Source organism: Fundulus heteroclitus, chromosome 16 (assembly GCF_011125445.2).
Source record: "Fundulus heteroclitus isolate FHET01 chromosome 16, MU-UCD_Fhet_4.1, whole genome shotgun sequence".
NCBI lineage: Eukaryota > Metazoa > Chordata > Actinopteri > Cyprinodontiformes > Fundulidae > Fundulus > Fundulus heteroclitus.
This window is the reverse complement of record NC_046376.1, coordinates 12,006,026-12,078,114: the sequence shown is the minus strand read 5'-3', so window position 1 is coordinate 12,078,114 and position 72,089 is coordinate 12,006,026. Positions and strand designations below refer to the sequence as shown.

The 72,089-nt window shown below is 41.5% G+C and overlaps 2 protein-coding genes across 3 annotated transcripts; one reads left to right on the top strand and one right to left on the bottom strand.

The window, feature by feature from the left end:
- Positions 1-21,039: 21,039 nt before the first annotated feature.
- Positions 21,040-24,944, bottom strand: LOC105932715 (neurogenic differentiation factor 2). The gene is made up of 2 exons (XM_036148109.1): positions 24,468-24,944; positions 21,040-22,641 (listed from the first exon to the last, which is right to left on the bottom strand). The coding sequence occupies exon 2, from the start codon at positions 22,635-22,637 to the stop codon at positions 21,561-21,563; it is 1,077 nt and encodes a 358-aa protein (XP_036004002.1). The 5' UTR covers positions 22,638-22,641; positions 24,468-24,944; the 3' UTR covers positions 21,040-21,560.
- Positions 24,945-36,815: 11,871 nt separating this feature from the next.
- On the top strand, positions 36,816-71,199 carry ppp1r1b (protein phosphatase 1, regulatory (inhibitor) subunit 1B). 2 transcript variants are annotated; one of them, XM_012872016.3, is made up of 5 exons: positions 36,816-37,261; positions 58,314-58,394; positions 60,511-60,586; positions 61,697-61,822; positions 69,255-71,199. In XM_012872016.3, exons 1-5 carry the CDS (start codon positions 37,148-37,150, stop codon positions 69,398-69,400), a joined length of 543 nt encoding a protein of 180 aa, XP_012727470.2. In that variant the 5' UTR covers positions 36,816-37,147; the 3' UTR covers positions 69,401-71,199. The 2 variants fall into 2 exon arrangements, with proteins under 2 accessions (XP_012727470.2, XP_012727468.2); XM_012872014.3 differs by having other exon boundaries at positions 58,314-58,400.
- The last annotated feature ends 890 nt before the right edge of the window (positions 71,200-72,089 follow it).

The window sequence follows — 72,089 nt, the reverse complement described above, 5'->3', positions numbered from 1 at the left end:
TTCGATTGAAAACGGTCCAACGGGGGGGGGTGCTGTTGTTCGATTCAAGACGGTCACTATTTTACACTTTACACGGACTTTAATAACACATGCCGACTTACCATTTTATTCGCACACAACACGGACCGTAGAAGTGTTTCTCTTTGGATGAGGGAACCTTGTTTGCGCGGCGCCGGTCCTTGCAGCTGTGTTACCGCTACTACTGGACGTGCGGAAACCATTGTACCGCAAATTGGTTCCGCCATGACGTGAAGCGTCCGTACGCGTGCGTTTCAAGAGTGAGATTTTCATTGTAAGATTGAGATTTTCAAAGTAATGCGTGTGAGCGTGTGCAATTGATGAAATGCGTGTGTCACACGGTCAATGCGTGAGAGTTGAGAGCTATGTGTATCCAGTTAGCTTAGCGGCTAGGTTAGCGGTTAGCTGGTCGTTGTAGCTCAGCTGCTCTCGCCGTAGACTGTGAACATGGCCGAGAGTAGCAAGAGCAAACAGCGTTCATGTTTATGAGAAGAAGAGGAAGGCCTCAGTAGAAAGTAATAGGACCAGAGTGGATTTCGGGGGATTTTTAAGACGACCTGAAAAGCGAAAGAGCGAGATAAACCAGTCTGGCGCATGCGCAGTTATTCAAAAAGGGAAAGTAAAGGTTTAAAAATATAAGGCATACAGGGGGCATTAATCTTAAACTCATGTTAATGTAATAAATAAATGCAACTCCGTGAAATACAAATCAATTATTACATTTATTAAAAAAGAAAAAGTCCACAAACAACCTTAACAGAGTAAATTAGTCGAATCAGTCCCATCCAATGCTAAGTTGTCCTGTAATAGAGCATCCATCCCTTTTTGACACCTGTTCATGCTGCGCAGGGTTTCTTGGGGACTGGTGTTTCTCTCTGGGATAGAAAACACAATAGATGAAACTGACTAAAGCCGTTATAAAACTCTTTTTTTAGTTGTGTTCTCTTTGTAATTCAAAAGTCCTTCTTGTTGCGTTCAACAATGTCTGTACACGGAATAATCTAGATCTTTTATAGGCTTGCCGCCATATGCTTTCCACTTGCAGACAATGAACTGAACAGTGCTCCACAAGATATTGTCTTATTGTTTTGATGCTGTTTGTTCAATAATGTTCTCTAGCAAACCTCTGAAAACTTCATGGAAGAGTATTTTAGTGTATAAAGGAATATTGTGACTTTTTTTTATTAATAATGTGACTTCTGAAGGTAAATGAGTGCAGCGATCTATTTAGAGGCGATAGAGAAAAGAGGGCTAAATATTAATTTATGCCACACTTTTCAGATTTTTACTATAAAAAAATCAAAGGCCTGATATCTTTTTTATTTCAGTTCATATTAACACTCTAAATTGTGTTGCACTACTACATAACCCACGCCCCCCACCCCAAAAAAATTTAGAAGTCTGTGACTGTAATGTGACAAAATGTGAAAAAGTATATACTTTTACAAGACACTGCATAAAATCTGTTTCATCTTACACAAAATCAGAGAGTCAGGAATCATCAAATATAAATGCTAAAGTGGGATTCTGTTCACAGATGTTGAGAAAATGTACTTTCCACCCCTGTTTACTGACCTCAAAGCTGTTGACGCTTTGAAAAACTCACTCAGGAGATGGCACACAGGACGTAAATATTTCATCCCAAAATTCTTCTGTCATTTCGTACTCATACGTGCACATTGCATGGTAATTTTAACCCAAATCCTTTGCAGACTTCATTTAAAATTTGTGCTTAAGAAATGCTAAGTTCAGGCTTGGAGTCTCGTAATTTCGGCCGGTTAGGAGTTTGTCTTCCGCTTGGTTTTGGGAACACTTTATTGTAGTTGTAGGCCAAACTGGGTGATGTGCATTGTAATTTTTTTGAATTGGGTTGTAATTTAGGTCACAATCCAGTGCACCAAGGGGAAGTCGAAGCCTTTGGAGGTGAACGGGTCTCCCTTTTGTATTCGCTGTGAGAATACCTCACAATACCTGCAAGTACTGTTGGAAAAAAAAAAAAAAAGAGTCTCCCTCTCCTTTCCCTAATTAAGGTGCGGGTAACAACCAGCACCTTCAGCAGAGCATGCACATATGCACACAGACACAAACACAGCAACAGACATACTCAGAGGCATCTGCATATGCAAACATGCACAAACACGTACACATCGAAATCACAACCCACTGCTGCTAGCACAGAGAAGGGTTGAACAGATGTTGAGGAATTTAAGATGCAAAGGGGAACTGGGACTCCCCCCCCCCACCTCTGCTCACACACACACACACACACACACACACACACACACACCCTTTGCTCCACCTTGGCATGCCCCCACCCCTCACATACGCACACGCACCCACAAAACCAGTTTTACACTCCGACACACACAAATCTACATTTACTACCCGAGAAAGTGTTCGATAGAGCCGCCTTGTTTCTTTCGATGCAGTATATACGGATGGCCACGGTTAGCGTACACGTTTACGCACAAGTGCATGCACAAAAGGAGACACAAACACACATGTGCGCATGCATTGTGGCCCACATCCCCCTCCGGGCTGGCCCCACTCAAAAGGGGCACCATGTGGCACTCTATTCCCTCTGGCACGAGACTCCGGCTCTGCCAGCGTCGCATTGTCCTCCGCCCCGCTGGAGAGCACGTGCCCAAACCACAGACCCTCTCGCCGCCTTTCCTCTTGTTTACCGTGCGCGAACTGAGATGGATGTCGTTTGCTTGCTTTAGGTCTCCAAAGTGCACCGAAACTCAAGATGAATGAGGGTGTGTTTTTGTGTGATGAAACGCTTTGGGGGAAATCTTGTTCCCGCGCCTCGTTGTCTGTTTTTTTTTTTTTTTTGTGTGTCCCGCCAACTTTCTGACCTTCGTGCCGCCGAAGTAGTAAATATTGTTGTTAGGTGCCGGCATTGACGGTTGAGAGTTTGAATCTGAGCCTGATGAAAGCCAACATTTACACCCAAACCTCGCTCTTTGCCAGCAGCAGCCTTTCTCATAATGATGCGCCCCGACAGCTGAGCAGCTTTGCGTTTTTTTTGTTTACCTCAGTGTTGGTTTATTCAGTGAGGAGTGTTACTTCCCTCTGACAGCAGCAAGGCAACTGGTAAAACAAAAAGTTAAAGGGGTTTCAAGATAAAGCAGGGATACAAGTTGTTTTTACATATATCTGAAGTAATGTACTTACGCCATAACTCATTCACGATCAGAGAGAGGTTTTGGCTTTTATTGACTTTATAAAGGTGATATCCTGCTGTACTTTTGGTAATTCTGGGTTGTCATGTTGATCCATCCTAATGGAAGTACTCTGGATGCTCGTAGGCTTTATACATGCAGCTGTCCTGGAAGATTGTGATTTTAATTATTCCCTACCGGGGTAATCCTCAAAATCATGTGTCATTTTATTTCTAGTTAGCATAAATAAACATGGGAATCTGTCCGCTGCAGTCTGTCTAACGTTGGAGTTTGGGGTACAGGAATGTGGGCAAAGGTGTGTATCCATTTCTATAAAACATTGTTTTACGGTTACTGTTCAACACATCTTGATCACTTTTCTTGGAATAAAGCCTCTATTTTTTCCTGTTCTTTAACATTTTATTTAGTTTTTCCTTTATTTCTAACAGCTTTCCTCCACAAACATTACAGAAAGGTAGAAAGTAATCACCACAACAAATGAATTTAACTAAGAGCATTAGCTTCCCATTCAAGGATTTTATCAAACATCCATCACCAGCTGTACCTTGACCAAGTGCTTTTTGTGGCCATCAACAAGCTTCTGACTGGATATTTGACCAGTCCTTTTGGCAGAATTATCTGCCTTTTACAGTGGTCTATACATTTTCAACAGTTTTTAACTCAGGGCTTCGAGAAGGGCACTCCAGAAGCTTAATCTTAGTTTTATCCATTTCAAAACCAGTTTTGATGCTGTAACACTTAATTTTATCCAGGTTTCAATCATCTATTCTAGCGGATGAGGGAAAGTTCAAATATTTGCAAGCATCTCTCCCCTTTCATAATTCCACCAACAACAGTACCACCGGCAGCAGAATAGCCCCACAGCAACATACAGCCACTACCACGCTCAGCCGCTGGTTCAGTGTTCTCTGGTTTTTAAAGTCTCAGTTTGACTCATCCCACCATTCTTCTTCAGATTGTTTCCAAGTAGTCTAATCCCTGTTGTGTCTGATCTTAAAAACTTCTACATGGGCTAGTTTCTTGTTGAACGCCCTCTCAGGTTATTTTCATGTAAAATGGACTTCACTCTGAACAGCGTCCCTGAAGTCACAGCAGTTTCCAACGTTTCTGATTGGTAACATATTCCTGAACGTCCTGAGCTAATGTTCTTTCCTCTGATGGTGACCGTATGCCTCTTCATACAAACCTTGACAAAGTGGTGACATGTCCAAAAAGCAGAAGCGATGCCTGTGGCTTAGTGACCAAGACCAAGGGACTTGTTAAGCTTAATTTTAAACAAGTTAGGATAGATTTATTGGCTATACATAACATGCTCATTACATCTATTACACAAAATCATTCCCAGACAATGAAATTTCATCCCCTCACTTATTAATTTTGAGCCCCTTTCAAAATGAGCTGTTTTAGGGATCTTGTCACTTCATGCAAATAAGGTGTGGCTGGCCACGTCCCTAAACTTAATGTTTACACTCAAACTTTATACCTTTAAAAGTAGCTGCAAACAGATGAACAATGGTACAACTGTACAGCTTTCATCCTGAGTCTGACCCACAAGCAGAAGAAGTTGGAACTTCCTGCACAACCAGCAACGACGCAGCAAGAGCTTTCTGAATGGTAAGTTTCTAAATGGATAGAAGTGTATCAGTAGCTTATTGTTAGTATTAGCATGAGCTAAATGACAAATCATGTTGATGCCGAACAGCCATTGTACAGTGTATACAGCGGTAGAAGCAGCTGATGAAGACGGCAGTGCGGCGCTTGGGTTGTTAGGTGAGGGCCAGCGCCAGCCGATTGTGATGTAATAATCAGGAGGTTTTTGAAATGGCTTTTCAGACACCAACAAAATATTGATTTATTGCCCAAAAAGGGCTGGATGGTTGTTTTTTTAAGCACTTAGACTTTTTCTGGAAGCACCAGAGACCCAAATGAAAGTATAAAAACATGCAAAAGGTGAATTTATCATAATAAGTCTTTAAACAAACAGTCACCTTCAGGAAATTTTTATATTACCTAAAATAGGCACCAATAAGCAAACATAGTAAACCAACTTCCCAGACAGTGCACAAACACTTTGAAGAATGTTAAAACAGCTATTCTTTAAAATCCTAACCACAATTTGTTATGGAAACTAGTTTAGGACCAAATTTGAATCCAATACTTTGAAATCACAATAAATACTTTGTTAAAAGCCAACAAGTGTAAAATCAGAAAAATAGCATTTGAACCAAAATAGGGGTCCTTTTTGTTTGTTTTAAGGCATACCTTCAAGGTACCCGTTTGTTTGAGTGATCCATGCAACAATCGTCAAACGTCTACAAGGAAACTGGTGTGAGGCGGTGAGTTTAAGGGGTGCTTTACAGCCATAAAGTAGATCTAATGTTCTGTAAAACAAATACATGGCAATTTGCTAATTAGCTGATCCAATCTCTGGTTGGTGTTTTGAAGATAAATGTCTCCAAAAGACTTTCTCATCTGTAAATCTGGATTTCTTCTTCTGAGGTCTTTGAAAATCTTGGACTTCCAAGTGTTCTGATCGTTGGTCCATCCAATAAGAGATTTCAAACAAATCCTTCGATGCTACCAGATAAAGGCCTTGTCAGGGGTTGAGAGATGAAATAATCTGGAAAATGTAACACTGCTTACTAAAGCTTTTCTCTGAATCTATGTATGCAGTTGAGCTTGTATGTATAAATGTGACCCTGTATGGATGAGAGAACATAAACATTGAATCCCCAAGTCTCTCTTTTTTGAATTATTATTGCAGTTGTATGTTGTTGGTTAACTCCATCTATGATTGACCAAACAGAAATGTTGCATGGTTAAAAAAGGATATTATTAAAGTAAAATAAAAAAAAAATAAGTTTATAAATTAGTTTTTAAACTTAAAACACAGAAGTTGTGTTTTGTATGAACAATGGGCTACGGTATTCTAAAAGATCATTAGTGCCTGAGAAACCAAGACAATGAGTGACGCTGAGTTTTTTTCTCTTCCTCGTGGCTCCTTGGAGGGAAGAAACCGCGTTCCTCCTTCCACCACACAGCTGCTCTGAGCAGAGAGGGGCTCTGCGGGGCTCTGAGTAGCTTTAGCTCTATGTGCTTGGGTGAGAATTAGCCAGCTTTAGTGCTCGCCTTGCCTGCTAATCCATTAATCTGCCGATGCTGAGGAGGGAGGCTCTGGAGGAAGAGATGGTGTGTCAATCCATGTCTTCACGTCTCTCTTGGCACATGCAGGCAAACAGAAAACAGTACAAAAAAAATAAAAAAGTTGGCAGTCAAGAGTTTTAAAGCACCTTAACAAATTAGAGTCTAATATTCCACATTAGAGGATGGGTGTTTGCTCATGCTCTTCTAAAAATCAATGCAGAGACTCCCATGATTGGGAGCTTGTTGCAATCAAAATTTTGCTTCTTAAATGTAAAGTAATTTTCATCTCCAGATAACAAGTCGATCCTATTGTATTGAGATCTACAAACTTACAGTTAATCTTACAGATAAGGGAGCTGATTTGGCAATTTTGAATGCTGCTCCCACTTTGTTTTCCACAGTACATCCTCACTGATCTCAGTGGCCTGCTTCCCGCGCTCTTCACACCTGAGCAAGGAATCGGCTACTGTGTAAAAATGGACAAATAAACCCCTCCTTGGTTTAATTCTCTGAATATCCTTCAGAAATTTATCAAAACTGTTGTTTCTTAACTCCCGACTGCGTCCCCCTGCTGTGTCTGTCTGCAGTTCAGAGCCAGGCAAGTCAGTGAGTTTTCACAGAGAACAGCTGGCTGCTGTGGCAGCTAGGAGCTCAGACGGAACGACCCAAAAACATTAACACCACAGCCGGGTGACAAAGGAAAAGAAGCTCCCGGAGTCTGACTTCAGGAAGTTTTGCTTTCATGGTGGGATTCGCCTAACCTGACTCCCTCAGATGGATTTGCTCCTCATAACCATCTGGAAACCTTCCGTTGAAGTAATTTTGGAAAGGGGCGAAAATACTGGTTAGCTGATTGGCCTATGTTGGTGATAGACGGGCCAAATAAACCAATCAGATCAACGAAGTATATGATGTACTAACAGCGACGACGAAAACACAACCATAAGCTCTTGCCGAAACCAGTCGGGAGAAGAGCAAAAACATCTTTTCCTCTGGGAAAAGCCTCCAGAGCAGTGTTTTGCTCTTCTTTCAGCAAAGAAATACTCTGTAATTCCGATAAAACTTGCTCGATAGCCACGCTAGCGCTAGTTTCATCGGCTGAAGCCGCCATGTTCTTTAGACTGAACTGTCACGCTTCTGGTTGTGTCACACCTCAACCCGCCTCAAAGCCAACGCTGATTGGACATTTGTTTGGTGAACGGCTCCAAATTTACTTTAACGGAAAGTAGCCAGACTGATCTGCGAGTGAAACCTTGTAAGCTCGCGAGATCAGGATGGTCTCACGAGGCTAGGATTCGCCTAAACCAGGTTTCCATTCTGTGACAGGGTCAACAGAGAGACGCATAAAACATCCAGCCATACGAACACCCGGTTCCATCTAAGGCCCGTTTAGAGTAGCCGGGTAGCACAACATACTCGTCTTCACAGTGGAAGAAAAGCCCTCACATGTAAACGGAAAGCATAAACACTTCTTACAGGGCAAAATTATTATGATTTTATACGGTGTATGTCACTATTTCTCCAACTGTACCTGCAGAATGTTTATTTTGAAGAGAAAATAGTTAATTTTATCATCCATGTAAACCTTACTGATGGAAATATTAGAAATATTCTGAGTCAGTTCAATTTGTGCGCAACTTCTTGTCTTTCTGTCTCAAACGTGCACAACAGACTACAGATGAACGGACCACAGATGCCAAATTAGGCGTTGTGTAGCTCTGTCTTCACTTTGACATTTAGTCCAATGCTGACAAAATATTCATTGCAGAGCAGACAATGTTAACGACGTCAAATCAAAAGGGACTTCAGCTGTTATAGGATAATATAGCTGGCCAGGCAGAGAATTGTGTACTATAACCTGCCTTAATCCCTTAGTGCCACCTAATGTATGGGACATACAAGCTCTGCTCCAGATAAAGTTTCCAGTGACATTTTGATGTCGGCTGGCCCTGGAGCGTCCACCGTTATGGTTCTCCTGGATCTGGTTCTGGCAGAACATTCAGTGTTTTTGCCAACCAGATCACATCAGACTCTTAAGAGCCTGCCGAGTGGGGTTCCACAGAGCAGACATAGCCTCTTGTATAGCTCCCCCTTAGGCCAAATAATAAGACCGCTTTCGGATGTATCTTACCGTTTCTATGCTGTTGATAATCAGCTCTGCTGTTCTTTTTGAGCCAACCGAACATATAAAGTTGTCCTCCTTGTTTTAGTCATATAAAACAGTCTGTGTGACAAATACTTGCAGGGGATTTCTGGTAAGGCTGAAAACAGAATAACTGAAATAGAGCAAAAATCTTGGTGTGTCGGCCTTCTTGGCAAACTCTGGTCTCATTTTTTGATTCTGGCATGTTATTGGCGTGCCATTTTTGTGGATTAATCAGAAACTTTTTCAGCAAAAGAATGTTTTTGAGCGTCAAACTATAATGTCAAATGTAATTATAGATGATTAGAACTGCTTTTGCTTCATCTTGTCTGGATAATGTGTTGGACTAAGCAATATCTTGACCCGCTCCAGTCAGATGAAAATGCTGCTGCAAGTCTTTTGAGCAACACAAGAAAGAGAAGCCGTTTTCCTCCAGTTTTAAGCTCTTTACATAGGCTACCCGTACATTTTAGAATTAACTTTATAACTGTAGCGTTATATCTCTGACCTTGGACCCCTACAACTCTTCTCGCTGTCTGCGACCTTCTGGCCGAAGACTGTTTGTGGTTTTGAGATCTAATTTGTAGACAAAAAGGGAAAATTGTTGCCTCCATCAAGCAGTTGAAGACTCGTTTATTCCGACTGGTTTATGCTGTATGATGTTACATGTGTGCTGTTTTTATATTTTCTTTAATGTCTTTATCGTCTGTGTTTTTTTTATGCGTGTTTTTATTGTAAATCACTTTGTGGTATCTGACCTGTGAAAGGTGCTTTACCAATAAACTTTACTTTGGGAAATGATGGTCTCTTTTGCAGGAGGTGTTATATATTTTAGTTTTTTTAAATTAGGGGGGATATGTTGAAATAAAAACAAGTGGAGAAGTTTATTAAAACTACTTGGAGGTTTTGCAGTGTATGGGGTTTATTTCTGTTATTTCTGCATTAGTTTTCTATTTGGTGTTGAGTTCAGCTTTTAATTGAAGATCTAATGCTTAAGAGTAAAAACACATAGGTATTAATTTTTTTATTTGCTTAATACAGTAAAAAATTGGTATAATTATGAGGCAGCGCTGTAAAGCCAGCGCTGCTAAATAAATAAACACCTCCACTATATTTCATGCCTACTCTGTTTTTCTACTGCAGTCACAGGCTGTCTAACTGAGACAAAGCTTACACAAACTAGCATGAGCTGGAATACAAGGACACATGTATTGACAGCGCAGAGACATCTTGTGTTTTTTATGTGAATCCTCACATTTTAGTGCATTATCGATCAAGAAGCAATCAGAGCATAAGTTTTATTTTAAGATCAAAACATGCAAATACAGCAGAGGTAGGCTTGCCCGGCGATTAGCTTATAGTTTTGATAATGGCATGTGAATTACAAAGCTTCCAAACATGTCAACATTGCCATGAATGTGGGAATTGCCTGGCTGTGCTGATTGTGCAACCACATGGTAATGAAAGGCTAATGTGCCGGTGCAGAAGAGACGTTAATGCCATCCTAATTCCCCTGTAGCTCTGAGGGAGGCTCTCTGTCCTGAGCCTGTTAATCTGCACCTCTTAAACCTTCAATTTGGGGAATCTTTCACACACACACACACACACACACACACACACACACACACACACACACACACACACACACACACACACACACACACACACACGCAGGCACAGACCTAGTCAACCTGCTGCTGCCTTGTAATAAAAAAGCACATACCTGTCACACCTCTGTTTGCCTCCCTGTCTCTGAGACACATGTGACATATTGCCCGCCTGCGGCGAGATTCTTCCCCATGAGCGGCATTCCAGAGCAGGCCGTCCCCCGGGGAGCGCGACAGAGAGAGGGGCCCGGGCAGAGGTGGAAGCGGGGGGGTTAAAGGATAGCGGGAGGGTGGAAGCAGTGGAAAGGGCTTGTTGATGCAAGCGGCTTGATGGATGATTAGAAGGTGTTCTTCATGCTCTTCATGGAGCAGCATTCAGTTCCTATGCTCCACTTATCTGGGACAAACTTCCAGAAAATTGAAAAAGTGCCAAAAGCCTGAGTTCTTTTAAATCGAGATTAAAAATACATTTGTTATAGGATCGCCTTCGACTGTTCTACTTAAACTGTTTTATTGAAACATCATTGGTTCAACTTTGTAGTCCGGCTGTTTTTTAATATTTGCTTTTAGTTTCTATCTTCCCATGTTTTATTTTGTTTCTAAATTTTATTCCAACTTGCTTCTATTCTTGTTTTAATATCCTACGCTTTAATCATTTAAAGCACTTTGCATTGTCTTTGTACTGAAATGAGCTATACAAATAAATTTGCCTTGCCTTGCCTTGCCTTCATCGAGTGTTGCTGAGGCAGGACAAAGATGACAGTACAATACAGTACAAGGCAAAAGTATTCATACCTCTGTAATTTATTTATTTATTTCTATTTACATTTTAAAACATTGCAACTATTAAACCTCAATGTTTTGGTTATGGTTCAGTGTAATAGAATGGATGCATAGTTTTCACATTTTTCAAAGCCCCGTTGTGCCAATACTTTGCAGAAGAAGCCTTTTTTTTCACAGCAAATGTCTCCACCAGCTCTGTTCATCTGTGAAGCTGAAAATATGACCCATCCTTCTTTCCAAAATAACTCAAGCTCAGTCAAGACAGTGGATGGGGAACATGCTTTTTCAGAAACTTGCCACATATTCACGATTGGATTTGGGTCCAGACTTGCTTTGATGCTTTGATCTATCCACTAAAGCAATTAGTCCCCTATCACACATATTCTTCCAGTATTGCCAATTGTCTTCATGGCAGGCTGCTGGGTAAGAGTGTAAGTAGTGGTGGGCGATATGGAATTTAAATTCTATCACGATATACTGTAGTAATGTTGTGATAACGAGGAAAGTGATGATAAAAGATTATTACAGCTTCTTGCAGTCTTTTTTCAGGTAACTGTGCGGCTGTGACTGCATGTCAGTTATAGCCCAATATGCACAAATACTGTACTTAAAAAAAACATAAAAATATTCAACATATTAAAACAAAATTTGAAATGTGGACTTAACTTACATAAAGAAATGTGATTTTATTTACCAGACTGCGCACAGCACTTGTATTTAATTCTATTTTCGAATTTATTGATATTTATTCATGCTCTCAATAAAAAGCAACAGCGGAGGAAAAAGCAACAATAGCAATCCTGACAATATTGGCACTTTTGGGTGTTTCAGACACCACTAGTTGGAATGTAGCGTTGTCAGGATTAATCCAAATTCTTATCTTGATAAGTAATTTTTCACGATAACAACAAAACTGTACGAGCAGTGTCAGTTCTAGGCTGCACATTTTCTGAGTCACCAAGTTGAATCTTGGTCTCATCTGACCAGAGCACCATCTTCGACGTGTTTATTGTGTCCCTTACATGGCTTTTGGCTAAGCGTTTAGGTAAATTGGACTTTCTATGACTTTCTTTCATCAATGACTTTTTTCTTGACATTAATGGTTGTCCTTTAATAGGTTTTCACCACTGCCCCTCCAGTTTCCTCATCAGAATCAGAAATACTTTAATACTCCCAGAGGGGTGTTTGTTCATTGATGCCTTTGGAGAACAACTGGATTTATACTGAGATAAAAATACATACACAGGTAGACTATTCAGTTGTATTTTTTATAATTAGGTGATGTTTAAATGCAATTGGTTGCTCTCAGTTTTATTAAAGGGTGTCAGAGCAAAGGGGAATGTTACAGTTCCTGTTTTGCACAAACGTTGTGTCGTTCTATCAGAGAAAATCCCAATAAAATGTGCCGTAACTGCATTATGATTAATTCTTAATAAATTTAACAGATATTAATACTTTTGCTCAGTACTACATATTAATTCATTCCAATTATACTTCTCCAAGATTTCATGAGGTCTATTATTGCTTTTTGCTTGTATATTTTCTATTTCAGTGCTTGATCACTTATCAAAGGTTTTGTTTGTTAAGCTGTCAAACTCCGAGCTTTATCTAATTTTCTCACTTTTGTGTGTACATGTGATGGTCAGGTACAAAGACTGGATAAAAAAAGGTTGTCAAAAAAAACAATCATCCTGAAAAAAAAAACTGAAAGACCTTTAAACATTGTGAAAAGATTGCATACACAAAGTCGTGTGTACGAGTTAAACTCCCGCTTTTCATGTGTTCTCTGACATTAGTGACATCTATTCATGCTGTTTGAAAGACAGCATCTACCCATCACTACTGGTCTGAACCAATATATAATATATTCTGACTGCAGCATATTAGAAGAGCTGTTTCAAGCACTGACGTTTTTTTTTTTTTTTTTTTTTCCAGGCCTTTCCTCGGTGACGTGTTTGCGACGGAGCATATCTCCTTAATGAGACCGGAACGGGGACTTTTATGGAGACACTCGATTGTGTGGAAGTGCATTTTTGTCACATATTATCTTATCATTTCCTCTCTTTCTCCTCGTTTGTCCTCGCTCCTCTGCTCATCCTCTCTGTCTCCTCTGTTAATATTTCATTTGCCCCGCCGTATTAGCAGGCTGGTACATTAACCAGCGGTGCCAGTCGAGCTCCCTGCTTGTGGCTGGCTGTATAAAAATAAACACACTCTAGTTGTAATGAACAGATGTCACAGAATTTAAGCGTGCACCCCTCCTCCTCCTCCTCCTCCCCCTCCTCTCATTCTCCTCCTCCTCCTCACACACAAACACACTTCATCCTCCTCCTCTTCTATTTTTCTTACTGATGCATGCAGGCACACATGCATGTTGCACTCCTGCACGTAAGAGGGGAAAAAGCGGAGGAGCTGAAGATGTCCAGATGCAGGAGAGCCTTTAAACACGTACTCCCCTGACAGAAGCCCATGCATGGTAGACATCGTGCTGCTTTCCGTCTCTATTTTCCTCTTTGTTGCCACGTATATCTGTTAGTCTGACAACAGCCTGACGCTGTGGTCGTTTTACAGACTATTTTCATGGAGGCCCTCCCATCCACATCGCAGAACCAGCCTGTCATCCACAATCCCCGACGGCATCATCAGAACCCATTTTGCAAGCGAGAGATGGGCCTGAGTGTATTGATGTATGTGACTCTGTGTGTGTGTGTGTGTATGTGTGTGTGTGTCCATCCCTGTTGTCACTCCCGCTTCGTGTCCTTACTGAGCATGTGCCAGCTCTCTGTGTTTTCTGGCTGACAGCAGCGAAGGAGAGACGATTGTTCTCTACCTACCCAGAGACCCTCCCCTGCCAAGATTGGGGATGAAAATCCTTTCTTTAGCGCAAACTCCTCACAGCCGGGCGCCTCACAACAAATCACACAGACACGCCACCGTATCTCCGGCTGGGGAGCGTGAGACCAGGGTACAAAAAGTCACTCAGAGGTGCGGGGATCTGTTGCAAACAGAGCCAGCCAGAGATATAAGCAAACTGCACGACTGCATGCGGTATGCTGGTGTTGCACCGAGTTGAATTTTCCAAATAAACGACAAGAAAGTCTTGAGAAGTAACCGTTCCAACTCAGAGGTCAGGTGACATCCAGCAGGCGTTCCGTTTGATGGACAACATGGCTGCTGTGCGCGCAAAACATAGTTTAGGCTGCAATATTAAACTTTTTATCAACGCATCTGACAGTTTGGATCTCTCCAAACCAGTAATCATGTCCCTGTCGAGTTTGAATACAAAACATCCAGAGAAATATGTTATTGTCTTCAGTTTGACATTTTCATGTCTGTGATTTCTGAGACAAATCAAACTACTAATCTCCGAACCTGTGGTTGTTGTTCTTCTTCTTGTCAAATTTAGTCCTTTGTAAGATTAGCTCCGCTGTTTTTAAAGAAATCCGTTTAAAAGACTTTTCAATGAAACTTTTCTCTCATACAAGCAGCTGAACTTGGGATGACTTTTTCTGCTCTTTTGAGTCTGTTTGAAACACAAACAAGCAAGATAGAAAAAGTCTATTTGGTCATATAAGCAACTTTGCTTGAGGCTTGAGTCTTTTTAGGACCTCATCTCACCAGAGGCTTGCCCTTGTTACAAAAGACATATTTTAAACACTTCCCATATATAGATGCAAACAATTTGCACCAAATACTGCCAAGTGTTGAGAAATTCAAATAAAAATGTTTTCTAAAAATATCAAGTGCTCCCTTGTTTCTTACTGTTTGGCTAAATTAAACTATTTCTGTGCCAGTTTGTGATTTCAACACATTTCAGCTTGGCCTACTATTTTATATCTGATTCCAATTGTGTTTTTACAAGTGAAATCTTCACAACCTTTCATTTTAAATTTAGCTCTTAATTTTAGCAACCATACGAGAGAAGACTGCATGTTCTGCCTAACAGCAAGTTAGATAACAGGTTTGATCAATTCTTATTTGCAGGATTGTTAAGACATACTTTTGACATACAGAATTTATATCATTGGAATTAAAGGTTTTGTTTTTAGCTGAAAAAAAGCTAGTAGCTTTGGGACCAGAGTCCCTCCAGAATTTTTCTTTATATCTTTCTTTAAATTCTGAAGTTAACATGAATGAAGAACTAAGTACTCTGCCTTTAAACAATTAGGGAAATTGAGGTGATAATGCCATAAAGCTATTTAGGTTTCTGATCTTACAAGTTAAAAGAATGCACATATTTGCTTCCTTGTTTGACATTATGGGGAAATCTTAAGATATTAGCAAAAAGGTATCAGGAAGAAAATTAGGAAAATGACTTACATAAGACTGGTTCAGCGTAAAGGAGGCTGAGGTTTCTGTGTTCATCTGGATGAACACCATGGGGATGTCCAGCCATCATGCAGGAGACAGAAAAGCTCTGTGTGTCGCCCCTGTTACCCAAACTGAAGCACTGTAACTAATATAAACTGAAAGGGCCAATAGTCTAGAAAGAAGCCATGCCTCTAAACTAGGGATGCACCTATATGAACATTTTGGGCCGACTTCAATACCCAATAATAACACTGCTGTCATGGCTGATAACTGATATTAAACTATATATATAGTTATACAAAGCATACTGCCAATATTGCTGGGAAATGACCCCAGTTTAAAACAAACTAAGTTTTCTGGAGTGGCTGCAGTCACAAAAAAGCTACGTGCAAGCAGTGATTCCCCTGAAACCTGAATCAGTGACAGCAGCTCTGTGGGGAATAATGGTCCGATCTCCCTGTGAATTGATATGAGACTGTTGTGGCAGGAGAAATGTTTCATCTAAGCGATACAGAAGAAAAGTGCTACCAAATGCTTTGGACATCTGGAGATGAAAAAAAAAAAAGTTTCATTATGTATAGTCTATAATTAACTAAAAAATAATCTCTCTTTATTCTGGCACTAAGCAAACAGAAATAATTTTGGTAATCCAAAAGAAAATTACCTAAAACCGGACAAGTACAGCATGTGTGGGTCTAAATAAGTAGAAGATGTAATCAGTTATTAATTAATTAGAAATAAATAAATAAAGGACTGAATGGTCATGGTCTAATGTCTGGGATAGCCATGTCACTGCCCCCCCCCCCCCCCCCCCTCCGCCCTTATTAGCGCCTCTGCAGAGTTCTGATAAAAGTTTTGAAGGAGCTATGAAATGAAGATGCTTGTGATGACAGAGGAGGTGGGGACCGGGAGATTAAAGGTGGCGGAGGTGGAGGGATGAAGGAAAGGAGCAGAAAGATGAAAGGGGGGGTGGGGGGGGGGGGGGGGGGGGGTCCGGAGGTCGTCCGAGGAGGAGTGATCAGTGAGGTGGATGCGATGCCATCTGACAGGTCCAGCTGGGAGACTGCCCGCCCCCCAGCGCTGCAAACTGGTCAATATGGAGGCCAATTACTGCTGCCCATGTGACCAGGGCATCATCCAACCCTATCATAACACAAACGCGCGCGCGCGCCGCTGCACGCGCGTACACACGCCATCTGTGCCGACCAGCAGCGACCCCCAGCCCCTTCATCCTACATATCTGATCCAGTTGCGTACCTACTTAACCTCCTAAACAGCGGGCCAGCCACACCCCATCTCCGGGCCCTCCGGTGCACACCGCAGCTGGACTTCCGGAAGGATGACGAGGAGCCGTCGCGGAGGTTCTCCTCCTAAACATCTGGAGACACACAAACCTACCTGGCCACTCTCCAAAGGGCCTCAAACCTACCAGGGCGCCTGTAACTCCGTCTCTGCTCTCATTGCGCGCAACCTTCTGCGCCTCTTCCTCCCCCTCCTCACCAGGAGCCTACCCCCCCCCCCCCCCCCCCCCCCTGGCTTAACCTCCAGCAGTAGTTCAGCTGGCCTGCCTCTACCCTCCACCGTTTTTATTGTGCGACACCAAAACAGATGTTTCGGAATTTCCTGTGAACGGACCGCTCCCCCTTGTCTGGCACAGGTTGGCCAAAGTGCGCACGGCAAGTTTCCTCTTTTGCACACGTGGCGCATTTTGCTTTGTGTTTTGCACGGTGCCAAGCGAAATGAACAATTTACTCTTTGTTACATTCCTCTTTCGGGATATTGAATATTCAAATACACGTGTTATCTGTGTGAGAGCGGCATGTTTAAGCCGCGGTCATCTCGTTTTGCAGCAAGAAAACATTCCGTTATGACTTTAACTCGACGTTAATTGGAATTCACACCATAGTACTTGTGACATTTTGATAATCGCACTTTTGACTGTTATGTCGGACAAACACTCCTGATCCCCCCCCCCCCCCCCCCCTTCTTACCAAGTTGAGTGAGAAAATGAGTGGGCACGAACATGATAATTTAAACAGCGAGACTCATTCACTCACTTTTCATCCTGAGTGGAGCACGGAGTGCCGCTGGAAGTTTTTTAATCATTTCATTCCCCCCCCCCCCCCCCCCCCCCCCCCCTTCAGTCTATAATTCATGTAAAAGAGAAGGAGCGCATTTCGCTCACGATTGTCCAAATGTCTGGTCGAACTATCTCTCAGACCATTTCGTCTTTTTATGTAACCGCAATATGATTTTAAAAGGTCTTCCACTATTTATCTCCTATTTTTTTCTGTGACTTAATAAGGTCAAACTCTGTGCGGCTGTTTGCTTTATTGAAGTAAATCTCACCTTTCTTTTTTTTTTTTAGAACTTAAGTCATTTTTACAGGCGCCTGGAAAAAAAAAATCCAGTGATTTGTTTTGCTGCTCAGCTGTTCGTGTTGTTGCTTTTTTTTTTTGCGGCATGTGTGGCCTTCGCGTTTGTCGTTGCATGTGCGCGACCAGACTAATTTGTTGCAAGGTTAAAGCGCGTCGACGGTCAAATTCCAAGGAAGCAACACCCGCTTCTCTCAACGCACGAGCTCATGTACAACACAGCGTTAGAGCAAAATATGCATATTTATGGAGCAGCTATTCACCAAAAAAAAAAAAAAAAAAAAAAAAGTCTTATACTGCTGCATGTTTATGAGAGCGTGTGGCTACTCAGGATGAAACCCCTCTCAATCTCTCTCTCTCTCTCTCGTTTTTTTTTTTTTTTTTTAGCATTCTGGATAATGAACAGATGCTGCAAAAATTAGGAAAGAAACATCGACTCCTCCCAGCAGTGCCACTTTGGCCCGGTGAACCGCGGCGCACTGGCGCACGTCGGGCTGTCCTCCCCGGAGCTCCTGGTGCTTCTGCTGGGGAACATTAAGGGACTTGGCACGGCTCTCTTCCGCCAGCCTGCCAGCCTTCTCTCTCACCGGACTTCTGTGGAGGAAGAGGAGGTGGTGCTGGTAGAATGGTGGCGCATTCGGGAGGTATTTTTTGATGGATGCCATCTCCATCGCTGGCGCGTTTCACTTTTGGGCCAACTCCTACAGAAAGCCACACAGCATCCCTCTCCTCTCCCTTTTGCTGACGAGGCCAAATAAATAGGGGTCTAAAAGTTACATAAAAGTGGAAAAAAAAGATACAGAGAAGGAGAGAGAGAGAGAGACTGGGTGACAGCTTCTTCTTTTTAAGCAAACCCCTCGGGGTTAGTGGTTTGATTCCCTGCAGGGAGTCCCACAAGTGCAAATATCTGCCAAACAGAACAGGTTGTAAACTGTGTTACAAAACACACCGATTAACCTGCAGAATTTAATACAAGGAGTTAATATTGTTCTGTCAATCAGCCAGACGCCCAGGCTACAAAAATGCGCCGAAAGTCTTAATAAAAATGCGGTAGGGAAAATAAATACAGAGATGGATAATCAGCTAATTCTGCATTTCAATAATTCTAACAATTGATTCAAAATATCTATTTTATAGGAACATAAATGCATTGTTTAGAAGTTGACTGTATTTTCTGTACTCGTGTATTTTTTTTCTTTTGTTTTCGCAATTCACAGCTTCAAAACATTCACGTAGTTGTTCTTTCCTCTCATGTTCGCGTTTAACCTGCTTTGGATTAAAGCTCACTTTAAACGGGGGTTTGTTCTCCCCCAGAAGGGAACGGATTGGGTTGAGTTATGAAACTCCGTGGAAGTACAGAAATAAAAACAGACAACTGTGATCAATAGACAAGTTGTTTTTATTCCAGTTAATTATCGAAATGAGCTGCGATCCATTTCTCTTATTTATTTATTTATTTATTTATTATAGAAAGGAAATATTTAAGCACTCGTCGATATATTATTGATACTGACGACCAACACCATACGAACAAAGGTCTGTGCCCTGACTGCACACAGCAACCAGGACATTTTGGAGAACATATGGGCACCGAGGCAGCGCTCCAAACCCAGCCGGGGTGGCAACGGCTGCCCCCTGAACTCCTATGAGTGGGAACGTGTGTTAGAAAGAAAGAAAGAAAGAAAGAAAGAAAGAAAGAAAGAAAGAAAGAAAGAAAGAAAGAAAGAAAGAAAACATTCCCATTTATTCAAAACACACAAAACCTTTCGTCTTCTGCACGTGAATTTCAGACATTTTATATATATATATATATATATATATATATATATATATATATATATATATATATATATATAAATTCGAACTGTTGTTTGTCTGATAACGAATTATTGAAGAAAAACGTCAAATGTATATCTTTTATCTGATTAAGATACCACAGCGAAATTTACAAAATCTATTGAATATTTTACCAACTAAATGAAACCCACATCCAGCTAAATTAAAGATTTTCTGATTTTAATAAAATTAGTTTTTAGTCTCGCTAAATTCAAGTTCTTTGAAGACGATGCATTAAGATAATTGATTTCATTTCTGCTCCAAATACGTGTCTTCTTTCAAAAGGTAAACTTAGGAATTTTAAGAGTTAATTATCTTCTAAAAATATATTCCAGTTCATGGGCTAACTAACATGTTTAAAAAAAAAGCTCAATGGAGGAGGAAAACACGCTGTATATTTGTTGCTTGGAAGGTAAACCGGGATCAGCTTCAACATTCTGCTGAAGTTCTGAGATCAACTCAAATGAACATTCGTTTTTCAAGACTGCTGCAAGATTGTATTGAGTAATTTGTGCCAAAAAAGCACATAAAAACTAGGCATCATTTTACCTGATCGGGAAGGAATGAGATATGATCCCTCCTTTCTTATTTATTAACCTTAAAGGCCCCCAGGCTCCTGTAGGTCGTGGCCCACCGAGCTATGTCAGCTTCCCTCTACCAACATTCTTTGCATGCACACTTATTTAATAAAGAAGAATAAGTAATATTTGCTGCATGTTTAGCAGGTCTATATATATATATATATATATATATATATATATATATATATATATATATATATATATATATATATATATATATATATATATATATATATATGCATGTAAAATAATTCAGTAGCACGGTCTCGTTTATTGTTATTTTATTTTACCACACAGTTGGTTGAATACAAAGTTGAAACATTTTAATTTCAATCAAGAAAAAAAAAAAAAAGAAAAAAGAAAAAAAAGGGCCAGCAACACAGGGTTCCTTTAATTTCCAATAACTATTAACAGTAATTACAAAATAAATAATAAACATGTGCAATAATAATAATATTAATAATAATAATAATAATAATAATAATAATAATAATAATAATAATAATAATAATAATAATAATAATAATAATAATAGATATTAAAGGAGCATATGCAATAAATTAAAAATACAGTGTAACAGACCTGTTAGACTGAAAAAAAAAACCCCAACATAAATAAATACATAAATAAAGTTATAAATATCTTCACTGTTAGTTCCAGTGTATATCATAGTGTTGCTTGAATTAAGTCGCGAGTTTTCTCAGGTTTCTTAAGTGTGATTCAAGTTTGTGTATGTGTGTGTGTGTGTGTGTGTGTGCGTGCGTGCGTGCGTGTGTGCGCGCAGCAACCGTGCTGTCATTGGATCAGTGTCTTTCTGGGCCTTTTTACTGCCTCGCTTCGTGCTCTCGTAGCTTTTTTTTCCTTTTCTTTTTTTGCATAGATGCCAAACGACTGATTTCCTGGCGGAAAGAAATATACAAATAATTTTTAAAACAACCCAACTAACACATCTTCTATTTTTTTAACAACTCATGATTTGTTTTTGCACCCATGTTAAGATTTTTTATTTCATTTTTTAAAAGTGCTTAGCCCCTTGCAGGTGATGTTTATTGTTGCTTTTTTTTTTTTTTTTAAACATAACCACCATTGTTGGGGGGAGTGTTGCTATATAGCCAGCGATGTAGTGGTACATGAAAAAAAAAAAAAAAAAAAAAAATGTTTGGAGGTGAAATAGGACGCCCTTCCATCAAAATGCAAACAGTCACCAATACAAACACAAATCACACATGATAATTGTTTTTTCAAATATTTTTTTTCTCTTCTTGCGGTTTGTTCATTAAATCCCCTTGAGATACATGTCAGTTTCAAAGGATGGAAAAGCTTTTATTGCGCTAAAATCCGATTGTAGCAAAGGTCACCTTCCACTACATCCCTGGCCATAGCCAAAAAAAAAAAAAAAAAAAATGAATATTGACAAGGAAATGAAAGAAAAAAACAGCAATTTAAACGATGAGTGAGACGTTTTAATATTATTATTATTATTTCCAGGATGCTGCCTGTATCCTGGTGGGCTTGGTCCCGTGGAGTGTTGTGGGTGGCTTGTAGACAACGACAGGTCGCACGATGGGCTTCACTTTTTAATTGTGGAAAAACGCGTTCAGTTCATCATACACGGGGGCCCGCTCGTGGTGTAAGTGCATGTCATGGTAAGGCAGGACGTTTTCAGAGTGAATGCCGCTCCGGGCCCCCGAGGAGCCAAACACCAGGTTGTGGGCCCCCGCGGGTCTGGAGCCAGGCAGGCCAGAGTAATGCATAGAGTAGTGGTACCCCTTCTCGTTCTCCGGGGAACCAGAGCCTTGGTGCTTCAGGGAAAAGTTGCCGTTGATGCACAAGGGTGGGCTGAGAGGGCCCTCGTACTCGGGGCTGTTATACTCCGGCGATCCGCTCCCGCCGTACAGGGAGTCGTACGCCGAGCAATAACCGTGTGTCCTCAGCGGATGGGAGTTCGAGCCCGGCTGGCAGTGGGGGCTGGACAGACGCGCGCACTGGTACGGGTAGGAGTGCATGGAGAAGGAGCCGGAGCCATACCTGCCGCCGTCCTGACACTGCTGCTCAGTGAGGAAGTTGCGGGAGTTCAGCTGCAGGCATCCCGCCACCAGGTTGGTAGTGGGCTGGGAGAGCCCCTTGCACAGGGTCTGGACGTAGGAAACAAGGTCAGGCCTTTTGCCAGAGCGCAGTATCTCCGACAAGGCCCAGATGTAGTTCTTTGCCAAACGCAGCGTCTCGATTTTGGACAGTTTCTGTGTTTTGGAGTAGCAGGGCACAACTTTACGCAGATTGTCAAGGGCAGAATTCAGGTCATGCATCCGGGTCCGCTCTCTTGCGTTAGCCTTTATCCTCCGCAGCTTGGAGCGCTCGATCCGGGCCTGGGTCATTTTGCGCTTTTTGGGTCCCCTTTTTTTGGGCCTGTCCCCCTCCGTATCCTCACCGTCCTCGTCTTCTTCCATGTCGTCGTCGTCGTCGTCGTCGTCTCCGGCGTGCTCAGAGTGCGTCCGACTGCTTCCCCTCATGTCAGAGGACTCCATGTCGTCCTGCGCGTCCTGCTCCTCGTCTTTGATTTTTTGGTCCTCTCCATCACTGTCTTCCGCCCAGGCGGAGTACTTTTGCACGTCGGGAAGCAACGAAGGATCACTGAAAAGCCGCGTCAACATCATGAATCTGCAGGGAGATGTAAAAAAAAAATGCACTCAGAGGGACAGAACGGTGGGAGAAAATCAGCCATAATGGTTTCTTTTCAGAACAATTGTTGCGCTGCACCTCCTCCCTCCCTCCCCCCTAAAAAGCTTGCATTATCATAGCATTTTTTTTTTCAGTTTAAATCAAAAGTGTAAGATAAATGGTCATATTTGTCACAACAGACCGAAGGGAACATTTAAGAGGGAATCATTTTGAGAAATGGAGCACCGAAGCTCTCCACTGGGTTACAGCTGGACGGCTCCCCATTTAATTCCCTGCTGTCACTGGTTTGCCCTGCCGCGTCCTCTCGCAGCGGGTCCCAGCGGCAGGGGCCACATTACAGGTCCCACGGGGCCCCCCGCTTTCACTCCTCCTGACGTCCCTATATACTTCTGGCTGCATTCCAGCACTATTCATCCACACCGCGCACCTCTCTTCAGAGCGGGGGATATATATTGTTTGTTTATTTGCCTCAAGAAGGAGCTTACAGTTGCAATATTTGGCAATTATTTAATAAATTCATCTTTCAAATACATTCTCGATATATATATATATATATATATATATATATATATATATATATATATATATATATATATATATATATATATATATATATATATACGTACGTGTGTGTGTGTGTGTTGCATTTACGTTACATTTATATTGCAGCAGCAAGGTGGGCTAGGGCGCTTGCTTAATTATCTCGGAGGCTGTGCCAGGGGCAAAATCTAGTTTTTAAATCTCAGGCTCGGGAGGTTTCCACAATTAGAAGGGGAGAGGGGGGAAAAAAACGCAACAACATTTAATTAACAGAACATGCATCTTGCACGAAATGGATTTCACACCTAATTCAGTATGCACGAGTGCATGATTTCAGATTTTACAAATGGAAATCGCTTGTATCCTTTTACCTCTCGTTAAAAAATAAAAATGCACAGAACCTCTGGGTGTTTTTAAATAATGACTGGAGATAGAAGAAGAAGAAGAAAAAAAAAAGTGGAGAAACAGCCTGTGCGGTCAGTGTTGTTGTCCCACCCTTTCATTTGCTCCGACTCCGAACGTGTTAATCATAAAACAGGAGAACAAGAAGAAGAAAAAAAGAGATAAATCATCTGTACTTCTCCCAGTAAGCTTTCCTGGAGCGCCTTGTTTCAAACCATAGAGCTGATTAAAAAAAAAAAAAAAAAAAAAAAAAAAACTATCTCATTGTCTCTCTCGTAGTCTTTTGTTTATCACATCGATACCGTCCGAGCGCAGGCATCCTGGAGCGCAGGCATATCGACTGCAAATCCGTGTCCAGGATGATCTACGGCTATCAGGGGCTACTCCAATCCTCAGGACTTATTCCCAGAAAAAAACCCAAAAAAACAAAAACGATCCAAGAGGGGGGTGGGAGTGGAATTGGCACGGGTTGACCATCTAATAGCTTTTATCATCCAGGTAGCTTCTGGTGTCAGAAGTTGAAGGACAAACCAGACAGTGCCACACTATTGCCGAACTACGTGCCCGATCAGGCTTGTGCCGCCAGCGGGATATTTGTTCGTACGGGGCTCGCATTACTCTGGACGGATGCGAATCCACTAGAACAATTAGACGATTAGATCTCCGTGTGGATCAATGCCAAAAGAGCCTGCAAATTACAAGCGACATGCGTGCGTAAAACCACCACAGCCCGCTATTAGCGCCACATCCCCATTAAACACGTTTGCCTGGTAAATGCATCTCAACCCTTCTGGATTCGGCATTGTTTCCCCACCCCTTAATTTGATCTACTTCATTTCTTAACACTTGATGGTGTGACTCACCTCTGCTTTCGCTCTTCGCGGCGGATGGGAGGCAGAAAGGGAGAGGAGAGGAAAGGAAAGACAACGCGCTCTGGTTTCAAACCATCTTCGGGGACGCAGGAGCGGGCGAAGCGCCGCACTCCGTCGGCGTGCAGGTGCAGGAGGCGCGCGGCTGTCGTTCGCTGTCGCTGGCGGGTCGCTCGGTGCGTCCTCCTGTCCCGGCGTCCTGGCGTGTCTGCGTGTGCATGCGTGAGGGCATGTATGCATGGATGTATACGCGTGTGCGTGTGTGTGTGTGTATGTGTGTGAGAGAGAGAGGGAGAGAGGGAGGGAGAGAGATGGATAGTGTGTGTGTCGGTGCACGTATGGCAACCGTGAGCTACCGGGGATGGGGTTACATACCAGCTAAGGCTCTGATGCCAGCGCCCATATGGCTGGCACGTCACCGGCAAGAGCCATCACATGAGAGCCCGGTGATTGACATGCGCCCGCATTCGGAAAGATTTGCCCTCCCGGGGGAAGAGAGACACACAGAGAGAAAGAAGGAAAGGAGAGAGAGAGAGTGGAGGAGGAGGAGGAGATGTAGATGGAGGTGGTGGAGGAGGAGGAGGAGGAGGAGGGCTTCGCCATCTGTTACCGCGGCAGCGCTCACACAGCCAGGGAGGGAAAAAAAGAGAGGAGAAAACAGAAGAGAGAGGGAGAAAATAAAATGGAGGAACAACAAAACTCATCATTTCTGACCTGAGCTGCTGCCTCCAGACATGTAGGCCACTTTTTTTTTCTTCTTTTTAAATCCAAATTTCTTATCCACGGCGCCAAACTCACTGTCGATGGCCAATAAGTGAGTGGGACGCTGCAATCGCCGCAAGGAAGATGCTACTAAAAGCTATAAATACAGACACGCGAGTGAGGCGAGGTCAACGTATAATCTGGCGAGATCAGGCTCAGTTTCATGTTGGAAATATGCTTAAGTGACAGTACAGTAAATAAGCCACGGCCTCATCCTAATTAAAAACAAGTGCGGCAACGAAAAGCACCAAACAAGCAATTAATTATGCTCATGTGCAGGTTTTCAGTTTGGAAGGATGAAAACAATGCTGCGATAAGCCCATCGTCACCGAATGAACACCGAGTAAACTGGATTTAGTTGTGATTCACCCTCCAACGCAAATTGGGTTCCTTCATGCCTGAGTGGGAGCAGCGGTGGGGGGTGGGGGGGTTGGGGATGCATTAGAAGTGCATTAAGGCCGCGGAACAGAAGGCATATTGTTTATTTATTTACCTAATTGGATCAAATTATACCTTCATGAAATTCAGAGGAACGGCAACCAAAACCAATTGTGATTTGTTCTGACTCTTCCGGGCCCGGCTCCGTCTAAGGCCGACCCATTTGCCGGAGTCCCGGATGAAATCGCATCAAAACGTGTAACGGGAACGTCTGCGGGTAGCTGGCTGTCTGAGAGCGCGTGTCTCCTGCGGTGCCGACCGAGCGAGGGCGGCCTGCAGCGGAGAGCGCGGGACCCAGGTGTGCGCGTCCACTGGGGATGTATGAAAAAAAAAAAAAAAGAGGAGGAAGAGGGATTCAGTGGTGGATGACAGGGAATTGGTGCGGGCTGGAGCTGGCAGAGGTGTCTGGGAATAAGGAGGAGGCATGTTGGCACACGAACGGAAGAGATGCAATGATTCCTTGTTCCCTTCAGTGTGTCTGGTTCTTTTTTTTTTCATGCGTTGTGTCCTTCCCAGCTCAGAGATCTCTCTATTTAGGAGGCATTATCGAAGTTAATGCGGTAGAAATGAGCTTGATGACCACAAAGACCAAGTTGGCAGGAAGAGACCCACTGGGCTGGGGGGGAATGGGGACCTGGAGGATGAGAAATAGCTGATGGAAGCTCATCGTGTCCTTGGGCTTGAAGCCGCCGCGCGTCTCCTGTGCGGACACAACTCGGAGGCCGTTTCGGAGGTTGCATGGGTCACCCGCGGGGTCACTCGCTAATGTGTCTCCTCCCTGCTGGGATGAGAACCTGGCAGACCTCAGCCGCGTGTTTGTGTCAGCATGCAAGTGTGCGGAGGGGGCATCAGGCGTCACCAGCAGCCAAATTGATGCCCTATCCTTCCTGGGCTGCGTCGTGGTGGGAGATGGGGATGGGATTGCAGCGGTCAAGTGAGAAGAGTGGGGGGAGAGGGAGGGGGGGAGGGGGGAGGTTTATTCTCAACAAGTTCCGAACAACCTTCGGATCACCTTGCCAAAATAAACGCTAAATGTCAACAGCTCCAGTTTAGCCAGCGGTGGGCTCAAAGCAACGCCGATCAGGGAGACTTTGATCTGATATTAAAATGCCCGAGGAGAGCTTGTTTTGGGTTTGTGGCGTTTTAGAGTCACCCTGCATCTGGTTTAGAGACGGATTAGTCTAAGCGAGGACCACCTGCCGCGCTTTTCGGTGCGCGCAATCAAAGCGCAAGAGCCAACAAGGCTCTTTTTCTCTTTAAGATGTCATATTCTCGGTGGTCAAACGACATCCGTTCACATTCCAAAAGCCGTCAGCTCACACCTCCTGCACCTCCATCACTTCCTCCTCCCGTCTCCCTCATCTCTCACAGACGCGCGCCAGCCAGTGCGACGACGACCTGCTCCTCGCGGTCGTCTTTTCTCTCTGAGGAGCGCAAACTCCTACATGCGCGGAAAAACACGCTCCCACACGACACACACACACACACACACACACACAGACCGTCCTCCCCCCACCCACCAACCAGACTCCCGGACCCCAGCTGCACTCTCTTCTCTTCAGCCTCCTAATTGCATATGCACAAATGCAAATGCCTATTAATTAATTACTTGACTAATTAGTGCAGTGGTATTTTAGGGCGATAAATCAAGTGGAGATGGGGCCGGGGATCGGCGGGGCAGGAGGGAGACCGAAGGGAGCGCTCTTACAGCAGCGAGGTGCTGTGAGGAGGAGCTGCAAGCACCGGAGCTCCCGAAAGCCAGGCGTTGTGTTAGAAATGCTTGACAGGTGACTGAGTCAGGTGAGTGCTTTCTGTTGCGGCAGGATGAGGCGAGAGAGGCGGGGACTCGGGAGAAGACATTAAGGCTTAGAAACGACCTCTGCTCCTCCAACTGTGCCGTTTCCTGGCGTGCGGCCAGGCCTGTATAGCTCCCTGCACTCATTTTCACAAAAGGTGGAAGCATCAGCTGCGCAAAAAAGCTGCCTCCACCGACGCGAATCTATCCCCGTGGTGTAGATTTTGCACATTTGTTCGACGGAAGTGGTCATTGTGGCATCCCTTATTGGAATTTAAATGAATTATTCCAACAACCTGAATAGTGTTTTTTTTTTTATTATTATTATTCATTGGCGTGAGCAACGGGTGTCTGAATGTGTGCCTGTAGGTGTGCCAGGTCCCTGCCCCAGAGAGGTGCCCGTGGAGATCTCCGGACTAAAATCTGCATTTTAGCTCGCCTGCTCAGACAGTGTGGTCCTAATTGCAGCATCAGAAATCTCCACCCCTTCCTCTTGTCAGGACTTGGCTGCAGCAGAGGAGGATCCCATCTGGGAGCGGGACGCTTCTGTAAGTAAGATGTGTGTGCGCGCCTCGGCGTGGGTTTATCCTCCTGTGGATGCGTCGCTCACTCCCGAATCCAACGCGCAAGCTCAAGGAACAGTTTTCTCTCTCAAACGTCTTCTTTGTCCATTTTTTCCCTATGATTACCAGCTTCCCTGCACGCCCTCATCCTCCGTGTCAGTGGTAGGGTTTAGTTTGGACTGCTGATCAGTCTGTCAACTCATCCTATACCCTGTCAGCGCGTCTGTCCACAGGGTGAGCGTTTCATCAGTTCCTGTGCCAATCCTACCCCTTGCCTGGCCAAGCTGAACCATCTTGTGGGATTTTTGGCTTTTAATTATAGTAAAAGAGGATTAATTATGGCAGTAGAAACAAGGGGCCATGCATTATTGATGCTATGAGTGAAGGGCTGGAGGGGGTAGAGGGTGCTAATTAAATCACTGCCCTACTGCCATGTCCTCCTCTGTCTCTTCCTTCCTCCATGTCTTCCACCTGCTACATCCTTCACTTTATACGTCTCAATCCATCAGACAAGCACGTATCTTATCCTTTGTTTTTTTTTTTTTTGCTTTTCAAAATCTCAACGAGAAAAAAAACCCCTTTTTGATCATCCCCATAAAGCTTCATGTTGTCTTTACCCTTACGTTAAAAATGTATGAAAATGTTCAGTTTTATTTGAAGGCGAGATTGTTCCTGTTGTTTGATGTCTCTGAATGATGCCAACAGTAAAAACTGCTGTCATTCCAGAGGAGAACTCCACTTTTCCCACTTTAAGCCTCTGAGTTGAGCTTTTTAAGAGAAAAATGTAGGAACAGGCCGCCATCTAGTGGTGTCTGCGACAGCGGTTCTCAAACTTTTTAGAATAAGGAGCCTCTCAGTTTCCCAAGTAACTCCAAGCTCTGAAGGGATTCAAAAACAGTGGTATAACAGGAGTTTTTTTTTTATCCTATACCAATATATAAAGAGAAATAAAGATTTTGTTTTAATCTATTAGCACTTTAAGTTCAGCGGTGTAAAATAAAGCCGGAATTCAAAATAGAAACAGGCTTTTTTTTTTTTTTTTTTACTAACCTAATCCCAAAATCCAATACAGCTCCCACATGTTTAAAATATGGTAAATGCCATACTAAAAAATATGGTTTATTTGCAGTCTCTGTAGTTTCTATCTCATTAAATCTTGTCTATACACAAATACATGTCCCTTTTTAGATTTTCAACATATAGAGAAATGGATTGCCATTCATTTGTATTGCAGAACGGATGTGTCTGGTCATCAACATGAACAACAGGTAAGTTCTCCATAATTTTCGGCTTGCATCTAGAACATGGTTTGGTTGAATTTTACGTTATTCTCCAGATCCAAGCTCCAGCTTCAGAGGTAAATGCAAAGCATGTCTTGGGTGGTTCTTGAAGATTTCTCCACTGAGTATAATCCCTTTGAAGCAAAGATCAACGTGTTTAACCTTCTAAGACATGCAAAGTTGATGCTAAAATTGTTGCTAAAATACCGATGGTATTTATGCAACAATTTGACAACATCGGTGTTAGCAAGCGACACTTAAATCAATGTTTCCTCCACACTTTAGAAATGTCTTTTTATTTATTTTAATTAGACAACGTACTGTGAGAAAACTGGATAAGTACAGTTAATCCCAAAGTTATTCCAAACCCCTGGCAGATTTCCATTTTAAGTAATGTTTTTAATTTCAGCAACAAGTTCCTTCTGATATGAAATTATATTAAAGTTTTGGATTGACCCAGCCAGATGAAGGATACCTTCCAACCTCAAAGACTTGAAGCTCATCAGAAAAGATGAATCATAAAAAATACCAGTTTAAATGTCAATAAAGCTTTTCAGGAAGAGTTTAATTAATTTAATGACAGTTATATTAATATCCCAGTGTAATTTTGGATGTGTCAGTTTTGCTGAAATAAAAAAGAATAATGTGAATTGTTTTTTTTTTTCTCCAAAAATGTTCCTCCTTTTACATTGTCTTAATTTTGATAGAGGCCTTTTTCAATTCATGTCACAAACAAACTTCTTGGTTCAATGAAATTCATTTAAATGTAAATCTGCCATTTTATGAGTAATTTGGGGTTTAACTATACAAGAATCAACAAGTCATTTAATTAAAAATAGCAGTAAGTACTACTAAGAATTCACATTTCTATACTGTAACTGTAACAGACCCAAATCTGTGTTCTGTGTATTTTGTTACTGTCCACATACAGAAAAATTATGACGGTATGTCCTGCAGGTTCACTGAATATTCTCATTGTTGTACAGTCAGCACTTTAATAAAGCGGTCTTATGTTTGTCAAATTGAGCCTTCATTTGTTTAACTGAAAGGCATTAGTCCAAATGTAGTTTTTTTGAAGGATTGCTATTAAAAAAGTACCTAGGTAATTTTAGTAAACAGACAAAGTTAGGAGGGTTAATAAAAACATAAATATAACCAAACAGAGTCAGGTTGATTGAACACGAAGGAAGAAGCAGAAGAGAGGCCTTCAGAAAGCCTGGAGGAGTAAGATCACCTAAATGATAAAAACCCTGGTCGGTGGGTTTCTGAGTGAAGTTTGCAACAAGTAACTCCAGACTCTGTTTTTCCACATCTTTCCTCCTTAGCTTTGTGATTGAATTATAAATCACCATTACTATCCTTTAGCAAAGGCAACATGGTGGTGTGGTTGTAAGGACTGCTTCTCTCAGCAATATTTTTTGTTGTAGCTTCTGAATTGTCTTCACTATGAATGATTTTCTGTCTTGCTTCTTGCCCCTTTTGCCCCTTTTCAGGGTTTACCGTTTCCCACAGACCTTTTAATCAAGTACAGCTCCACTTTCAGTCCTGACTCCTGACAAATTATAGGCAGGCATTGCCAATGGATTGTTGCATGATATTTCCAGATGAGTACTGCTCCTTGGTGAGCTAAACCTGTATATTACTTTTACCTCTGCTCTCTGATATTCTGTCCAGGGGCGATGCTGAAAAACTAGTCCATGCATTTGTTACTTCAAGGCTGGACTATTGTAATTCTTTACTATCAGGAAGTCCACAAAATGCAGTTTAAAGTCTTCATCTGATCCAAAATGCTGCAGCAAGATTTCTGATGAAAATCAACAACAGACTTTCTGTTAAATCAAGAACAGAATTTAAAATTCTCCTTCTCATGTATAAAGCCCTTATTAATCAAGCCCCATCATATATCAGAACTCTGATTACCCCGTATGTTCCTAACAGAGCACTTCGCTCTCAGACTGCAGGTCTGCTGGTGGTTCATAGAGTCTCTAAAAGTAGAATGGGAGGCAGGTCCTTTAGCTATCAGGCTCCTCTCCTGTGGAACCAACTCCCAATTTTGGTCCGTGAGGCAGACACCCTGTCTACTTTTACGACTAATCGTAAAACTTTCCTTTTTGACAAAACTTATAGTTAGAGTGGCTTATGTTACCCTCAGCTATCTCTAGTTATGCTGCTATAGGCTTAGGCTGCTGGTGGACATCAGGGTCTAATTTTCTCACTCTACTGATTTCTACTGTTCTCCAGTTTTACATTGTCTGTTGTTATTTCAATTTAAACATTTTGTTCTCTCTCTTTTTTTCTTGTAGGTACACCTGGTCTGACATTCTGTTAACTGTGACATCATCCAGAGAAGACGGCTCACCCGCTACTACCATCTAATGTAGAACAGATTACTGGATCAATGTGTGCTTTTTTGTCTGTCTTGTTGTGTCTCTGCTCTGTCTTCTGTAACCCCCTGTCGGTCGAGGCAGATGACCGTTCATAATGAGCCCGGTTCTGCTGGAGGTTTTTCCTTCCCGTTAATGGGGAGTTTTTATTTCCACTGTCGCTTCATGCTTGCTCAGTATGAGGGATTGCTGCAAAGCCATGGACAATGCAGACGACTCTCCCTGTGGCTCTACGCTTCTCCAGGAGTGATTGCTGCTTGTCGGGACTTTGATGCAATCAACTGGGTTCCCTTATATAGGACATTTTTGACCAATCTGTATAATCTCACCCAATCTGTATAAAATGATTGAATTTGACTTTGGAAAGTGCCTTGAGATGACATGTTTCATGAATTGCCGCTATATAAATAAAATCAAATTGAATTGTATTTAATTGAAATGATACCTTGAAGGAAGATAAGGGAAATGGCTTGGATTCTTCTTATTCATTATTTACTCAACAACAAATTATCGTCAGATATTTTAAAAACTTTCTTTAAAGCCTGAATACACTGATTTATATGTAGAACTTAAAATATTTGCATGTATGGCACGGAAATAAAACTTATAAACCTGATCTGTGTGACAATTCTTGTGCTCTTGGATGACTCCTGTTGGTTTAGGGGCCCTAAGAAGATAAGAAAGAACAAAATACCTTCTCTTTGGAACTTGTGATTGCATTTGTGGTCCAGTAGATGGTGCATGTGCACCCACTTGCAGACAAATTGAGGCATCCCAGTTGGTACTGAGTCTGCTGGGCCGTGCAGCCATCCCAGGTGAGCCTGACTGACTGAGGTGAGGCTTCTTATGCGAATACAAACCGTTTATTATGGGATGGTCTGTTTTTCAACAGAATGGAGTAGGGATGAGTGAGGAGTCCAGTCAGGCGATGACTGATGGGCTACAGCGCTCCCTGCAGAATCACCACCTGTTAGACTGGCACAAAGCCTCTTTTTCAGACCGATTAATGGGATTTTTGTCCTCGTATTGATGTTTGTCCTGAATGCCCTTTGCAAACGTAATACCTCATCAATGCAACAACGGCAAAGTGTGGAGAGAATCGGATTGCAATGAAAATACACTAATGCAAACAACAATTGATTTGGCACCTATACCCAGAATGCATTTTGGCCGCATAGTAGCTCAGGTCCAATGTGCAAGATGTCGGAAATATTTTCATAACAGGGAAGTTTGCGTGTGATGCGGCTCCACTGGACGGCACACGGTCCAAGATGCCTTGTCCAGGAGAGGATAGGGTTACAGCCTTTTTTTTTAATCAGCCTTTGGAGCTCGCTTGGGTTGTCTCCAGCATGTGTGCATGAGTGTTACTCTACACTACTCGTGTCAAACATTGCGTACATCTTGTCCCTGCATGCTGTTGGAGCTTTCACTTCTGAGGCTGCAAGTGAGATCTATCTTCAGCAGGTTTTTCCTTCAGTCCTGCCAGACCCGGCATTTAATGACGCCCCTGCAACGTAACGTGTAAACACACACAGAGCTCAGTAGAAATAGAGCTGGAACCGTGTGGGTCTGCAAGTGGATGAGTTTAATAGAGTGCGCGGAAAGCTATGGTCACGCCGCTGCAAATGGGACATACCTTAATTAGAGACAGCTCCACTTGCAATCAGAGCGGTTTTTACATAACAGAGTTTTTTTCTAAAAATAACAAAGGAAAATGGAAACGAATCAACAGAAGAACAAACTTTGTGTGCTGTTTGATTTCCAGTTGCAGCCATTTTTATTTGTCAGCATGTCAGGAATGTGTTGTAATTTGGTTGATTTGACAGACGGTGCCTGGCAGCTCAGGAATGTTTGTGTAATGGATTTGAAAGCCTACCTGACTCTTTCCCTCTCTTGTAATCCGTACAGTCAAACAGTGGGGGTAGGGGGATGTTTGCAACATTTGATACTTTTCACGGTTTGTTGTCTCAGCACGGCGCTGTTTATTTGTGCATGATATCGCAGAAATGATGTCAAACCCATAATATTAGGGATGCTGGAATCGTGTCATGCAGAATACTTCATTTAAAAAAAAAGGTCCAAAAACATAATTTACCGAAAGCCCAAATCTGATTGTCTTGTTTGACTTTACAGTTAGAAAGGCGACTATCATTTAGAATAAATTTAGCTATTTCTACATTTATAGAGTGGTTTCTTGTTTACATGTTTACAGTGTTTGTTTTTGGTTCATATAAGTTTTTTTTAAAGTTATATTATACGTGTTCCACCGTTTTTACTCACTGGGATTAAAACATCAAGGAGCAGTGGTTGTGATCAAAAGAGCTGAATGGAACACACACACACACACACACACACACACACACACACACACACACACACACACACACACACACACACACACACACATACATATATATAGTTTCTTTAGCAAATGTGGGAAATTATGTTGGAAGAACACTTTAAAAAAAGTCGTAGAGTCTGACACCTTGGAAGATAAAGTGATGAGTTCCTTTTTTTGCAAATTTGCACAAAAAGTAAATAAAGCTATTATTATTATTATTATTATTATTATTATTATTATTATTATGCTTTGCAAAGCAAGCATTTAAATAAAGTGTTTGAGTACTTCTCTTAATTTATTACTCGATATTGAGATAAGTCTAAAGCAAAGTCACCAACATGGTGCCCAAGTAGACCTGGAGGACCACATGTGGTGCCCACGAGCCTGTTCTAAAAAAAGCACAATCTTCCACCAAAACTTTATTTTATTCTGTTACTCTTCTTGTTTAATCACACTTGCATTTATATAGATTTAAAAATGACAACATCTATACATAAATGTATTTATTTTCCATAAACTTAAAGTGAAATTTGACTCTTCTAGTTCAAAGGTCAGTGCTGGTAGCCCTCTGTATGACACAACATCGATGAAGTAGCCCTCAGTTTCAAAAAGGTTGGTGACCCCTGGTCTAAAGCCTGGGTGTTTTATGGTTAAATATACTCAGGAGAAGTAGAAAGATAGTGTAAGGAGATCTTTTAAATCTTATTATTATAAAAGGCTTCTCCCCATGTGCTGATTGAGTAGCCTTTTAATTTGGAAACACGCTCTGGTTAATCATTCCCTTATCATTTGCCAAAACTTACTCAGCCCGCAGTTTGATTAAAAACTAGAACGCTGCTGCGGCTTGTAGCGAGCCGGACTCTTGCACAGAGCCCTATTACTCATTCCCCTTGAAAAATTGCACAACGCTTGCCGATCACACTGCAAGTTACGCAATCGCTGTGACTGAGAAAGATTTATTTGTTTTTGAACTTTGGGAGGGATGTGTCAAACTTTGCATAAACAAGCCGCAGAATTTATTTTTCATCTTTGAAAGAGATGGGCTTTGTTGACACAAACCATGCTTCAAAAAAATAAAAAAAAAGATTGAAATTATGAATAAATAATGCTCTCACCAGCGGGATAAACATTCAGATTATTCCTTATTCTAAAGTCCGTAGATGCAGAAACACTCCCAAAGCACCAAATCTACCTTGACCTTCTATATTCGGCCCACAAAGCCCCTCTAGCCTCCTATACCCTTCCTCCTCCACCTCCTCCTCCTCCTCCTCTGCCATCACTAAAGCCATCTCCTTCATTCCAGCCCATGTCAAAGCTCAAATCTGCCCCCGGGCCAAATCCACCGCGCTGCACTGTCCAAATCCCTCTGCCATGTGAATGAAATAACAGCTAGCTTTCAGTCCCTGAAAATAGCTATGAAAAGTCTGTTTTCTGAATGTAACAGGCAGTAATCACCGCCCCCCCCCCCACTGTTCCAAAAAAAAATGCTGAAATATAAATATCAATGTTGCATCTTTTTGCTTCAAAATACTTTTATTTTACATGCATTTTTAAACTACAACTATTTTTTTTCTTGCATAAACATGTGTTGGCACCCCCTAATTCACCACAGCAACTTACATTTATATGTATATTTTTGGGTTTTCTTATGTGGTGGACCAAAACAGAATGGATAATTGTACAATGTAAGGAAATAGACACATTAAGAAAAGAAATCTGGGACAAAAACCTTGAAAAGGAGAGTTCATCCCCCTTTTCTTCTGATACCCCCAGGGGTGTCAAACTAATTTCTATATGGGGCCACTTTGGCGTCATGAAGTCATTAAAAGGGCCGGTTGCACGTGTATAGACAATACTTTTCATTTCTTAATTTCATTCCAGTTCACATAGAAGTATAAAAAATGCACAGTAACATAAACGTAGCAACCTTAGGCCCAGTTTATATAGTTTATCTGCAAAAAAGTTGATATTGGGGTGAGTTAAAATTTAAACTCATCATTTTGTATCACTTTTTCTCTTTCTGAACATTTCTGGGTCGTTTTCATGTGTTGTGGGAAAACTGACATCTAGTGGCAGGATGCTGTTACTACACAGTTAAAAACATAAACATTCACTACAGGAGGCACAGTTTTAGCCACTTTATACACCTTAAAAGAATATATGCCTCTACTTTATGACATGATATGCATTTTTTTTTGGCTCTTGAGGGCCGGATAATTTACTTTGACGAGCCAGATTTGGCCCGCGGGCCTTGAGTTTGACACCTGTGCCTTAATAGAACCATACAACTTTCAGAAGTCACCCGATGAGTACCTAAGAATAAATAGCTGCATGCCTAAACTGAAATGCAAAGCAAGGATCGCGTTAAACAGCTGGGATGCCCATGACAACTCTGGAGGAGCTGCATAAATCCACAGCTCAGGTGGGGGAGTCGGATCGAAAGGTCTAAGGTTAGTCCTGGGCTCTCAAAATCTGGCTTTTATTGCAAAAGTGGCTGGATTAAACACATCTATCTATCTATCTATCTATCTATCTATCTATCTATCTATCTATCTATCTATCTATCTATCTATCTATCTATCTATCTATCTATCTATCTATCTATCTATCTATCTATCTATCTATCTATCTATCTATCTAGGGCATCTGCCCCTACTTTTCTCTCCTCCTCCTATTAATTCAGACCACTCCCTCTCCTGACGTCTCCACCCCCCTTTTAGCTGCTGGCCCCTCCCCTCCTCTCCCCTCCTCTCCTCTCCTCTCACCCACCTACCTCTCTGCAACACAGCCAGATCTGAGGACATGCCACAGTCACTCCTGCTGTAAAGGTTTTAAGCAAGAGCACACAGAGGCAGGCAGAATAAACCTGATTGACAGAACAGAGCGGCAGGAGCGGAAAAGTGGACAGGGGGTAGGAAGAAGTGCATGCAGTTGTATTATTTTTTTTTTCTTTCTAAAGAGAGGCTAGAAGAAAGTCTGGCAGTGCAGAGGTGAGAGAAAGTGAGAAGCTGCCAGGAGTGGGACTACCCAGCTGTGGGAGGTTCCTCCAGAGAGGGTGCAGAGATCTTTTTGGTCTCCACTGGGAGTCAGTGCCCCCCAGGATCTAGAAACATGGAGCCCTCCATGTCAACCGAGGTCGACGGAGAACACAAGGAGAGGAGAAAGATCCAGTTTGCTGTGCCGGCCTCGGCTCCCACCAACCTGGACCCTCGACAAGTGGAGATGGTGAGCAGGCAGTGCACAGATTACCATTTGATCCATGAACAGATCAGCATAAGCTGTTAAATTGTTTGCGTGCTTAACAACTGAACCTAAACCCAGCCTCTTTTAAAACCTTTTTAAAATATATATTTTTTTTCCAACAGAACTGCATTTTAGGCTTGAACCTGCCTCTCTCTGTTGAAAAACTATGGTGACATTTCCCTCCCTCCACTTCCTTACAAGATCAACGCCTCGCTGTGCTGTCTTCTCGTTTTGACCCCTTTCACAATGTGACTTTGACGTGAAAGTTATTATCCGGCTCCTCCATGACAATCCCCTGACATTTCTTTGTCACTTGACTGCCATGTAGCGCTGACGTTAAAGCCAAAACCTTTAGCCTGAACTTTCCTGTGTAAATTCCTGACACGCGGGTTGTCTCACATCAATAGGAACATGCTTCTTTCTGTGGGTGTTTTTTTTTTTTTAATAATGACTCTTCTGATCTCTCATTTCAGCAGCAATGCTAGGGGCTCTTATTATAGATCAGAGATAAGTGGGCCAAAGTGGTCAGGAAGATTGAGGCCAATGGCTCATTCCTCCTGAGAGCTTGATAAAAGATGAGTTAGGATAAAAAGAGGGAGTTGTGCTATATGACAGAAGGTGAAGAAGCAAACGTGACCTGTGGGTTCATCTGTCTGTGGGGTCGACTCCCTCGCCGGCTGTCCCTGATTCCCTGTGCACACAAAGGAGGCTTTTAATGAGACAGCGTAACCTGTGAGCAAACCCCGTCGTTTTTTTTTTCTTTTTCTTTTTTACTCCAAGTTTATCTGTTCCGTATCAGATATTCTGCAACGCTGAGACAATTCTCGCGAAAATGTGAAGGACTTGTTGAAACAAAGTGTTTTCCACTCACATATGCACACCCCACACCTCCGTGGACTCTAATCTACGGCATCTCTTCCAAATAACAGCAGGACACAGAGATACCATATGTGAGCTGCTCTTTTTTTTTTTTTTTTTTTTATGTCAAAGATGGTCTCATTTCCGTCTTTGCGGGGGTTTGGACTCTCTTTGCTTAACCCGCACGTGATCAACCACAAAGTTTTAGCCTTGTGGGTCGGAACCTGACTGTCTCACCCACTGACCGCAGCCTATGTTCAGGTCTTTGCATCGGTTTGGAGCTAAGATTCTGTCAGGAGTCCACGCGTAAGTCCATGCAGGTGAGACGAATGCAGATTGCTGGAACAAATCTGCCGTCCGGGGAGTACAGGAAACAGAAGGGGCATTCGGGAAAGCATGTGTTTATGTATGTTTAAAAAGCTGATAGCATCTACTTGAGTTTTCTCCAGGGATGTGTGGGTGGGCGCAGGGTAACAGTCAACAGCACTCGTTTCATTCCCTTCCCCTCCTATTGCAATTACTGTCCCTTACGAGGCTTTATTTTGCTACTGTGTAGCGACTTGTTTCACGGCGAGCTGCCCCTCTCTGTTCTTTCCGATGGCATTTAAATCCAAAAACCACAATCGACTGAATTGCCCATGTTACTATAGAGACAGCCAGTTCAACTATGGGATCAAGCGCTCCCCCGCAGCTGGCATCTAAAAGGGCAGCTTTAATGGACATATCTGTCTGTTGGAGAGGTGGGGGAAAAAAAGCTTGTTTACAACAATGCGATGTTTGGTGTACGTTAGGCGTGAACGGTTGTTGACGGTGCGGAGAGAGACGCTTCCATACCTCCTACTCAGCGAGACGTGGGATAAAACAGCAGCTATTTGCTCTGAGCATAATGCTCAGGCCAAATCTCTGGCTGTCTTTTTGTCATTGCTGATGTGATGTTTTCACGATTCAGTTATTATTTCAATCCATTATTTATTTTATTTCGAAGTAGAGGTTCATCTCGCGTGTCTGAACTTGGACTCCCGAAGCGGCCTTGTAGTCCAGATTGGTTGTAACGTAGCTGAGCTGCACATTTCTTGGCATAAAATACTTCACAACTTGTTAAATGTTAAATGCATGTTTTAGTGCTATTCTCGCGCTTGTCTGTTTGAATTTTGTTCAATTTACCCGTTTAACCTGACATGCCAGAGCAAAGTTTGACAAAAAAAACTGTGAGGGTCTAATAAAACCCAGGTAATCTTGTTGAGCTAGCCTAAGCTAGGTTTCAGTATTCAGATAGGTCAAGAGCACAGACTTAAGATGTGTTGTCAAAAGTATTTATTTGTTTGTGTTTGTGTGTCCAGTTTTTAATCTGTGGTATTTAAAGTTATTTTTTAGGCAGAAAGAGCTAAAAAATATTGATTTGAAAAAGTAAAGGTAATATTCCAGATGGGCTATGGTATGACGTCACGCCACGGCTCTCCGTGTTGTTCTCCAGTCTCTAGTTTACATATCGGGCCTTGACCGTGCACGGACATGCATGCTCGTACATGCACGTGCATGTGAACAGCTGCCACTCAGGGCTTAGCCCCCTCCCTGCCCTAAAATACCACCATCAGAGCAGCGCAGCGTTGGAGCAACATGGCGGAGAGCGCTCCCAGCAGATCAAAATGTTCTTTTGCTAACATCATTATAAAGTTATGAGTTATTTACTTCTTCACTTGAAATGTTCCTCTGAGAGGTGATGCTGTGTTTTTTTTACAAAAAATGCACATATTTTTACAAATATGTGCATTGGAGGCAACCGTTGAGAAGGGAAAGGAGGGGCCTGGGTGTTGTTTTGGTCTCAAGCACCACCTAGTGGTGAAATATCGCTTATCGCTCCTTCAACACAATGTTGGCCCAGCCGTTAAAGCGACAACTGCTTCAGATCTTCAGGAAACGCTTTCAACAAGGTTTTAAGAGCGTGTTGTCGCCATCCTTCCTGAGATGCATTTAAGAGGTCAGACGCTGATGTTGGACGAGAAAGCCTAGCTTGCAGTCTCTGCTCTAATTTATTGCAAATGTGTTCTGTTAGGTCCAGGTTAGGACTGTTAACTAGCTACTTTAGGTGAGAGATTGTTCATGCATGGTTGTCTATGTTTGTGTGTGCACTTGTTGGGTGTTTGCCTGAGGAGAGCTCTCCCTGAGAAATGTTGTGCAAGTTCCCACTTAACAAGAACTCGTTCTGACTGTTGTTCAAATGCCTTTATGAAATAAGGATTTTTGATAATGTTAGCATATTGATTTTGTAACTGCATTTGTAACTTGGCCTTTGGCAACTTGTATGTTGCTATTTCTGCTCAAAAGTAAGACTTTCCTTGTTACTAGTAAGAAATACAAGAACACCCCTTGAAGTTAGCAACCCAGTTTGGAAAGTTGAAGGTCTGAGAAGTGACAAGTTCAAGATCCAATATTGCTTGTACACAAATAAAAACGTGTCAAAGTGCCTGATATAAACTATTTATTTGCACTTTTGTAAGTTTGTATCTCTTTAATACACAGTGTGGCACAATCTCAATTTGTCAACTTTTTCCTTTAGCATTCGGACGCATAAAATGGAAATACCTCATCAGCGTTTTATGATTGATGAGGTTTTTAATAGCTGTTCCACCACAGCATCGGTTTTCTGACTTGGAAATACAATGAGCTTAACTTGGGGCGTGATCTTGTTCAGAGACCTTACAGAACAGCTCTTTAAATATATACTGTTCACTTTGATCAATTAATCTGGATAAAAACGGCCAAATTTCATGTACTTTTTTTGTTAGCCTCTTTAGTTGTCACTCTGTAAAATGAGTTTAAAAAGAACATGATGTAAAACTTGCCCAACAGAGACAAAAGTGTGTAGGTGTCTGCTTGAACCACATATATCTATCACCAAATTTGTGCCTTTTGAGGGGAAATATTGCAACTCTTTTCAGGATAAAAGAGCTGAAGTCTGTCCCAAAAGTGTCTGAATCAGCTTCACCCTCCCCCCACCTATAGAGTGCCATTGCACGACAAAACGGAGAGACTCGCCTAGTTGAAGTCCGTTTGGTAAATTTAGAGCATAATTTCAGTTCAATATTGTTGAAAAAATGTATTGGCACACATGGATGTGGTCATTTCAGTACATTCAGGCAGAGGATTGGGCACCTACAAAAGATGGATGGATGGAAAGTACCTCTTAAGCAGATCAGTTCAGGTGTCCAAGTCAAGAATAAGGTGTTTTTGTTTTGAACCACGGTTTATTTTTCTGCCCAAGTACACGTAACTTCTGCTTTGCCACGTTTTCTTTTTCCTTTTCTTTTTTTTAACTGCGTCATGCTCACTTGCGTAACCCTTATTTTTTTAGTGCCATCATTGGTGTCCTGTCTAACATCTGAATGCCTTGAAATCCCCTCACGTAGACAGAATTCATCACATTTAGAGATCAGGAGAAATATTTTTTGACTGTCTGGGATGTTATGGATAAAAAAAATCCTGACTATCCACTCTAAAACATGGCCATACTGCGTGGTTATCAGGTGATGGGGAGTAATGTGCATAATGGACAGAGATTAGGGTCATGGCACTGACAACACCACCTTCATGTGGACATGCCTTTCCTCCTTTTGACTCCATCTGGCCTTGTGTCTGGCATGAAACTCCGAATAAAAAGAGAGATTATCAAAGGACAGGAAAAGGGCATCAGTCCAAAAGCCTCTAATGCAAAACCTTACATCATCCCTGAAGTTTTATGGAGGCCTATCTCTCCCGGCCCTCCCATAAAACCCCTCATGCCCCTCAGAAAGCCGACCACCACCACTTGCGGTTTTACGTCACTCTGGGTTAAACATCAAACAGTGACCTTTGAGGCGGCGAGTATTTGTGGATAAACATTAGCGCTGTGGGGGACCATCAACAAGCAATCCCAGAAAGAACGGCACGCGTAGAGCTGCGATCTTTCCTTGCTAGCAGGCTGCCGGGAATGCCGCATTAGTGGTTTGGCAAAAGTCTGCCCAATCAATTTATGACCAAGTGTTATTAATTTTCCTGGCAAGTGTTCGTGTGCCCAAGACCAGTTTCTAAATGTTTATAGTGGCAAAAAAAATTTAATTGACATGAAAGTTATTAAACCGCACGTTGTGATTATTATTTGGACGCAGTCAATAACTCTCTGTTTTTGCTGTGGCTTACGTTTGTTTTTGCTCCTCCTGGTTTTTGGACAGCCGTGGCATTTCGATTTCCTAACGCGTCCAAAATAAGAACATGCCAGTGGCTGATGTGAAACTCTCCTTTTTATGCGCTCTTTCCGTTTTAATTACGGAGTGTGGCTTCTGTTATTTCTGCCAGCCAGATATGCGACCTCTGTTTTGGCTGCTTTGCTTTGAAATGTAAAGTGTCAACAGCCAAAAACATATAAATATTGAGAGAGGAGTCATTTGGTTACACTGTACACAGTGGGCTGAAAAACCACCATAATACCCTCTTTACTCGGGCTTGTGAGAGAATGTTATGAAAACCTGACTGGAGGCCTCCAAAAGCTGCAACACGACCTCCTGGCCTTTTAGCGCTGCGGTTCAACGCTTTGTGGTTGGTTGATAGAGATTTTCCTCACTTAGCACCTACATCTCAGTCAAACCATGTCGGGCTATAATCAGAGAGCAGCAAGATAAAAGGAATGGGTTAAATTCAGTGGACAGATTTCATTGGGATGTGTGCTTCAATAACAAGTAAAGATAATTATTATGCAAGTACAGTTAATCTTTGACGATGTTGAAAGAACATTGCAACTGTTTCTTCTTTTGTCCCTTGCCCCACAAATAATCTCAATTTCTGGGATGAAATGGGGATAAAAATGAGGTTGTGGGCGTGAGATCTGCAGCTGATCAGGAGCTGACGTGTCCACAGATGTCGTCAGATAGCAACGTTTTCACCCCCGACTATGTCGAGATTTGGACTCTGCCCAGTTGAGTCCCCCTTCCATGGTTAAAGGTGGCTGCTCAGGGCCGATGAGGGCATTTCAGGCAGAGTGCTGACTGGCAACGAATAGGAATGGTCTCAGCTCCTTATTCATCAAGGCTAAGAAGAGAGAATAATGTTTTTACAGCTGTGTGAGTTGTAATCTCCGAAAGATATTGCCATAATTAGGTCTATTTTAGGCAATTTATCTGAGGCTGGATGCTTAAAGTTAACGCTGATGTATCTACTTTGGTTGACTTATGTGATAAACATTGAGAAAATTTGGTGCTCACGCACTTTTCTCCTCGACTCAATCCAGAGGGTTTCTATAGGATTTAGGTCTGGGGATTGACTTCGCCCTGGAAGGTTGTGCCTGACCAACTACGTGTTGATTTGGCCATATGTTTTGGATTATCATTATCCCAATGATGGCCCACTTTTAGGTTTCAGGCAGAGGCCACCATATTTGTTTTTTAATTTCATGATACCAGGCACTCTAACTTGTTTCCCAGGACCTTTTTGAAGAAAAACAGCTCATCAGTTCCCCTGACTGTACTTAGTAGTGGTTGTGAGGTGCTTTCCATGCCTTGATTCATGTACGACCAATTCAGAGTTTTGGTTTGTGAAAAGCTAAATCTTAGGGTGCCTTTACACCAGGAGGCTCTGTGGGACCCGTTTTTTTATTGGGACACATTTCAGTTAATTTACAACAGAGTTGAAAACGAGCAAAAAAACTGCCTGGTCATGTGGTTTCAACAGCTGCTCGTTATGGGGGCTTTCACAAGAAGCTGGCCGGTACGAGCAGCGAGCGAGGCAAAGAGCTGTCAAGCATGTTGTTCTGTATAAATGAGACAAATGTAGGAGCACAGGAATAGCCGGAAGAGATCGAGAGAGTATGACGGAGTGTCATGGCTACAGAAAAGCCGACCGAGGCGTTGTAAGGGTGCATGGACATCGATGTCCATCACTGCCTCCCTTGGTTCACAGCAAAAACGGAACTAGAAATAAGTAAAATGTGTGTTAAAATTTGTGTATTTGTCCTTAATTTTAGCAGGTAAATAAGATGATTTGCCAATGGAATAAGAATTTTGCACTTAAAATAGGAACAACTCATCTCAATCATCTTATTTCAAGTGCAGGATGTCTAATTATCTTATTTTAGGGGTGAAAACACTCATTCCATTGGCAAATAATCTTATTTACCTGCTCAAATAAAGGACTAATACACTAAGGTTAAGAACAATTTACTTATTTTTAGATCCGTTTATGCAGTGTTCATTTTTCCCTTTTTGCTTTGCAAGGTAGTCCGTTTGCTTTCAGACTATAAAAGAACAACACCAGGCCAAATGAAGTGGACTATCTGAGGAAATAAGCTCTGGTCCGTTTAAAGCTGAACGAACAGCCCTATTCTTAACCGACTGGTCATTACCGATGTTTTTTTTTTTTTCAAACTTTGGTTGAAAGTTTGAAAAAAAAACTTTTGTTTTTCCGGAAAGTGTGGTACTGTTTGATTTTTGGATTGTGGTGCCCCCCCCACACACACACTGTATAAATGTAATAAGATTAAAGGGCTGATTTCTCTAAACATGCTTCTTCCCACCTATTGCCAATCAGCTCTTGTCCCTACAGGGTCCCTGGTGGGCTGGTTGCTATCTCCAGTGGTCATCGGGGCAAGAGGAGGTGTACACCGTCACACAGGTCACCAGTTTATCACAGGGTCACAGTGGGCAAACAACCATGCACGCCCACACTCACTCCTTAGAGCAATTTAGAGAGATCAATTAACCCAGCATGCACTTTTTTTGGCTGTGGGAAGAAGTTGGAGAACCTGAAGAGAATCCATGCATGCATGTACGCAGAAAGACCGCGGGGCAAGATTCACAGCCCAAACCGTCTTGCTGCAAAGCAACGGTACTAACAACTAACAACTCTCTCTAAATATTCAATACAATTGTGCAACAATATAAGGATTTTTTTTTTTTTTTAGCCTCGTTATGCAGCTTTACCCAGGGGCGCGAACAGTTCCAGCGGGTGTTGCAGGATGCATCGCAACCATGAACGTAAACGTTGCTTTCGTCCTTTATTCCACGCGGGTAAATATAGCATTGCAGATGAGTAACCCCAGCTGCTCTGGCGTCTGTTTGTGCTGGGCTGTTGACCTCTGGAACCACACTTAGTGATCTGACCGAATCTGATTGCATGAACAAGGGGAGGCACAATCCCCTCGGTGACCAGAGGGTCTCAGCCATGCTGTTATCTGTGAAACAACTTTGACTGGCACCTTCGTCGGCTCTGCAACACGGCCCCGGCGGGTGGCTTCCGGTCACTCGTCGGCACGCCAAGGTGATGGCAAACTCTTGTTGTAACGGTGTTTTTGAAACAGCAGGACGAGAAGCTAATTACATAAATGCTGGAGGGGAATGTGGGGACAGAGGAGGAGGGGGAGTCGGCCTGAGTATTATTTAATTCTGCCTGTAGTTGCAGTGTAAGTATGATATCTGTTTGAGGGTCATTGGAGAGTCCCTCCGGATACTATCTGCAGCCCATCTGTTTTTTTCCCCCCTGTTAGCTCAAAGTGGGGGCCATAGGTCACTGCAAAAGTGTTCTGTGAATGTTAGGAAGCGACATGCAGCATTCTCTTCGACTTGGGGGGGGATTCAGCAAAACCATGTGCCTGAATAGGGATGAGTTTCTGTTGTTTTGGCTGCAAGTGGTGCAGAAAAGTCCTTGAACTTTGCACAAAGCAGCTGTAAACCCAACAAGCGCTTGTTACTCAGTGCGACTTTGTTAAAAACCGCCCGCTGGTGATGAATGGATACAGACTGAAGCTGTCTGACGGAGCTGGTACGGTCACGTGACGTATCTGATGGCGGCTGGTTGGGTGTTTACTTTATGGAAACATTTGACCCGCCCGCTCTGTGTGGAGGTTGTCTGGGGTGATAGGAGGTGTTCAGATTAGAGAGCAGCTGTTAGTCTGTCCAGTTCTCTGACTAAAGCAAAAAACAAAAACAAAAAAACAGAGGATAACTCTAACCAAATATAACAAAGTGCTGTTTTATACATATCTTCTTAATCTCCCAAGCAAAAAAAAAAAAAAGAAAAGAAATGAAAAATATTTAAATATAGCAAGCATTCCTAAGCTTGTTAATAAACTAAAGCGTGTGACCTTACAATGCGTTAGAGATCCATGACTACAGAAACGGGCTAATTTTCCACTCTACTGTTTTATTGAATTCTTTGCAAGGCCGTTGTTGGAGCGCCGCATGAGGCCCGACCGTGTCATTTTAAAAAGCTCGCTGGGGGCGAGGTGTGCTTCAGAGAAAAAAAGGTTGACTTTGTGACCTTTTTTTTAATTGAGTTGCTCTTCAGAGTTCAGCCGAGCTAAAGATCACGGCAGCAGAAATGGAATAACGCTGCAGGAGAGCACGTTTAATGGTGAAATAGATGAGGGACTCGATGCTCTTTAGACTTATCTGAATTCATACGGAGGAAGCGACCGATGGCTTGATTTCAACTGTGATATAGTGATTTAGAAGATGCGGAGGAAGCAGCGGTATTAAGCATGGAGTCCATTTACACTTCTGGTCAGAGGCTTACATACATACACTAATCATAAACTTTATTTACGTCACACTTTAAATGATGCATTTGAACCATATTTTATCCAGGGGGAAATTATTAGTCACCACACAAAAATATTGAGTGCATAGGTTACATTGGATTTTGTCTGACCAAATTAAGGTCAAAATTATATATACATGCAGGCTCAGATATATACATACATAAAAAAATTTGTAAAACGTCACTGAGAAAGTTGCAGAAAAACTCCATGTTTTTTGTATCAATCAACAAGCTTTTGGCATCACTTGGGATATCTGACAACTGTTTATGGCAGATTACCTGCCTTTTAAGCACTGAGGTCACAACATTAGTGTTGGCCTCCCTTTTCTAATCCAGTTTTGATGTATTTTGGGTAATTGCCCGGAACCTATTCATTTTTGGACCCAAACTATCACCTTGAAAAAAATTGAAATTAGTTCGGGTGTTCAGGATCAAGCCAGTTACCACCAAGAATCAAGTTTTCCACGAACAAGAAGATGCTGTAACACCAGCCACTTTTCCATAGACTTGGAAGAAAGAACTCCCCTGCTCCAAAATCAACATATTTAAGCTTTAGGTAAAATTCCAGTACACAACATGGACAAACCAAATGCCTTCTGGCAAAAGGTTTAATCAGATTGGTCAAAAGATTGAGTTTTTAGGGCACAATGAAAGGAAACCTGTTTGGAGTCATGTAAAGGCTTTCAAAACTACAAACACTGAACCGACTTTCAAGCATGGAGGTGGTGGCATCATGCTTAGGGCTTGTTTTATTGCTACTGGTAGTGGTACGTAGCCTTGGATTTTTGGGAATTTATCTTAATCAGCAGTTGATGATTGATGCTAGGACACAAGTGGGGGCTTCTACAGGACAAAGACCCCAAATAGACATCTAAACTGGTTTGGGGTAGATACTGCAGGTTACAATTAGGCCCCTGGGATAGTCCCAACTTCTAATCATCATCTGTAGATGAGCTATCTAGATAGATTTAGATATATATACATGCTGAGAGCTGGTTCCATGTCAGGAAACCAACCAATTTAAGTGAGTTAACCTTTTTGATAAAAATAATTGATCCGGTATCCAGCCAGCATTGTCAGAAGCTTCTAAATACTAAAAAAACACACAAATAGTTTCTCTACTACTTCCTAAGAGACACTTTTCAAGATATCAGTGAAAGTGTATGTTTATATTTGAGCCCCTATGACTAATTTTGACCCTGTGTGGATTAGAGAAAGAAAAAAACAAAACAGAAAACAGTAAATCTCAACATTATGCACCAAATTGTGGTTGTTCAGAATTCAATGCAGTTGTATGTCGTATTTCTAGGCCACCTGCAAATAAACGCTGCAAATGTATCATTAAAAAAAAAACATGAAAAAAAAACACATAATGGAAATAAAGATAACACTTTATGTTTATGCGTTTGTCCCAAGCGAGTTATAAATGCAGATATAACAGTTCAATTAATATCAACTCTAACAATAAGCCACTTAGAAGGATGATCAGTAGTCAGGCTCTGTCTGTGTAGAAATAGTTAAGTGGAGGCATAGAGGGAAGTGCAAAAATAGCAGTAGAGGGTGTAGGGAAGGACGGGGTAGTAGATGCTCTTTGAAGAGCTAGAGCTTGAAGAGTTGCTTGAAGATGGACAGGGAAGTCCCCGTTCCTGTAGTGGTCAGTAGGCCGTCATCGTGGAACGACGTACAAAGAGTCTGGAGTGTCTCGAGTGTGATGTAGACACGGTCATCTGTCAATCCCTTTCAACCAGATTAACACAGTAATTTACCTTAATAGTTCAATGTGTAATTTTTTTTTTTTTTTAAGATATGTTCTATGAAATACTAATCAGTAGTCAGTACCTTACCTGCAGTAGAAAGTTGGTAGAGCAAACAGAATTTGGAGACTCAGGTTAAACAGGAGAAAAGCTAAAGGCCAATACAACTGAGTAAGAATTACAGCAGAGTTTCTACAATCAAAGCTTTTAGTACCAGCCTGATCGGCTGCTTTATTAACCGATTTTTAAAGCGTCTTGTTTGTTGGTCACTTCACAGCTAGACGACTACATAAAGTGACATTTGCTAAGGCTGCTGGTTGTGTCAGATTCATTATTCTGCCAGTATGATTTCAAAAGAACAGTGAGACAGCAAGATTGAGTGATTATGACAGCAGAGATGACTTTGTTCTCTTTTTTTTATTTTATTTCTGGAGAGACAAGATGATGTCTGTTAGCCTGAGGAAGAGATAACGAGACACATCATGTGATAAATCCAGAGACAACATCATCTACCTAGTGGTGCATAGTAGTAGAAACTATGCCTGATAGCTGCTAATTCTAAGCAGCGATAAGCAGTAGGCGATCACATTTTGCCAGATTCTGATGCATTTTTATCGCATCTGTTGGTCTTACGCTGTGAGTAACACAACTGGAACAAATACCAGATGGAGTGTCGCAAAGCGGTCAACCTTACCCATTTTAGCCGAAGTTTGACTCAGATGATCCTATGCCATGACTGAGAGTGATGGCAAAGCTGAAGCGAACACTGACAAAGACTGTGATCATTTTCAGAAATTCACACAGCTTGACTTTGAAGTTTCCTTCTGATTGGTATTTGTGCTTCTTTGCTACGCACAAAAGTTGCTTTTTATTGCCTAATCAGCTCATGACAAGCAGCTTTGGGATAAATACAAAGACGGTTAGTATCGGGAATGAATGGTGAAACTTGAATGAACCCCGTCTCCCCTCCTGGGTGCAGAGCAATGCGTTTTTTTTTTTTGTTTTGTTTTTTTTTTTTTTCATTTTTTCTCTAGCATTGACTGTAACTTGGCAGTGATAAAGGCTCTACAGCATGGAGAGAGATGTTGAGGATAACTGGTAGGCCTGGACACGTTAATTATATGTCTGCCTGACCTTCCCTCTCGCCAGCAGTGGCCTTCCCACCGGATAAATCAAATCTTCCTCTAAAACAACTGGGGGGAAAAGCTTGCTGCAGATCTTCAATGATAAAATGAGATGTTTCCAGTACATCCGGGTCCACTTCACTAACTTCTTCCATGTCTTTCCACCAATCTATGCAGTATTCCCTTTTATACATTACATATTTTGTCGCAACCTTACAGAAAAAGGGTACGTAATGAAAATTGGAATCAAAACATTTAAAGAACACTAAAAAAATATATATATATAAATGGCTGAACTTAGAAGAACTCAGAACAATCAACATGTTTGCTTAAAAGCATGTTTTTGAAAGGGCTGTATGGATTATATACTATATCTCAATGAGGTTTGATCACAGATTGTGGAAAAATGGAAAATGAAAAAAAAAAGAAAGTGCGAAATACTATCTTTTTGTGGTTAAAAAAAGAAGAAGCTGTTAAAGAGCTTACTCTTGCTTTAAATAATAAATTGGCAGAACAACAATTAGAAAGACAAAGCAATTTATCAATAACACCCAAAAAATACAGTATGTGCGTTATATTTAAAAAAAAAAAAAAAGTTTATTTCAACTGGCAATCAGTGGTTCGCTCCTCTTAAATTTCTTGTATTTAAAACAACCTAATATAGTTTTGATCTTAAAATACCCAAAACAATAAATAAATCTTTTAAACGTCCGCTTGTATTGATGCACTCTAAATATTATTGTTTTACTGAACAGAGCCTGTGGACAGAGACCACAAGCACAAATCAATGTTGCACAGATCTATATATATCCATCAGAGCAGATATGGATTTATTACGTCAGAGTGTTGCAGGTTCATACGTCATCATATGTACTTGATTGATGCCTCTACCATATCGCAGGTTGCCTGAACAGATGACCTGATGTCATTTAGTGCGTTTGGACACAAGGGATGGAAGCAAACGAGGGGAAACGAGAGCCGCACGGCGCTTCGCTCTGTGCCGCTTTTGCGTCGAGGTCGCACCTCTCCGGAGACGCTGGCTGTCAAGCACCATCGCAGAGTTTTACAGGCTTCCTGTCTCATCCGACCCAACCCCCAGAGGCATCTCTGATCTAGTTTATGTCGTCCTGCTGCAGCTGCTTTTTATAGGACTGGTTTGAGTGTACCGGCTTAGAGAGCCAAGGCTCTGGGGAGTAGACCCAAATCAGCCAATCTGCACCCAGAATGCTAACAAGAACGGTCCTCTGCCAACACACACACACACACACACACACACACACACACACACACACACACACACACACACACACACACACACACACACACACACACACACACACACACACATACAGTGTATCCCGAAAAATGCCAAGTCAACAGTGACTCATGTTCCCAAAACAGCGCTGCCACGGAACCCTGGCTGTTTAACCTTTTCCCCAATATTAAACTTGACGCGTGTGTAAATAAAAGGACTTTTATGAGCTTCTCATTTACAGTGGCTCTCACAAGGTTGGACAAGACTCAGAAAACGTCCAGTTTTTTAGGGTCTGTAAACAAAAAAACCCACAAAAAAAACGATCATCATAAATCATCCTGTACAGTTCAATAAAAAACGTAAGCCCATCTGTCATCAGTTGTTGTGAATCTGACTATCCAGAAATAAAGTTTAGACGTTTTGCAGAAAGCTTACACAAGATCGTAATGATCTTAGTATACAAAGTTATCAGGCAGAAAAATGATGCAAAACCTCCACAGCGTTATAAATATATCAGCGTGCGGTGAAGCCAGCCCTCAGTGCTGAAGAATATGTGGGACACCAGTAACAATTCAAAATCCTGCAGATTTCTTCACAGATTCGCTCATTAGCTTTGAATAAACCAAAACAACCCTTTTTTTATGGCGCCATTCTTGTGCCAGTGCTTTCATGCAAAGCAAAGCTCTCACCTGTGGCGCTGCTAAAAAAAAAAAGGGCCACAGCGGCAGCCCAACTTGTGCAAGACTGCCGTAATTGGTACGGAGTCGGAAAAAACACTTCTGCCGGTGGTGCCGAGAAGGGTCGGGAGATTGGGAACAAGCGATTAAGAGATGTAGAGGGAGGGAGGGAACGGAGGGATAAAGCATAGCTGGAGTAATCCCACACGCTGTGTCCCAGTGTTGCCGTAGCTGAGGAAGTCACATCTGATGTTACGTAACGCAGGCAGCGTGGGGTGGTTTTAAGGCTGGAAAATTACTAGAGTCACAGAATGTTTATGTCATCCGACATTGGAGATGTTACCACCAGCACCGCCGCCATTGGCTGCTTGTGCTTACTGTAAAGCATGAACGCATTGGTCAATTCTACGATTTTACATAAAGGGCTGTTCTCATTTCATAGCATTTACGTCAGTTTAAACGAATAGATCATCGGATTAGGAGTAAACATAAGCTTGCATTCGGGTGAATCCAATCATATATGGTCTCAGCTGTAGTTAATGATTTTGGAATCAGTTTTCTTAACCAATTTATCCTTCGGTCCAAGTGTGTGGCACTTTATAACAAAGATCACAATATTATATATTGCAATCTGAAAGATTGTCGCAACAGACAGAAGCCTAACAAATTCAATAGTTATCTCTCATTTGCTCATTTTTGCTCAAATCCATCTACCTCTTACTGCTGTTTTCTTTTAAACTTGTTACATTTGGTAATTTAAAGCCGTTGAAACACAGATTAATACTACTCAGGGGCGGTTCTAGATAGGGGCCAACAGGGGCCCATGCCCCTGTAGAAATGGCCTTGGCCCCTGTTATGGCCCCTGTACTAAAAGCATGATGTTAAATAAACTTCTCATAATTATTTGCAATGGCAAAGAAACCATAACTGATTGGTCACTTTGACCAATAGTATTTTTTACCTATACAGCTTTACTCTAAAAATAATTTAAAACTTAACGTTTAGCTTTAGTCGTATTGAGCAGGGGGCAAAGTTTTCAACTGCTAGATCAGGGGTCTGAAACCTGCCGTTCCAGAGCCACAAGTGGCTCACTTAATATTATTACACAGTTAAATATTGCCATTTTATTTGTTTTTAATTTTTTTGTTCTGTGCCCCTGTGAAAAAACACTGGCCCCACCTTGGCCCCCCTGGTAAATTTGGTCTAGAACCGCCCCTAATACTACTCCAGTATTTATTTCAAGATAAATGGCTCTAATTCATTTGGACTTCTGTGTTTGGTTGTGTCAACAATTGGTTGTCCACTATCCCTTCCTGGCCACCTCAGGGCACCCTTAGGGGCAGGACGCAGGTGTCTTAAACCGCAACATGCCCCAGGCCCGCCGCCGCTCTCCAGGACAGAGGCGGAAATGTCAGATGAAAGTCTCGTGTGGACGTGTGCTGACACTGAAGAGGGGAAATGAAGAAAGATAGGAACAGATGTGTCAGGGTGCATGGGGAAAACAACATGACTGCAGTTACAGTGTGACGCAAAGAAGAAGGGGAAAAAAAAAAGGATGAGGGTAATGTCACTGTCAAGGAATGAAGAATGGAAGTGGATGTAAACAGGATAGAGGAAGCAGAGGATCAAGCGCGATGGAAATTAGAGGAGAATAAGAGGGAGACGGATAGTGTGCGACGTCCAGGAGAGACGGGGGGGAAGCTGGAGGTTGCATGATGAGATTAAAGCGCGGGTCTGGTGTCATAAACGTGGCTGAAATCCATTGCTGATTGCGCTGTTCGGCTGAATGGGACAGGGGCGGGTGTCCGGCACGCGGCACAGAAAGCCGCTGCTTTGGCAACACACTGCGCGACAGCGATGACGCACCGAACGGGACAGAAGGAAAACAAACACAAGTCTCCGTACGGAGCCATTTTACACAAAATAGAGCCAGGATAACTCCCTTCCTACAATGCAGTGTGGTGCCATAAACAGCAGTGCGGGTCAGAGGCGTATTTCATTGCCAAGGTTGACTTCTTCCACAGAGGACACTTTCAATAACGTTCTTGTTTCGCTTGCCACTTCCACTTAACTGAGCTGCCTTTATTTTCTGATTTCTGACACTATGCATTCTGTAGTTTTTGACAACATCGCCTGAAGTAATTACCTCTGTAAACAGCCTTTTTTTGTCAATACACAAAACGTTCTTGTAATTTAAAAACTCCACCCTGGCTTAATCATGCTTGTGTAAAATAGGTACCGTCTTGTATGCTGAAAAAGTGGCTTGTTAAATGTTTTTTCCTCAGTGGAGACCAGAGACTTTGCTAAGTTTCTGTCTTTAGTTTATTCAATTAGTGACACACACAATGGATAATAGAACGTTTTGTTGGTTGGTGGTTGGTTATAAGTTCTATCCATGGTCAAAATTGAGAAATATGTAAAAACCTCAACAACAACAACAAAAAGTGAGCTTATGGCAGCCCTGAATGTAATTGAAAGTTGCCAAACACTGATGTTGTCATGTCTGGAATCCCAAACCCATTCTTCAATATATAACACAAGCCACCCAAGTGGAAAGTAGTGATAGGAAGTGCTACAGCACAACTTTTAGTTAAAAAAAGATGTATGTGCTAATATGTCCAGTACCTAAGATGAATGGTAAATGTTAGTAGCCACAGCTGCCCTGGGTCAGACTGACAGAAGCCATACATACTGTAATTCATCATTGCTCCAGACAAATAAATTTAATTTGAAACGTTAAAATTCTGGCAAAATTCAGATAGATGTCGTGATTTCTGATTTGCTTCATACAAGTTTTATTACTTTGAAGCACACAAGTGACAGCATTCCCCTTTGTCTGAACAAAAGTCCTCAGAACAGCCTAAATTATACCAGTGAGCCATGCAACAACTGCGCAAGACTCACTCTTCTCCATATTATCGATCTCTAAAGAGTAAAACGGCACTACAGCAATGAAGCTGTTTCTCACAAACCTTGAGTTTGTCTGCAATTAGTTTCTCCACCAAAAACACGTTGTTTGGCCCTAAAAAGTCTTCATTCCATCAATCCATTATGTTGCGCTTATCCAAGATCAGGTTGCATGGATAAGTGGTCCAGAGGGGAACCCTCTATTCCCTTTACCCAGCAGCATCCTTCAGCTCATTCTGGGGGATCCCAAGGCGTTCCCAGGCCAGATGGGATATATCGTCTCTCCAGTTCATTCTAGGTCTCCCTTAAGGTCTCCTGCTTGTGGGACCTGCCCAGGAGACATCTTGATCAGATGTCCATACCGATTCAACTCACTCCTTACCAAATGTTGTAAAAAAAATTACTATTTTAATTTAAAAAAGTCTGACTCTGTTTAAGGCATCTTTCATGCTTTCAACATGATTTTGTTGATTCTGAAAAGGGATCATGCCAGTAAACACTGGCCCATTAAACTATGATAACTGATAAGCTACATTTATGTATTAAAAATCTTAGCAGTCTCATTAATATGATATGACTCCAAAATCTATCCAAAATTAATGCTATATGATTTAATTCCATTCACCAGGGAGCCTCAGCTGAGTGAGAGGAATGTTTCCAAAGCTATATTTATTCTAATAATCACAATATTCATTGGGCCTCTTCTTTGACGATTCCAGTTCAGTGTTTCTGTCAGCGTCAGCCGTTCATGGCTCCTCTCACACTTGTCCGACTCTGAACTGACCAGAAAATTTGAGTCGCCCCATCATGATGTCATCGGCCACTGGCTGAAGGAGGAGAAAGAACGACTATTTTTATTCAGACCTTTCCGTTTACATTCTAGACTGTGTTTTATAAACAAGCTTAGATAAGAATGTCATCGTCTGAAGCCGTGTGTTCCTTCAAGGTTAACATACCTTAAGAGGAGAAAGCATCTGTTATGACTGAGTTGTTTGTACAAGTATTTACTCTAAGAAAATGCATTAATGTTGTAATAAATAAATCCATATGCTATAGATAGATAGCTATGTTATAGTATAATGTGCCATATTGCATATTTGTATGCTTTTAGAAATCTATAATTATGTCAGATCCTGTATTTATAGTTACTGAATGTTACAAAAAAACTACCACAGTTGTGCAAATTGATTATTAAAAAAGAAGAAAGAAAAGGAAAACAGGATCTTGGATGCAAAAGTAGCTCTTCTCACTCCTTAGCCATTTCTCATAATTAAAATTGTCATTCCAATAATACGATATTATGTAAAGTAAAAAAGTTTTAGTCTATGCATAGTTTTCTATAGGGAAATGTGGTTATCTAACTTGTATAAATAGAAATGGGGTGCTTTGAGTTGTTTAGGTTTGATGAAAAAGGTCATAAACTGTTACTTATTAGACTAGACTGGTCAAAATTTGGATCTGAAACCAATTAAATTGATTATATTTGAGATTTTCCAATTTCAATCTTGATAATTCAAACAACATACTAAACTAACAAGAAAACTAAAATATAACTTGATGGTGATTTAAAACGTGTACAACATTTGTTTGTAGGTGTGAAATGAAACTAGGAAGGGAATGTCTGGGTATGAAATGAGGGTGGAAATTAGCACACGGGTGGATTGACCCATAGCCATGAAAAAAAATTAGCAGAAAGGTAGAAAGAAAGCAGAAAATTCAGCTCCAGCTGCAGTTTTCACTTAAGTTCAACTGCTGGGTCAGCCCAACGGTTGACCAAATTTTAAGTCACTAAATTTTAAAAGAGGGAGTATGTAACCAAACTCTAACTGATTGAGCCATCTCTACCATTTGGTGGAAGTATGCACTGCTCAAATGATCAGCCAGATGTCACTGTGACTATATGTAGTAGGTTTATCTTTCTCTCCTCCAACCAGGATATAAAAAAAAAAAACATTATTATGGCCTTTGATGAAACACAAAAACTCAGGACACTTTTTAGCCAAAGCTAAAGTGCGTCAGTGGTTGCCACGCTAAGTGCTGTCCATATGGTGCAGTTAGTAAGGAAGGAGGTTGGAAAATGAGTCTGTATTCTTCCTCTCACAGGTAATTTAGCCTAGGAACCTTGCAATGTCCCTTATCGGTGCTAAGGAGCTATAAGGAATCCCACAATCCTTTGCATTACATGACATATAAGCACAGCCCATCTCACGGAAATTTACGAAAATGGCCAGAGAGAAGAGAGCGCACACATTGTAGTTAATTTTCAGAAGGCTGTAGGCCCGGATGTGCGTTTCTGTCACGTAATGACGTCGGAGTTGAAGGCTGTCTGAAATTGGCACAGCAGTCCGAGGGTTCTTTCCTACCCATGGTACTGTTGGGAGAGCTATGGCCTTCTCAACCAGAAACTGATGTTTCTCAATAGGGTTCCACCTGGCAGTTGCCCAAAACTTGAACCAAGCCAACAAGCCAGTATCCAAAGTTGGCTGACTATAACTCACTTCCTCTCTCTCACAAAAGAAAAGATACACCCAAAGAACCTCAGGACCAAAACCACAACCAGATGCGCACTAGGATGCATATGCACTATGGGACATTGGCCTGTTCTTTGTTGCAAGCATGGACGTTACAACCTATGTCCTAAAGGTGTATCACGGCAGAAATATCAAAAATGCAATGTTTCCTTGTGCTTGAACACAAACTATAGAATGCTTTGAAGTGTATCACCAAAAGGCAATTATTTCTAATAATCACAAAGCAGCCGTGCCTTTTACGTACTCACACCATTGAAGGGGTGTGTGTTGTAAGGTTAAGGAATGTAATGGTCTAATATGTTTGGCACAGTTTTATTGTATTTTCATATTTAAAATGAAATCCGGATATTTTTTTCATTCTTTTTATTCATAAATAGGCATGTTTATGTAACTTTGTCTGTTGTTGGTGCTATTTATTAACATTTCTGTACTTTAACCATTAAGTGACATCTCAACCGTTTGGTAGAGGTCAATATTTTTTAAATCTAAAGGGGTGGTTATAAAAAAAATCATTGATTATTGTTATCAGTCATCCAAGGGAATAAGAAATGCAAAAATTTTTCATTGGAGTTTTTCTTGATGGGGTGGAACAAAAAGGGTTAAATCTAATTGCGGCAGGTGAAACCTTTGAGGGCAAAATATGAACGCCACTGCCATTTGCTTTTTTATTTATTAGCATAATTTTTCAGATTCTTCCAAACAGTTTCGCTGATACCATATTAATTTATCCCCATCTGCCTGTTTTTAGATTTTGCTATAATAGTTCAGTGTTCATCTTATCTAAAGATGTAACACACAGGGACTGTAATTTTACTATAGGCATTGACGCATATACAGCTGGATATTTGCTTCAAAATTCAAAGAGTCAACTGTTGCCTCGTAGCATATAGGTTTATGGGGGGCCTCTAGTTCAACTGGCCCTTGCATTGCTCTTTAGGTAGAAAGATAGTTGACTTTAGCTTCCAGGACGAGTTATGAGGCTTAGGAGGAATATTACAAGGACTCCTCTGATGAAAAACCCTAAATGAAGAGCTTCAGCACCATGAGCTTAAATAATTAGTTTAATTCTCTTTACCATGTGTGTCCGTTCGATCAGAATGATTTAATTAATGTTCTGCTGTACTGACTCCAGTGTGTTATCGGGTGCTAAAACTTGCCGGCTCATCATTCATCGGCCAACTCTGCTAATGAAGTCACAGAGGACCCAGTGTGTCCTTAGCCGGCATGAGGTGGCAACTCTGTCAACATATTTTTCTTCATTAGATTAATATGCAGGTGTGCTGAATGTTATTAATAATACAGCATCAGCCACTTTGACTATTCATTTATTCATGACTGCCCTTTATGTTTGTGTGTTTGTTTACAGATCAGACGCAGGAGGCCCACACCTGCCACGCTCTTCAGAGTAGCCGACCAATCTCCTGAGGACGATCAGTCCACTCATCAGGTAAAGGTGAAGTCTCAAACAAGTTTTTTACTCTTTAAGTGTCTGTGGATTATCACCTGTCCTCCAGTGTTTTTCCCCTCCATGTCAGTAAGGTGGTGTTGTAGGCCTTCTAAAAATTGAACCCACTTACTTGTGTTTTGCGTTCATCATTAGAAATCCAAGTTGTGCCATTAATTGTTCAAACATGTCCTTGATGGGATTAATATCTAAACGTTTACACTTGATTCTTGATTTAAAAACAATGGTCTTGTAAAAAAGGAAAAAAAATTGAAACAAAAATGCATTAGCATGATTTCAAAGAAACATTTAGAGTGCACACCAATGCAGAACAATCATTTTTAAAAACTCTGTTTCTAATAGACCTGGCAAATGTAGATTTTAAACCAAAAGAAATATGATGCAGTAAAGCAGTCGAAGACCCCATCGGCTGCTTTGTATTGGGGTCTGTTGGGTTTGAGGGTCAAGGGAGTGGTGCAGTGATGACATCTGATTTGTGCGGTCAGACAGCCGTGGGAATTAAAGGTATAAACAAGACTCAGAAAACGTTTCCGATGAGAAGAGTATGAATTTAAGATATATACTTCTAAGGTAAAGCAATTATTTGGCCAACAACAGGATCGCCACATTAAGTTTGTCCATCATTATTGTTTTGATATTATTGATATGGGGAGACTTCCTTCATAGATTTTATGTGAAGTTCTGACGTCGATGATGCACAATACCTCTAGTCATCCCTGACTGTTGTCTTTGTTTTGAGAAGCTGTGTAGAATATTATATTATTATTATATTACTGACTAGGGGAAGTTCAGAGGCTGTTCGTCCTTCTGGGATTCTGAGGAAAATGTTTTGGTCTTTGATTTCTTAGTGGAGTTTTAGGTTGTTACAACCAAAACGCTGACGTGGCTGTCGCTGCATTTCATATGCTATCTGTCAAATTTTTACTCACTTTATAGATTGTGGTTTAAGTTTTGGTTTACTGAGATCACACCATAGACACTGAAGGTCAGTTTGCATTGCCCTTATGCTTTTCAGAGCATTGCACAAGAGTAGATGCAGCCAAACAACGTTCATTCTGCAGATATCACTGCACCACTGCAGCCTGAGAGTTTCTGAACATGTCCTTTCATGGTTTATCGCTGTTTGGGTCGTTCACAGACGCTTTTTGTTGGTAATTCAGCTGTGTACAGATTACAGATGTCTGGCGGAGACACGTCATTGGAAAACTTGTTGGTTCAAGCCTTGTTTGTAAATGGTCTGTGTATTAGATCTGTAGAGAGGGTTAGGCAATGTCAGAGTGCCAAACAGCAACACATCTCGGTCCTTTGGGAGATATTGGACTTCTTTCAAAACATCTCCAGCTTCAGACCCCCAACCTGGAGGGAGCAGCACACCTATTTCCCCTTAAAAAAACAAACAAAGATGAAACCAATTCAGTTCAATTCAATTTTATTTATATAGCGCCAATTTATGAAACATGTCATCTCAAGGCACTTTACAAAGTCAAATTCAGTCATATTATACAGATTGGGTCAGATTATACAGATTGGTCAAAACATGTCCTATATAAGGGAACCAGTTTATTGCATCAAAGTCTTGACAAGCAGCATTCACTCCTCCTGAAGAAGCGTAGAGCCACACGGACAGTTGTCTGCACTGTCCATGGCTTTGCAGCAATCCCTCATACTTAGAAACCATGTGGTTCCAAGACAAGACACCCTCTTCTCCATGACCAGATGCTTTCCATGAGCATCACAAATTGGATTGACAACCAGTTGCAGCTCAATCATAGTCCATCTGGGATTGACTTTGATTATGTACAGAGTCTGGCAAAACCTGGATATCTTATGATATATTTGTTCTTTATAAAGAAACATTCACATATTAATGTCTGGTGTATTTTTTTAACTTTTGATAAAGGGATTTAATTGCAGGTAAACAATCAAATTAGCATGGTTTTAGTTGTTCAACAAATTATGTAAAAAATATATATTTTTTTAAGCTACAGACAAAGTAAGGACATCCTCCCCCTTAATAGCTAGAATTGGTTTAGGGGATGTTTTTGGAGAAAGTGGAGGAGAAAATCTGGGTTAATCTTCTTTATCCCTTTCTTTACAGTGGGTCGTGGGGGAAAATGGCGTGCTTAAACCAAAACGTGTGAATCAGAATGTGTATCAGCCTCCATCGCTCAAAGGTTTGTACAAAGAGCTATAATTCTGCCGGTGGTGGTTGTGTGTGCTGTGTTTTTATCCTTATGTTTATATCCTCTTCTGTTTTACCTTGCTTCGCTGCATGTTTTGTCCTCCTTACTTTTCTGTCACCTCCAATAAAAGATAAGATTATGCACGAACAGACTGCAGAAATTCAATAATATGCTTTCCAACTTTATTTCTGTGGACATACCATTGCAATATGCTTGAATTTTATAAGACTGTCCCTTTTTAAAATACAGTAAAAAAAAAACAGGGTTAGGGTGTTTGTGAGGGACACAGAGATACTAGAGAAACAGATTAGAGCGTGACAGCTGCGAGACACTGAGTGTGAGTCTAGGAAAGTCAGGATCATCCAGGATTACAGTCAGTTTTTTTTTTTTTATGCAGCTGTGGCACAAACACACGCTGACATTAAATCATGCATGGTTGGAATCCATGCATGATTCCATTTTGTTTTTGTTGCATGTGAGGAAAAAAAACACTACTTCGTCCACGTTGATTTAAGCATGCGTGTCGTGGCTTTTGTGTCGACTGATGATATATTGAGTCGGAAAGTCTCGATCCAGCAGCAAAAATGTGCTCTTCGTCAGCACAGTGAGGGACACGGAGAGCAAACTCAGGAAGATTTCTTGTTGCGTAACCTTTTTTTTTTCCGTTAAGTAAAGCAACTGACCCACATCAGCGCTGTGCTCTGCGTCTGAGGCCGTGAAAGAATGCTAGAAAGAGAAGCAAAGGTGACCTAGGGGAAGAGTGAGGAGTAGGTGAGATAATATCGTACGAGAGATGAGAGAGAGCCGAGTCGGGAGTGTGTGCTGCAGATCAGGGGAAGGCGTAAAAAAAAAGAGAGCAGAAAACAGGAAAAGCTTTGTTAATAATACATTTTCAAAATCAGCGTGGAGTCTTGTTTTTTTGGCTGTCTGTCTGCCTTGCTGTGCATGTGCTTCCTGCCTGCCTGGCCTGTACTCAGAATCCACTGTGAGGCTGAAAACTGTTGAAGCGTGGTAAAACCAAAACAACATATCCCTTTTTCCCCTTGTCTGCGTCCATGTGTCCGTGTTGCCATCTCCCTGCGTGTCTGTGTCTGTGTGTAGCTGTGCAGAAGATGGCTGAAGCCCAAATGCTGAAACTAGGTGTCTATCCTTTGGAAGACCCTTGTGAAGGGGACGAGGATGAGGACCACAGGGAGGGAGAGGAGGCATCTCCCGCCAAAGCTGCTGGTGAGAGGGAGGCTCTTTGTCAACCGCCTGCAAACGCCATTCACACAGTTTGCCTCCTAAAGGAAAAAAAATCTCTTAAGACACCTTCTGCTGCTGACATGGGAGTGTAGGCTTATATGGTGTAGTTTAGAAGCTGGTCGGTTTTCTTAAATTAGGTAGTGCAAAAAAGAAAGAAAAAAACAAAACAAGTTTACATTTTTTTTCTGTTTTGTGGCACTACTTTATTTGAAAGTAGGATTACAGGAAATGGGGTTGAGAGAGAGGGGAGAGACATGCAGCAAAGATCAAAAGGCGGGGATTCGAACCTGGGGCGGCCATGTTGAGGACAGCTCTGTACAACGTTTGCAGACACTTCCCCTGCTCCACCTCCACGCCCATGGTTTAACAATTCTCTTATCTAAAATCAGATAGTGATCACTTATCAAATACATTTTGAATTATCTGTGTCTAAATGTGCATTTATTCCTTCAGTCTGTGTAAATCTCTAAATAAATCATGTTCTATACAATCTATTATAATGAAATAAAAATAAAAAAAATTCTTAAGGAAAATACTGAAACTGCAAAAGCTGATAGCCAAAGTGTGAAACGTCCTAAATTAATACATTGTTGAACCTCCTTTTTATTCAGTCGAAGGATTCAGTCTTTTATTGGCAGCCTTTTAGCGTTCCACATCCTAAATTGACTTTCAAGCTCTCCATATTTCTCAGATTGTAAGGACATCTGTTGTCCACAAACCTTTGCAAGTGACCCTGCAGATTTTCTCGTATTTTGTCCTGAATGCTGGATCAGATATTACTAAATGTATTATTATTATTATTATTATTATTATTATTATTATTATTATTATTATTATTATTATTATTATTATTATTATTATTATTATTATTATCATCCCAAGAGCGTGTGGCTGCACGCTCCATATTTGCATCTGGCCAGGGTGTTCTCTTAGTCATGTGCTGTGTTGGCTTGTGTTAAACATCATTTTGAAACAATGGACTAAAGCTAATGTTTGCTTCATCAGATCTTAACACATTCTTCCATTTAAGGAGATTTTACCTATAGGTCTGGATGTTATCTTTGTAGGAAGAGCCTTTTGTCTTTAGACCAACATAAGGAGCAATCCTATTTCTTTGTAAAGATATAGAGAATGCAAGAAGTTGTCACCAGTAAAAAAAAACCTGAAATTCCTGCAGCTCCTTCAGCTGCTGTCAGGGTTTTTATACTTTGCTAGTTTCTGTCTTATCTTCTCATCAGTTATGGGAAACAGCCCAGTATTAGTAATGTTACTGAAGGTCCATATTGTCTCCAATCATGAATGACAGCCTTGAGTGTTCCATGGTACGAATGCATACCATGGATTTATTTGCATTCTTTTCCTGACTGATGCCTTTGCAGAAGGAGATCGTGTGGTTCCTGTGAAGACCCTCTACAAACTGTCCTTAGGAACAAGATGTTAAATGAGATATATTTTCAGGAAAATCCCACATGGACAGGCAAACTCTCATCTTTAGGTTGAGATTAATGAGATTATCTGTAATTGATTTAATAGCAAGTGTAAACTAAAGAAGACTAAGTAATGGAGCTGAATCAAAAGATCTATCAACAAAGCAACAGTTTAGGGTTTTGCCCAAGTGTGCAACCAGGCTATTAGATGAAAAATGTAACAAACAAAAAAGCTCTGTCAGATTGACAAGTTTATAAATTTAATTGTGCGGATTATATGTCAGAAATATATTATCATTCTCTCTGGGTTTTAGATCAGACATTTTACCAGGGGTGTGCAGACGTTTTGTCGTCACTGTATCTGTATCTGATATCATGTTTGGGGTTATATTTACATGACCATCACCAAGAAATATGATTCAATTTGGTGTTTTTACAGAAACATCAGAGGACATGATAAACAAGCCTAAAGTTTTTGGTTAGTGGACAGTTTTTCCTTTTATTGTTCTCAAAATGATAAAAAAAGAAATGCATATTACACTTCCAGTAAAAGATTATTAGGAAGCCTTTTACCCTAACATATAGTTTAATACCAACTCTTAGGTTTGACTTCGGAAGATAATAAATAGGATTTTAATTGGATTTATGTCCACACTATCTCCTTCCTGAGCAAAAATGACTAATGTTAAACCAAGGATCTTATAAAGATTGCCCTGTTGTTTGTGCACATGGAAGATAACAGTGAAGCCTTGTTGGCAGGAATAGTCTTTTTGGTTTTAAAAAAAAAAGAGTGAAATTGTCAAATTTAAATGTGAAGGAGTGACATGAAAACGATTTGATGGTTCATTGAAGGAAATTGAAAAAATGTGTTTCTTACTGTGTTTAAGTGTCCTGATGAGCTGCAAATTGAGATTTTGAGCAATCACATTTGCTTTACAAAAGCTGTTTCTTTCCCCTTAAAAATTCTGTAGCAAAGGCTGACGTCTGAACAAAACCAAAGGATGAACCGTTCTGTGGGACCAGATAGGATGAATCTAAAATCAAATATTTCAAACTGACGCTAAAATAATAAATAGCCATGCATTTCCAGTGTATTTGAGGTTTTATTTTAGGTTTAGTTTGTTTTAGAACCCGATTTTCTATCTTTTATAATCTCTGTTACATCAGAGGGGAACAGTGGCATTTCATTCTGAATTATTGCTCTGTCCACATGACAGACTGTCTCTGCAAATCCCTTTGTGTTGTAATAGCCTGCTCAGACAAGAAAAAAAAAATCATTTACTGATTGGGATGTTTTTTTTTTACACTGCATATTACTTCAGATTTAAACAACAAAAACAAAACAATCCATGTTGGCATATTTTTTTTTTTTAGTTTTAAAAGCTGAAACATCACCTTTAACCACGGATTGCATGAATGATTGCTATTGCTAATTATCGGACATCCCAGTTAAGGATGTGCATTTTGATAATGCCTCAAAATCAAAACAAAATAGTTCTAAAGCATGTTGCTGCTGTCATTTTGCTTGATTGTGAGGGGGATATTACTGGGACCTCTCAATAAAATGAATCTACCTAAAGTAAATTTATTGCAAACTCTACTCTCAGGGTTAATTTTCCTTGTAGAGTAGCCACTTTTACCAAGTCTGTATGAAAAAAAATTATCTTTGTGCTCTCTCACACACTAACACACACGCAAGCTTCTTTTCCTTTTCCATTGAAACATTTACGGATCACCTTGTCCCCAAACATTTAGTGAGTACAGAGCATTCAGGCTTCAGCACAATAAGAAACCCAAACGTGCAGATTAAGCTCAAAGTCCGTACACGAGGAAAAGCAGAAAGTATGTGAAGGTTGGGCGTACAGACATAGGACCTGAGCTGTTCCCTGAAATACAACAAGAAACATTCGAGAAGGAAACTCTCTGGTCATGAAGGAGTATAACTCTGTGGAAGCCTCTTTCCTCCCCATTCTGATTCTTGAAGTTGTCTTCACCACGTCCAGATGCCCACATGTGTTCGGTTGCTACCTTGTCATCGATGAATTCAATGTTTGTACTAACAACCAGCTGAACATGTCTACCTAATAAAGGAGCAAGTGAATGCATGTGGATGATGTGTCAGTGAGACAATCTAAGATTTGTGGGTGCAGTCAGTGGTTTGTGTGGCTAATCTATAGGGATATGATAAACTCTGCAAGCAAATGACAAGTTCTAGGAAGATAGTGTAGTTTCTAAACTACACCATACGCTATAAATTAAATGCTACCAGTGTTTCCCTGGCATCGTTTAAAGAAACGTGCAATTTGTATTTGTCAGAAGAAGAAACATTATTTTGTCATGCAACTATTTCAGGTTTTGAAGGTCTTAAAGCAAAATTAACCGCTTTTTTAACATGGATAGTCTTTTTTAGGCACCTAGTGTGGATTAATTGTCTTTAAGCCCCTTGTTTTGACCACAGTTTGGCCAGTGAAACCAGTAGAGTGCTGTGAATTATATGTTTTCCTTACTGCAGTGATGTAGCTCTCATAAATCATGATCCACTGACTTCTATACAGCAAGATTTTAAAGACAAGAGGTTGATCTAAGTTGTTGCATCCATTGGTGCCTTCTGATATCGGCAGTCGCCCAGGGCTTGGCATTAAACAGGGGGTGGGGGGGCATACATGCAACGGATAACTTACCCGGATGACTTAATACCAATAAAGTCACGAAGGCTACGTTCACACTGCAGGTCTTGATGCTCAATTCCGATTTTTTTGCTGAAATCAGATTTTTTTTTTGAGGTGGCCGTTTATATTATTATTAAAAGTGACCGTCATCATACTGATGTCTGAACGGTTCAAGACGGCAAAGCGATAACAGAAGGAGACCCCTGTGATTGCTCTGGTCTATCTTGTGCAGCGTCAGCATCTGTAGTGGAAGAGGGGGAAAGGCATACCGGGGGCGACCCGGCCAAAGCATCCTGCCCCAGTGGACTGTTTGGCTCCGAGAGGGAGAACCACTGTAGACAATGTGTTGTATCACTTGAGGCGAGGAGGTCCATCTTTGCTACGCCATACTTCCGCCAGATCATCTGAACAACAACTGGGTTCAGTCTTCACTCTCCTGGCGGCGGCTTCTGTCTGGAGAGCAGATCCGCAGCACTTTTCCTACCCAGCAGATGAACTTCCCTGACACTCGGGTGGCGAGGTAAAGCCCACAGGAGGAGTTTCCGAGTTTCTGCCAGTGATTGCATGGGCTGGTGCCCCCCTGATGGTTTATTTGGTAAACTGTAGAAGTGTTGTCTGACCGGACAATAACAAGCTTCCCTCTCAGGGCAGGGAGGAAATGCCTGAGAGCTAGCCAGACAGCACGTAGCTCGACCACGTTTATATGAAGACATCTCTCCTGAGGACTCCAGACGCCCCTGGCTGTGCTGTGGTTCCACACAGATCCCCAGCCTGACATCGGTGCTTCCGTGACAAGCACTTCCCGACGAAGGAGGATGGAGCCTAAAGGGACACCCCCATTGGACTTTGGGGGACAAGGTTTCAACTAAATGCTGTAGCCCATGAGCAAGGTTGAAATCACCCATCAGCCTTAAACAATCTTATTGCCCGATCCTCAATGTAGCCCATCTCATCAGTCCTGATCAAGGAGTCCGATGCAGCAGTAGATATGGTGTCTTCCTCATATTCACCATCAGAAACACTAGGGGCAGTTAGGGTGTCACCGGGTTGCAGACTAAGGAGTAAGGACTTTATTTAAGCAAAGTCAGAGGCCAACGTGTTGACCTTCGCGGACAATGTCTGGTCATGATTAATCTTTTTTGACGAGGGGGCTTCAGCACTTAGTTCCTACCTGGGGGTTGAGGCCAAAATCCCCTTGGACATTTTACTCTCCATCGCTGCGTGTCTAGCAGACCTCTCCACCAGAGGCATACAGACACTACTAAGACAGACGTTGCCAGTGAGGGCTTCCCCCAAATGTGCCAGAGATATGAGGGGCACAACACATGACCAATCTCTAGGGCTCAGTGGAGCTAAGCAGCTGTTACAGTTGTGTCCCAACGGAGCGAACATCATGGTAGCAATACAAAAGCATGGAGCGGGAATCACTCACAGCCGCATGTAATATAAATACGGTGCAATAGACCCCAGCTGTCTCTGGTAGTGTTCCTGCAGCGCGGGGGGCAACAGTCGGCCACATGCAAAACTAAAAGCCGATCGCTGTTTGGTCCTATGTCTAGGGCAGCTACCGAATGGCGACAACAGGCCGAGGAAAAGGTTCTCACAGCGGGCGACTCCGACCGTAGAACAGCGGGGAAATGTCTTGCAGCCTCTGGAGGACATTAGCAGCAGTACGTAACTCTGACCGGATGCTTTGCAAGGCTACAAGCGAGCACAACAATCATAGGCAAATGTGTATCCAACCTCTGCATGAAGCAAGAATTTAGAAAAGAAACGTGTGCTGGATGTGTAGGGTATAAAAGCATACCGCTGACTGCACCCAGGTCACGTCCAATGGCGTGATATAGTTGGGATAGATTCTCTACCTTTGCGCTGTGCACATGTAGATATCCAGGTGCTAAGAATCAGAATCAGAATCAGACATACTTTAATAATCCCAGAGCACCGTCCTCTGGAGGTCAGGAGAAATGAAACAGAACCTGGCATTGAACAGGTGTTGTCTTTTTTGGCATTGCTTTTATACACGTGTAGTCAATGGTGGGTTGGTGCCTCCCTGTGTTGAGGTGGTCCCTGCTTGATGCCAAGAAAAGGGAGGACTGGGTTACATGTTCATGTATAACAACCAGCTTTCCAAATGTATCAAAAGCAGTGCAGAGAGATGCACAGAAAGTTGCACGCCGGACCCCTTGTAGACTATTTACAATGAAGCGAGAAAGACAGGTGAAATAGTAAGGAGGAGCTGCGAGGGAGAGGCTGCAGAAGAAAAAAGCACTGGCCATTGATGCAGCAAAGTGCCCTAAATTTACATTTTTTTTCATAAAGGAGCAGATGAGACATAAACACTAGTGGCGAACTATGAAAAGGCCAACAGCCTGTCCTTCGCAATGGTTTAATAAGGAGGTTATTTCCCATTGAGGAACCAAGGGGGTCAAAATTTACTCAATCAAACAAAGGTAATAAGGTCTTGACATTTTTAAAATGTGGTTAACAAAGGGGATGTGGAACAAAATGTAATGCTAAAATGTCCTTGAATTCAGATTTAGTGTATCCTGCATAAACATCCTTATGTTATTGTATTTAACTTTGTTTAACCACCTAGGAATATCCCATTGAAATTAAGAAAACATTACATTCTTGTTGTAAGAATGTAGGCAATACATCAAAAAATCAATTAGGAAATTTTAATAGATGGAAAATGACGTGCGTTTGAATTTGTTTTTTTATTTATTTTTTACAAGAAAGCTGTGTAAATTCGGTGAGCAGCAGTAGTGCTGCGAGAGCTCCTGCTTGCATGGAGGTGGTGAAAAGCGTTGTAATAAGGCGTCAGAGCAGAAACCTTCAGCTACCTTATAAGAGCGCAAAACAGACCTGCAGGTTAGAAGGTTATGCTGGTGGCGGCTTGGCCTGGAATGGTATGAAATTCCCGCCCTGAATTATTGTGCCAGTCTGCCCCTGATAACTGCAGCACATTTCAACCCACCCTACAGTTTGATTGTTCGGTGGGGCATTAGAAGGAAAAAACTCGCACAGAGTGCCATTTATGTAGGAGCTGCGTTGGTTGCGCCCTGCTACTGGGAATAAAACAAAATGTTAAAAACTGGGTTGTTTATGTACAGATGCAGTGTGCAGATAAGACACAAAAACTTTTCAGTCAGTTCTGTGAAGCCACAAACATGAAACACCAGCAAACACTCAACAGTTAGTGCTTAATTGCGTTTCTTCCTGGAAATCATCCATGGTCACACACTGGAAATCTGTAGAGGGAGAAAAAAAAACAACATTTGATTGCTCCTTTTGATGTTTGTTTTGTCTCCTCAGATCATCAAGAGACAGTCACCACTGAACGGTTTTCCAGTGTGAAAGAGGCGACCAAGGAGAAAGAAACGGCACAGGAGGAAGACGAAGAGGAGGAGGACGAAGAAAAGAAGGAGGCCGAGATTGAGAACAGTCGAGCGTGCAACTGAGGGGAGAGTAGATAACCTATTTCAGAGGGACGATTTGGGGGGAGAGAGTTGGTGTTGTCAGATGGTTTATAATCCGAGGAACTTGTAGAAAATGAAGAAATGGTTAAATTTGTGGCGTGTCACTCATTGGAGAGACGTGAGAATGATAGAAAATTCCATGTGCACGTGAGTAAGCAAAGCTTTTGTACTACTTGCCCTCTAAAGGGTCTTGCTGGATTTAAAGTGAAAAAATCTAATGAGCGGGTGAGGAATGATCTACTGACAGAGCATTGAAGCCACTTTGGCCCTACTGACCCGTTTTTATAGTGAGAGAGGGGGATGGGCCAAGGTCAGTGTGACCAAAAACTCTGCAAGCGGAGGTCCTCCCTTCACTGTTAATGCTTCAGCTCAGAGCTAAACATTATTTAAAGAGGCTAAAGGGTTGAACAGATAATAAAAATTCTTGGGTATAATTTAAGACTCAAAGTAGCTCTTTTATGACCCACTGTGAAAGCACTTGGAGGTGATTTAAACATGTGTGGCATGTTCTGCTTCGTTTTGAAATCAAGGCCTGCGTTGTTCCAATCAGCCCCTTGTGTGTGCTGCCATCTTGTGGTGAAAAAGAAGCTCGACAGGGTTTTAAAGTCCAACTCGCAGCTCCATTGTTTTTTTGTTTTTGTTTTGTTTTTTACTAATTGAGTTATAATCAAAGATGTGTTGATCCTTCTGACCTTTTTATTGCGACTTCAGCTTCAACCTTTAAATTAATTAGCAATCTGCAATTTCTTCTCAATGACTATCAAGTTTAGAACAAGTCCCCATTTAGTAAAAGCTACTTGCTTTTATCATCTTTAAGTTGAATTAATTTTTAATGATAACTGAATCATTCTCAAAAGCATGCTTTTATCTAAAAGCTGTTGGTTCAATGAGTGTATCTGTTTTGTTTTGCTCATTTCATTAACTTTGTAAGATTTGAAGTTTGAAATTAAAGGGCAATTCTACCTCTAATTGGAAAAAAAAGAAAAAAAAAAGAAACATCTATTGCCTCCATATTTTAGTTAGTATTACCATTAACTGACAAAAAGTTTAATTTCTTGCTGTTTATTGGACTGAAGGTATGATATCAAACCGTTTTTTGTATATTAACTCTTTTATAATTTCATCTTTTGGACTGTTCCCACATAATTGTATGCTGTAAGAGCTATTTTTCTAGTCTGAAGTGGAGTTTATGAGCTCAGCTGGCTGTTTTTGAGAATGTGACATGCAGCAGCAGACGCCTAAAGCTAGGCATTGTGCTTTCCTTTGTAAATCAGTCAAATGAGCTCTGTACACAAATATGTATTGTATAGCTATTTTACAATTGATAAAACCCCTATTTTACTGAACCAAATGTAAAACATTTTAAGTTACAAACAGTCCATTTCAAATTCTAGTTTAAGCAGTAGCAGTAATGCATGGGAAGATTTCCAGACGGTCCACAGGGGTGATTGCATTGCGCTGTTTGTTCCATCCAGGCTGCTGTTTGTACATAAAACTCAGACTGAATTTTTTTATTTTTTTATTTTAACCTCTAACCAACCTACTGGATGAGCAGCAGGTTGTATGTGAAGTCAACTCTTCGTTCTCTGTCACCCTTCTACCCTTCTTGGCCCGACTCAAACGAAAAGACGGAAGTAAAAACTCGTATGAACATATTTTTGCTTATTTTTTGGCCCTCATTTCTCTTTTGTTTTCCACTCTCTTGTTTCTTAATGTGATGTGGTTGTCTTTAAGTGAGGAACTCTATGATATCAAAATAAAGTTTTTTTTCTTCTACTTTACCTCAGTTTTTGTTTAGTGTGCCTTTGTGTGTGTTACTCTACCCTCCTACCCAGTTCCCACATTCATTGTCTACACCTGCTTAATATATTTCCAGCATTCACAGAGGCAGCGTGTACTACAGAGATATGCCAGGCCATAACAGGGCAACACGACGACACACAGAGCAAACAACCTATCACACACATACTCTCACTCACTCAAACAGTGAGATAAAGTAAACAAACTAACATGTATATCTTTTGGACTACGGTAGAAAGCCGGAGTACCTAGACCCCAGGCTGGAATTCAAACCCAGGACCTATGCTGCAAGGCAACTGTGCAAACAAATTTTTTTTAAAAGGAAATGAGGCTTGTAATTAATATTTTTAGGTTAGGTTGTAGTTTTGCTGGTAGTTTAGAATTGTGACGCAAGGTTTATTAGCACAAATTAATTTACCTTTTACTGCAGTAATATAACCTTACTCTAAAATTTCTAGCTAATATATTCAATAGAGTGGGAAAAACACGTTGAAACAGATTGGAGCATACAGAATGAGGAATATTTGACTTTGCACAATCTCTCTAGATCATCCAGGGTCATGGGTCCTCTCTTATCACTCTTTTCTTCTGCAGATTCTCTACAGGATGTAGGTCTGTAAACTGAGATGGACATGGAAGCAGTAGGATTTTGAGCTCATGAATACTTTGACAAGTTTTTGAAAGGGAAACAGGTCCACAGCATCATATATCCTCCACTGCACCTAAAGGAATGAAGTGCATGTTTTCCAATATTTATTTTTTAATCCACGTCAAACTCACGTTTTGTTACTGAAAAGCTACTTTTTAATCTTAACTGATGAAAGCATATTGTCCTAGGAGCGATTTATGGTCCTGGTAAAGTTTAGCCAAC

Excerpts from the sequence above, each read along its gene's own strand:
- ppp1r1b (XM_012872014.3), top strand. The coding sequence starts at position 37,148 with ATGGAGCCCTCCATGTCAACCGAGGTCGACGGAGAACACAAGGAGAGG. Across the intron at positions 37,262-58,313 it reads ACCCTCGACAAGTGGAGATG|ATCAGACGCAGGAGGCCCAC; the intron begins GTGAGCAGGCAG and ends GTTTGTTTACAG. Across the intron at positions 58,401-60,510 it reads AGTCCACTCATCAGGTAAAG|TGGGTCGTGGGGGAAAATGG; the intron begins GTGAAGTCTCAA and ends CTTTCTTTACAG.
- LOC105932715 (XM_036148109.1), bottom strand. The coding sequence starts at position 22,637 with ATGATGTTGACGCGGCTTTTCAGTGATCCTTCGTTGCTTCCCGACGTG.